Below are 72089 nucleotides of genomic sequence, written 5' to 3'. Positions count from 1 at the left end.
CCCCACTTCAATCTTAAATTAGAACTATATAACTCATTAAGACTTAGTTAAAAGTCATCCTTCACGTGCAGTCACACTATCACGTCAACACCATAGGGAAGGGACAGAGAATGAAATTCTCTGATAGTGTTTACCTTGACCCACCACAAATTAGTTGTCTCATTCAAAACCTTGATCTTGGGATCTCCAGTCAACAAGGTTGAGTATCCTTCATGGCAAGTTTATTTAATGAGCTTAAGACCCATCCCCTTTGATGCATAATTAACTATCTCTTTGGACAAACCTTTCTTCAAAGGGTTTGTGATATTCTCTTTGGACATAATCCAATCAATGGAAATAACACCAATTGAGATTAGTTATTCTTAGCTTTAGCCATTACATCTTGGCTAACACAAAGTATAGATATAGCTGGCACATGCCTATGCCAGAGAGGAATGTCTTCTAAAAAGCATCTTAGGTACTCGGTCCCCTCTCGTGCTTTATCTAACGTAATACTCTCAAATTCCATAGTGATTTGAGCAAAACATGTCTGTTTGGAAATCTTCCAAAAACAGACCCCCAAACTAGAGTGAAAATATATACACTTTTAGACTTAGACTCCTCTGAGTCAGATATCCAGTTTGCATCACAAAATCCCTCAAGGACGGCAAGATACCTTTCATAAACCAAACAAAAGTTAATAGAGTAATTTAGGTACCATATTACTCTAATAAGTGTATCCCAATGCGCTTGCTCTGGATTACAGGTTATATCTACCTAACTTACTCACAATATAGGCAATGTCTGGACTCTTATAGCTCATTAAATCCATCAGACATCCTATAACTCTTGAGTATTCAAGTTAAGATACTCCTTACCCTTATTTATCGTGAGTCTATAAGAAGAATCGTACGGAGTACAAGCATGATTACAATCCTACTGATTGAATATCTTAACCACAAATTCAACATAATGAGAACGACTAACACTATAAATAATAGATTATCTTTTAATCCTCATACCTAAGATTACATTAACATGGCCTAAGTCTTTCAAGTCAACGTTCTCATTCAACGCATCTTTTTAGTGGAATTAATCACATCTATGTTTGTATCAAGTATAAGAATATAAAAAAGATACATACAATCACACATGCATCCTCAACAAGTTACTTGTAAATATACTTATTGCATTCATTAACTTAAATCCACTACTCATTATCATATGATCAAATTTTCATATCACTGTTTAAAAAAAAAAACCATACAAAATTTGTTCAACTTACAAACATTTTCTTCATAAACTTTCACTAGAAAGTCCCCAGGTTAGTCTATGTAAATTTCTTTATCTAATTCACGTTTCTAAAAAAGTTTTCTTAACATGCATCTGATGTATCTCTAAGTTTTTTACGACAACAACAACAATTAGCATCTCAACGAAAGTAATTCTCGTCACATGTGAATAAGAATCAAGGAAATTTACACCTTCTTTCAGTTTATAGCCTTTAGCTACCAACCAAGCCTTATATTTTTTCATAGTTCCATCTACCTTACGTTTCCTCTTAAAGACTCATTTACATCCTATGGTCTTACTCCCTGGAGGTAAACTAGCAAGCTCCCAAGTCTCGGCTAGTGTTACGAAGTAAGGTCCAAAGGAAGTTTTGGTTTTAGCCCCTTTACTTCTCCTAGGATCAATTTCTATTTCATCTTCCTCTAAAGGTAAAGTCTGACTGGTTGAAGGGACATCTAGGGGATCAACACCTCTTTTACGAGAGTCAAATTTTAATGGAAAAATATTTTCAAAAAACACATCATCCCTAGATTCCATAATAGTATTCACACCAATTTCAGAAATTTCAGAACTCACAACCTTAAATCTATATGCAGTAGTATGCTCAGGATACCCTATGAAGACACAATCAACATTTTTGGGTCCTATCTTGGTTGTTTTAGATTTAAAGATGACAATATTAGCCAAACACCCCCACACTTTGAAGTATGCAAAATAAGGTTGTCTACCTTTCCACAGTTCATATGGAGTTTTATCTGATCTTTTAAAGGGTACTCTATTCAGTATATAGCAGGATGAGAGGACAGCTTCCCCCCACAAGTTCGAAGGTAATCCTGAAATAATTAACATGACATTCATCATATCCTTAAGGGTACGGTTCTTACGTTCATTTACTCCATTAGACTGAGTTGAATAAGGAGGGGTAATCTCGTGTATTATGCCATGTTCTACACAGAAATCTCCTATATGAGTTATGCACTCACCACCACGGTCAGACCTAATGGTTTTAATGGTAGTATTCAATTGGTTTTCAACTTCTAGTTTATACCTCTTAAAGGATTCTAAGGCGTCATCCTTACCTCTAAGCAAATATAAATGACAATACCTCGTACTATCGTCTATAAAAGTAACAAACCATTTCTTACCACCTCTAGTTTGAACGGATTTCAAGTCAACTAGGTCTGAGTGAATTAATTCAAAGGGTTTAGAATTTCTATGAACATTTTTTCTAAAAAGGTTTTTCTAGCATATTTTGATTCTACGCAAATGTCACATTTGTGTTCTTTTTCCAAACTAAATTTGGGTATGCAGCCTACATTAGCTAGTTTATGCATTGACTTATAATTTAATCTAAGTCTACCATGCAAAACATTCAAACACACACAAAATATAAAAAATATTCACTTCATCAATTTTCTTTTATGCTTATATAAACCCTAAGTCATATAACCGATGCCTGAAAAATCATTTCCCTTAGTTACGACAAGATTTTTACTGATTCATTTAATATATTGAATCTTTTACCATCTTCAGTAGAACAAGATACAAGATTCTAGCTTGCATATGCCTGGAACATGAAAATTCATTCAACGTGAGAATGTTATTGATATGAGCTTCTGCTCGACCTTTCCCTTTTATGAAACCTCTGTCGCAAATGAGTTACTCATATAGAGTTTCTCAACATCCCTTATTTTCAGATAAGAGGTGAACATGTATTTGTTTTAACAAGCATGCTTAGTTGCTCCAGAGTCCACTCCAGTCTCTCACATAGGTTATCATGCCACTAAACTCATTCTAGTTTGTTTCAACTAAATTAGCATTAACTTTCTGCTTATTAAGGTTTTATGTTGTCTACACATTAATGCCATTTGACCAGGAATTTTACAAACATAACAAACATCCTTAATTAAAGTAATGCTAGATTTAGGTCTGTGAAACATACCTTTGTTACAAGATCTATGCAAAGTGTTGAATTTGATGTTCTCACATTTGCCATCTTTGGAAGATTTATTTTCAGCCACATGCGCCTATTAGCCATGTCCCTTGTAGATGAAACCTTTATTCACAAACCACAATTCCGAATCAGAAAATAAAATATGAATTTTGAAGATAGCATCTAGATTTACAAACTTCGTTTGAACCACCATTTCAAAAAAAAAAAAAAAACTCATGGTTACCCCATAAAAACTAATATTGTCAACAACAAATTTCTGTTCGTCAGAATGTTTCAGGAACATTTCTTTGTTTTGTAAAATATCGAAAAAAATACTTTTACAACTTCAAAAATTGTGAAATTTTACGTGGGTAACTACCAAGATGTCTACTACATTAGTCCAAAAGGGTTTATCAAAATTCTTTCTAGGTTAAGAGATAAACTCGAAACTCTACAGCTGACCCAAAATTTCTTTTTTTTTTGCATTTTCACTCCACAAATAACATCCATGATTGTTGGGTGCAATAATTAAATACAAGGAACAATAAAATAAACAAAAATTATTGATACTTATCTCCTTTATAATGGAAGTGATCGGTTTGACAAAACGGATGAGCTCCCCAAAAATTTTTTCTGACTCATCAACATCGTTCTTACCCATTGTTACAGATAGAAAAGACTATTATGTTAAGATTGTTGCAACTGTAACAATAAAACACTCAAATAAAGATGTTAGAAGTAAAATTTCTGGAAGGTAAATAAACACTCAAATGGACAGCAAACAGAGGACAGAGTCACATGTTCAACACGATGTCCTTAACACAATAGTTGACCGGTACGCCTCAATAATGAGTGATGCCTATAGTTTTGGTGGCCGAGAAGACGAGGTTTGATATGAATCTGAAATTGCAGGTTATGAAGTACTGTTGAGAAGACGCGGAGGAGATGCGAGCAGAAATGATGAACTTGGTTTGTTAAATGAGGGTATCATGAATTGAGTTTTTTTTGGAGTTGCTGTTAGCTGTGTGGTGGTATCTAGTGTTGGTGTTGGTTCTGATGGAGATGCTTCATAGCAGGTAATAAGGAGCTGAAGGTAACGTTGTGAACAAGAAGTGTTGCTTAGCTGTAATACTGCAGAAGATGGATGAGAGTAATAGATGTATGCTTAGGTTCCGAAGGGAATGGTGTCTTTGCCAAAGGAGTTTTAACTGAGATGAACTGAAGAAAGATGGGTTATGTTCTGGCCAGTGGAAGTGGTAATGAACTGTTGCTGGTTAAACAGTGATGGAGTTTTGTGGCGCAGTTAGAAAGAATTGGATCGAGTTCACTGTTGCTTCCTGGAGATGATAGAACTGGTAGAGTGCAGTTGTTACTGAGCTGAAATGCAAAGATGAACTGGAGCGAGTTGGAAGTGATGATGCAACGGAATGGCGACTGAATGTGTTGTTGCAATTGCAATTGAGTGATGAGCATGTGAGCTGAACTGAAATGGTGCTGCTGGATTTTATCTGGTAGTGATTGATTGATGCACTTGAGCTGTGATGCAGGGATTGATTAACTTGAGTTAGAAGCAGCTGTTGTAGGTTAAGGATTGAAGTTGTGTGTGAAGTGAAGTTGTAGGTGGTTGTGATGGTCTTGAACCAGAGCTGGTTGAGCCGAAATGGAGGTGGATTAGACTGTGTTTGATGCAGTGGGGATTGAAGTATGAAATTGCAGCTGTAACTGGTGGTTGCAACTAAATGGACTGAGACAGTGGTGCTGCTGCTGGTATGTTAGAGTTGCAGTTATGCATTTGAAGCTACAAGATGGCAGTTTGAGTTGTGAATGATGTGAAGCTGCACGGGATTGTAGTTGGTGGTAGAAGAGGACTGGTGTTTGCTGACTGCAATGGATTGGCAGTTGCAGTAGCGGGAATGGAGCAGCTGAAATGATGCAGGGGTCTAGCCAAAGGATATGGCGTTGTCGCAGGCTAGACGCAGGGATGGTTGCTGCTAAAGTTATTAAGTTGGTCAAATGGGTAAAGCTGCAGTTCTGGATAATGGCATTGCAGGTGGAATGGAGATGTATTGATGACGAGCTCGAGAGGCAACATGAATGGCAATGATAAACACGAAAAGAGAGTGATTAATGGCAGTATTGCTCGAAATTGAGTAGAAGACTGTGATGGTGTTGGCTGGCCTGAGATGGTGCCTGAAGTTGTTGAAGTTGAGTTAGCAGCGCAGGGAAGACTTGAGTTTGAGTAGATGAATGCTAGGTATCTGTAAAAGATTGAAAGTGAAGCTAAAGTGGAATGTGTTTGAGGTGCTGGGAAAGATGCAGCTGTTAGGTGGTGCTGTTGTGTAGATTAATCAACTGCAATGGATGTACACAGGTGGTATGACTGAGAAGGAGAATGATTGATCATGAGGCAGTGGCTATGATGATGGTTTATTTGCTAGAAGCAAGCTATGAGGTTGAGATGCAGGTTAAAAGAAGAAGTGCAACTGAACTGGAATTGCAGAATACAGAATCTGAGCTGTGACCATGGATTGAGAGGATTAAAGCACAATCATTGTGCAGAACAAGTTCAGCCTATGCAATAGCTTAGGCCTTGGCAGAATGGAACAGTCATCTGAGCTGACTCTGACTCACTTAACCCAGTTGACCGAGTCGACTCGTTGACCCGACCGATTCAGGTCGTTGACCGGTGATCGGGCGGACTTTGCCGGTCACGTGAGCATTTTTCCGGCGACTCTCCGGCTAACTTCTTGTCACTTTTCGGCGACTTTTCAGCAGAGTTTCTACACGGGTTTTTATCACTTTTGGGCCACGCGGATTTTCACCTAATGGACTTGGAAGATTAGACCTAATTTTGGAAAGCAAAGGGATATAAAAGAAAGACTCCTACAACTTTTGGGAGAGAATTTTTTTATTATTCTTCTTGGAGCTTTAGACAAAACTACTTCTAGGGTTTGCTTTGATTTCATCTTCTTTATTATTTTATTGATCATGATGATGATGAACTCCATTATTATGAGTAACTAAATACACTTGTTGGTTATGGGATAAAAGTTGATTTCTCAATGCATGTTATTTGATTCTATGGATTAGTTTTGTCTCAACTTTATTGTTTATGATTCATGGTTTATAGTGTTTTAGGATTTGATTGTTTGATTGATTGAGTCCGGAATCAATCCGATTTGCTTTCATCTCTAGAGCTATATTAGGGTTTTCAATACGTAAAAGTTGCTTGTCCCTGATTTAAAGTAACATAATTGTGGTTAGTGCTTGTAGTGATATATCCTATTAGTCACATATGAATCATAACCTTGGTTAAAACAAATTAGTGCTCTTACACGTTTGTTTGCTTTGATTAGTCTTATTCCATAAATCTTAAAGCTTTTAGGGAGTTAAACTTAATTGTGCTTTTACACTTTGGGTTGTTTTCTAGGAAGAATTCACATATGCATCTTTTAGTGTGGTTGTGATGAAATTAGGGAATTAGCGGAATACTCTTGCGATCAAGGTATTCTAGGACTTTTAATAAATAAGAGATTAAATTATCAATTCTATTCAATGATGAAAAATACATGCTTGTGAATAATACTATCCCATGACCAATGTCTTCTTTTTATTGATTATTCCAATTATTTATTTTGCTTTACTTTATTTTTACTAAAAAAAAAATCACTCTTGGTTATCTTAGAAACCAAAAATTGCATAACAACAAAGGCCTCCCTGTGGATACAAACTCTTTCCTACCACTTTCTACATTATTGTAGTTGAGTAAGGAAGTGAAATGATATTTGCCGATTCACAACCGATCAAATTTTTGCGCCGCTGCCGGGGAGGCATCGACTTGTATTAAGTTTTTAGTTTCTTTTCAGTATTTGTGCTTCCATATTTGTTTTTTTTTCTTGTCTTGTTTCTTAATTGTTTGTGAGGATTGTTTTCAAGTATCTAATCCCTGGATTCTAAAGATTGGAACTATCCAAGGTGCGGAATAGCCACTCGAAGAGGCACAATACTCCAACCAAGTCAAGGTATAACGGAAGAACAAGAGCTAGCAGTGGAAGACGGGTTACAACAAGAGGTACCGGTTGAACAAGAACCACCTTTTGAAGAAGAAGAAGAAGCAATGGGTGATGCAAATCGTACACTCAAGGACTTGGCTTCTCACAAGTTGGACACACAATAAGGGTGTATTCAATCAAATTCTACTTTTGAGATCAAGCCGGGGTTGCTTAGAGAATTACCAAAGTTCCATGGCATGGTGAATGAAGACCCAAACAAGCATCTTATGGACTTCCACACCATTGTCACGGCCATGCTTCCAGCGGATGTTGAAGTGGATGGTGCAATGTTGAAAGTTTTTCGATTCTCTTTGATGGATAATGCTAAGGATTGGTTGTGTTATTTACCTCCCGAAAGTATCACAACATGGAATGGGTTGAAGAAACTCTTTCTAGAGAGGTATTTTCCAGCATCCAAGGCTACTCAAATTCGCAAGGAGATTTGCGGGATGAAGCAAAATGTGGGAGAATCCTTATATGAATGTTGGGAACGATACAAGAGATTGGTGGCAAGCTGTCCTCACCATCAATTCAACGATGCAATGATCATCCAATACTTCTATGAAGGACTCAGTTCAAGTGATAGGAATCTTCTTGACGCTGCGGGTGGTGTTGCACTAGTGAACAAAACGGTGGCACAAGCTAGAGAGTTGATTGAGAACATGGCAGCAAACTCCCAACAATTATTGAATCGTGGTTCGGACGTGCACTTAAGGAGAGTAAATGAAGTGAGCGAGGTAGAAGAACTTCGTCAACAAATGGGTAACGTGACAGCAATGTTGCAACAAGTTGCATCCTCGGTGATACCAAGTTCTTCTCAAGGGTTTGAAGACTCCAATGAACAAGCTAATGTGATCTTCCCAAATAAGCAAAGACGGTATGATCCCTACTCCAACACTTACAATCCGATATGGAGAGACCACCCCAGTTTTAACTATGCCAACAAGCAAGGAGAGGTTCAACAACCTACTTTCAACCGTCCAAGTGGATTTCAACCACAAAAACAACAATTTCAGCAACCACAATAATCAATGCAAGGTCAAGGTTCGGATATTGATGCAAAACTTCAAAAGATGATGCAAGGCGTTGGTACCATGTTTCAAGAGAGCCAACAAGAGACTAAGAGCGCTATTAAGGAGTTGCAGACACAAATGGGATCCATGGCGATTGAGATAAACAAATTGAAAGCACAAAATAGTGGGAAACTCCCTTCTCAACCTATTAACCCAACAGAGTGTGTCAATGCAATTACGTTGAGAAGCGGTACACAACTTGTGCAACCCGAAGTTACTGATTCGGAAAAGGTGGAAACACCCAAGGAGCTGGTGTTGGAGGAAAAGAGGGATGAAATTCCCCAAACAACCGAGGTACCGATTCCTAACTCTAAAACTCCTATTCCTACTTATGTTCCTCCTTTACCTTTCCCTTGCAGATTTGCAAAGTCCAAAATGGAGGAACTAGAAAATGAGATTTTGGACGTGTTAAGGAAGATTCGTGTGAACATACCCCTCATAGATGCTATAAAGCAAATTCCAAAGTATGCAAAGGTGTTAAAGGACTTGTGTACCAATAAGAAAAAGCTCCAAGGTAATGAAGTGCTAAGTGTGGGAGAGAATGCTTCGGCAATCTTACAACATAAACTCCCACTGAAATGCAAGGATCCGGGTAGCTTTGACATTCCCGTCACTATTGGTAACACTACATTTAACAAAGCAATGTTAGATTTAGGTGCATCCGTTAATGTTATTCCAGTGTCCATATATAATTCACTTGATCTTGGTCCTCTTAAAAAGTCTGGAATTGCTTTGCAATTAGCCGATCGCTCTAATGTTTATCCAATGGGTATTGTTGAGGATGTTCTTGTGCAGGTTAATCAACTTGTATTTCCAGCTGACTTTTGTGTGTTAGAGATGAATGAAGGTTCACCGGACTCATCTCTTCCATTGCTACTTGGGCGTCCCTTCATGAAAGGGCGAAAACCATTATTGATGTGGATAAGGGAACGCTAACTATGGAGTTTGATGGAGAAATAATACGTTTCAACATTTTTGAGACGATGAGATATCCTAGTGACGTCCATTCTTGTTTCTCTATTGATGTTATGGATACATTAGCACAACAAGTGTTTGAATTGAATGGAGACGATGCTTTGGAAACCGTTTTAACTACATCCATGGATAATGGTGTAGAGTGTGGTAATGAAGTCAAGGAAGACCTTGGTGATCTTAGTTCACTACAAGGATGCCCGGAAACTCATAATATCTCTTTTAGTTCTTTACCATGCAGTGATGAAAAACTTTTACCATCTATTGTTAAATCTCCAAAATTAGAATTGAAACCTCTTCCAAGTCACTTAAAGTACTTGTACTTGGGTGACAAGGAAGAGTTACCTGTGATTTTTTCTAACGATCTTAGTGAATTACAGGAGAAACAACTTCTAAGGGTGCTGAGGATGTACAAGACGGCCATTGGATGGACAATCGCTGATATCAAGGGTATAAGCCCCGCCGTTTGTATGCATAAGATTCGTTTGGAGGATGATGCAAAGCCTACAAGGGAAGCGCAACATCGTTTGAACCCTCCCATTATGGAAGTTGTGAAAAAGGATATACTCAAGCTTTTGGAAGTGGATGTTATATACCCCATATCCGACAGCAAATGGGTAAGCCCGGTACAAGTAGTACCAAAGAAATCAGGTGTGACGGTGGTGGAGAATGATAAGAATGAACTTTTCCCAACTCGTGTGCAAACCGGTTGGAGGGTTTGTATTGATTATAGGAAATTGAATGCCACTACTAGAAAAGATCACTTTCCTTTACCTTTTATTGATCAAATGTTTGAACGTTTAGATGGACACTCTTACTATTGCTTCCTTGATGGATATTCAGGTTATAATCAGATTATGATAGCACCGGAGGACCAAGAGAAAACAACTTTCACTTGTCCTTTCAGTACTTTTGCTTATAGAAGGATACCTTTTGGCTTGTGCAATGCTCCAGCTACTTTCCAAAGGTGTATGGTGAGTATCTTTTCAGAATATGTTGAAAACATAATCGAAGTGTTCATGGACGATTTTAGTGTCTTTGGTGATTCATTTTACCTTTGCTTGGACAACTTGTCTTTAATCCTTGAACGATGTGTTGAAACAAACCTTGTGCTAAATTGGGATAAGTGCCATTTTATGGTAACTCATGGCATAGTTTTAGGCCATATAATATCTTCTAAAGGCTTGGAAGTTGATAAATCTAAGATTGACCTTATTCGTGCTCTAACCCCTCCCACTACGGTGAGGGAGATACGTTCTTTTCTTGGACACGCAGGTTTTTATCGTAGGTTCATCAAGGACTTTTCCAAGATAGCATCACCACTTTGTAACTTATTGCAAAAGGATGTGGTTTTTAACTTTGATGAAAAGTGTATGGAGGCATTCAATCGCTTGAAAGAGCTTTTGATTTCATCCCCTATCATTAAGCCACCGGATCGGGAAAGCCTTTTGAGCTCATATGTGATGCAAGTGACTATGCGATTGGTGCGGTGCTTGGGCAGCGTGTGGGGAAGTTTCCTCATTCCATTTATTATGCTTCTAGAACGTTAAATGAGGCCCAACAAAACTACACAACCACTAAAAAAGAGTTATTAGCCATTGTTTTTGCTTTAGAAAAGTTTCGCTCTTATCTAATTGGTACAAAAGTTGTTGTCTTTTCTGATCATGCAGCACTTAGATACTTGCTTACAAAGAAAGAGGCGAAACCGAGGCTCATACGATGGATTTTGCTCTTGAAAGAGTTTGATCTTGAAATCAAAGACAAGAAAGGAATTGAGAACACTGTTGCAGATCATTTGAGCCGACTTGCTGTGGACAAGGAAGTTATCCCATTGCTTGAAAGCTTCCCGGATGAGCAACTATTCTCAATTGCCCTTGGAGAACCATGGTATGCGGATATTGTTAATTACTTAGTTTCTAAACAAATCCCAAAGGACTTTTCTCGTGCTGAGAGGGACAAACTTAAAAGGTTAGGTAACCAATACATATGGGATGATCCTTATTTGTGGAAACAAGGTAGTGACCAAGTATTACGTAGGTGCATTCCCGAATCTGAATTTAACTCTATATTGTATTTTGTCACTCTTATGCTTGCGGAAGACATTTTGGGAGTAAGAGAACCGCTCACAAGGTGCTTGAAAGCGGTTTCTATTGGCCAACCTTGTTTAACGATGCACATAAATTTTGCACAACTTGTGATAGGTGCCAAAGAACAGGCAATCTAGGTGCTCGAAATCAAATGCCACAAACTTTTATTCAATTTATTGAAGTTTTTGATGTATGGGGTATTGATTTTATGGGTCCTTTTGTCAACTCTCATGGGAATTTTTACATCTTACTTTATGTTGATTATGTGTCGAAATGGGTGGAAGCTAAGGCCACCCCAGCTAATGATTCTAAAGTGGTTTCAGATTTTGTGCAAGCAAATATTTTTGAAAGGTTTGGAATTCCAAGGGCCATAATTAGCGATGGAGGTTCTCACTTCAAAAACAGGTTCTTGCAAAGCTTGTTAAGGAAGTACAACGTGTCGCATAAGATTGCAACACCTTATCATCCACAAACGAATGGACAAGCCGAAGTTTCCAACCGAGAAGTGAAGTCCATACTTGAAAAGACGGTGAATCCAACAAGGAAGGATTGGAGCATGTGAATTAATGATGCTTTGTGGGCTTATAGAACTGCATACAAGACATCTATTGGGATGTCTCCTTTTAGGCTTGTGTATGGTAAACCTTGTCACTTACCCGTGGAGATTGAGCATAAAGCGTTTTGGGCTATCAAGCAATGCAATATGGAGATGGATGGGACTGGAAAGAAAAGGAAGTTACAACTCCAAGAGCTAGAGGAACTTCGCAATGATGCATTTGAAAGCTCACGCATTTACAAGGAGAAAACTAAGGCATTTCGTGATAATATGATTTCTAGAAAACAATTTTGTGTTGGGCAGAAAGTGCTTTTGTTTAATTCTCGCTTGCAATTATTTCCGGGTAAATTAAGGTCACGATGGATTGGACCTTTTGTTGTTACTAATGTGTTTTCTCATGGTGCAGTCGAAATTCGTAGTATTGCTACAGGCAAGGAGTTTAAAGTTAATGGGAACCGGTTGAAACCATACTATGAGAACTTCTCTTCCGAAGTGGTGGAAGGAGTTAATTTTGTGGATGCACTCCCTATGGAGGAGTCATAGAAAGCAAGGAGATAGTCGGGATGACGACTTTAAACCAAGCGCTAAGTGAGAGGCAACCCACTGGTTTTGTATCTTTACCTTTATCTTTTTATTTGTTTTTAAGTATTCTTGTCTTGTTTTTAGCCTTTTATTGTCTTTAATTTCCCACCTTGACTTACTTTGGATGATTCAATTTACATTGAGGACAATGTAAAGTTTAAGTGCGGGGGAGTGGTTAAGCTTTTGCTTTGTACCTTTTTCACGCATTTTTTTCAACTTTTTTGTAAATTAGTGAATAAGAAACTCCAACTTGTAGTTAGTTTAGAGTCACATAGTATACATGTCGCTAAGATTACATCGAGAATCTCATAATAGTGACTGAACTTAGAGATGACACAGAACATGATCGGGTTTCTTACTTGTATAATAGTTAAAGTTGGATTTAACCATCCCAGTGGCAAATGAGGTGCAGATTGAATTCGGTATTAGATTTGTGACCCCTATAGTGGAGACTACCCATATTACATTATGAGAGGCACCGACCTTCGATTCTTTGTACCTGTCTAAATAAGTGCTTTTAGAGTGTGTGTCACCGTACGTAAACTCTGGGTAGAATGGTGAGATACCAAACCTCCCACCATAGAAGCATTATTTTGATCTCTTGAGTTCTATTTTTATCAATCATGAATGGTGACATCGAATTGCTAACTTACATACCACTTGTAATCTTGTTCGCAATTAGCACCTTCCACTTTATCTCTCTCTCACCAACGGGTCCATAGAAACACCATTATCATCAACAAGAAGATCATCACAAATTCGAAGGAAAGTTGAATACGTTCAAGGTTTATGAGCAACAGTACAGAAATGAGCAAATTTCAGATTCAAGTAAAGCAACAAGACAAGGAGCAAAATTTTTACAAGTCGAAGACTATTGTACAAGAGTGAAGAATATCAAGATGAGAATTCAAGAAGTATGATATCAAGACATACAAGTTGTGAAGAATTGAGTGGTAAATTACTCATACCATGGCCTTTGCATTTTCATTTGTTAGTTTGTATTTTATTTTCTCAAAAAAAAAAAACAAAAATTTTTTTTGGTAGGTTCATCTTTAGTTCTATTTTATATTGATGTCTCTAGAAAAAAAAAATCATTGTATTATATTTTGGTTTGTTTAGTTCATTTTTGGTTTTGTATTCATTCAATAAAGCCAATGGAAGAAGAAATATCCATAATGAAGTTTCAAGCAACAAGGAATTAGAGGAAAGAATCACATTGTCAAGATTCTACGAAGTTTAAGAGTTATCATCAAGTGTTGAAGACCGAAGACGAAGATGAAGAAAAGGATTGAAGACCGAAGACGTTTCTATGGATGCTGTGAGAGTGGTGCTAACTGCACGCCGAACAGATAACGAGGTAAGTAAGCATATTCCCACCTTCGTTAAGTGGTTGATTTCCTTTCTAAGAGATCGTCAGAAAAAAAAATGGTTTTCAAAATGATAAAAGATGTGGGTTTTCAAAATACTTCGGAGGGTTTTTACCTTCCTACCAATCAAGGTTTCGCAGGATTTTCTCTTCATTCCTACCTGGACACATGTGTGACCCATAAAGAGCTATTTATTATTGAGAGCAATATCATAAAACCCTTTCTTGTGAGGCAGAGTCGAGACTTTTGACCACTCCGAACCCGATTTTCTTTCGAGAAGGGACGGTTATTTCTCTCTCAACTTTTAAGGATGAGATTGTGTTCATTTATGTGTCTAACTTCTTATTGCTAGTGTGCAGAATCTCCATGTCTTCTTAGCGCGTTGGATGCTATCATTTCGAAGAACTAGTAAGTTGGAAAAGTAAGTTTTGTAGGCATACCTCTTGTAAACCTTCACGAGACTATAACTCGTCCACTAGGGACACCTAGGGGTTCAAAAGGCTTGTTATTTATGCTAAAAGTGACCGTAGCCTCGACGACACAGAGTAGTATATATTTTAGAATTCTTTTGTTTGGTTTGCTCGAGGACTAGCAAAGTCTAAGTGTGGGAGAATTTGATAGGTGTCTAAAACACCTAATTTTATATCTAGTATTTATACTTTCTTTGCTATTTTTCTTGTAAATTATGTATCTTATTTTGAATTTGAGTGATTAGGTACTTTGGAGTCGTTTGGAGCAAAAGAAGGAGAAAACGTCCATTTGGAGCGTAAAGGAAACAAAGTCAATTCACTGGAGAGTTATACTTGGAGCGGACTAAGGTTGCGCAAAGTAGGCGAAGAATGAACGACCAGTTCCCCGCAACTGACAGCTGAGAAAGGAAGAGTGTAGGCAGTCAGTTCTGCGAAACTGACAGCCCATAGATGAACTGGGTGTCCCTTATCCTAATGTTCCGGGTGTCAATATCAATTCCACCTCCTACACAAATTTATAATTCAGAGAAGTTGTAATTCTTCTCATTATTCAGTCTGAAACCGAGAGATACGCTGTTGTTGGTGGTGATAATAAACTCAGGGAGATTGAGAAGAAGCTGTTACTGCTGAGAGAATCAGATCGAAGATATGATCGATTGAGAGCTATCGTGGTGGTTTTCTGCTAAGTGATTTCATCGGAAGAGAAGAACATGGAGAAAACCACCACGATAGCTCTCAATTGATCATATCTTCGATCTGATCGGAAGAGAAGAACATGGAGAAAACCACCACGATAGCTCTCAATCGATCATATCTTCGATATGATTCTCTCAGCAGTAACAACTTCTTCTCAATCTCCCTGAGTTTATTATCACCACCACCAACAAAGTATCTCTCGGTTTCAGACTGAATAATGAGAAGAATTACAACTTCTCTGAATTCTAAATTTGTATAGGAGGTGGAATTGATATTGACACCCGGTACATTAGGATAAGGGACACCCAGTTCATCTATGGCCTGTCAGTTTCGCAGAACTGACTTCCTACACTCTTCCTTGCTCAGCTGTCAGTTGCGGGGAACTGACTGTTCATTCTTCACCTACTTTGCGCAACCTTAGTCCGCTCCAAGTATAACTCGCCAGTGAATTGACTTTGTTCCTTTACGCTCCAAATGGACGTTTTCTCCTTCTTTTGCTCCAAATGACTCCAAAGTACCTAATAACTCAAATTCAAAATAAGATACATAATTTAGAAGAAAAATAGAAAAGAAAGCATAAATACTAGATATAAAATTAGGTGTTTTAGACACCTATCACCTGTGGTCAAGTTGTATCCAGGATAAAACTGCCCATTGCAAGTATTGTTAGCACTACAATACTTGCCCACTCATACGAACTCAACAGCAAAGCACGGAAGAAAAGAAAAAGACCACACAGAGGGATAGAGACGAAAATAAGAGGATATTAGCTCTTCTGGACACAAATGAAAATGAAAGTTTCGAATTCTTTTTATAGGCAAACAGAGAGGGTAATGTGCGAATCAATACTGCATGCGAAATAATGCTTCCATGATGTCGACATAATTCTGTCATCAACATTCAAAAAACGGTAAAAAAATTTCGACATCCATGCAAATTCACCCGGGTCACACGCCCCCCCATATTTAAGACAGAATTTATTTTGATTTTCAAAATTATTAGGAAATAAATCAAAAGAAATTTTTCCAAAAAGGAAAGTCTTGGTTGACCAAAGTCCATGGCGCAAGACGAGCTCGTTCCCTAATCCCAAGCCCTAGTGGAAACAAAAATATTTAGCCCCACTCGTTCCACCCACATTGTTTTACTAACTATCCATAAAGGAATAGCTATATAGTGGAACTCCTCTTTAGTTATGCCCAATGTGGGACTAAAAGACCTATTTCATTCACTCATAGAAAATGAGTAAGAGATCTTAGAGACCCAAAGGTCCTAAGTTCCATTCCCACCAAGACCATAAAATCAAAACATTAAAAACTCATTTTCTCCAACAATCCCCCACATGAATGAAATACCGATACAAATCAGAAAACGGAAAGCGAGAAATACAACTTAGGAAAGAGGTGTCCATGAGGTCTTGAACCTTTGCTTAGTGAGAAATTGCTGGAACTACTTGATGGACAGTGAATGCGATGTCTTGAACTACCATCGTTTGGTGTAATCTGCGATAATAACCACGCGTGATATTTCTCTAGGTGCTGTCAAGTTCGTGCCGTCGTGTCCTTTTTGGCCCTGGACAAATCCCGTTTCTCAGAATGCTCTAGAGAATCAGCTCTATTCTCATAGGAAGCGACCCACTTCCACATTCAGATAGGTGAGTTCCATCAAGAGTGTTTACTGCTACACCCCACTTCAATCTTAAATTGGAACTATAGAACTCATTAAGACTTAGTTAAAAGTCATCCTTCACATGCAGTCACACTATCACGTCTACACCATAGGGAAGGGACAGAGAATAAAATTCTCTGATAGTGTTTACCTTGACCCACCACAAATTAGTTGTCTCATTCAAAACATTTATCTTGGGATCTCCAGTCAACAAGGTTGAGTATCCTTCATGGCAAGTTTATTTAATGAGCTTAAGCCCCATCCCCTTTGATGCGTAATTAACTATCTCTTTGGACAAACCTTTCGTTAAAGGCTATGCGATATTCTCTTTGGACATAATCCAATCAATGGAAATAACACCAATTGAGATTGGTTATTCTTAGCTTTAGATATTACAGCTTGGCTAACACAAAGTATAGATATAGCTGGCACAGGCCTATGCCAGAGAGGAATGTCTTCTAAAAAGAATCTTAGGTACTCGGCCCCATCTCGTGCTTTATCTAACGTAATACTCTCAAATTCCATAGTGAATTTGAGCAAAACATGTCTGTTTGGAAATCTTCCAAAAACAGACCTTCAAACTAGAGTGAAAATATATACACTCGTAGACTTAGACTCCTCTGAGTCAGATATTCAGTTTGCATCAAACAATCCCTCAAGGACGGCAAGATACCTTTCATAAACCAAACAAAAGTTAATAGAGTAATTTAGGTACCATATTACTCTACTAAGTGTATCCCAATGCGTTTGATCTGGATTACAGGTTATATCTACCTAACTTACTCATAATATAGGCAATGTCTGGACTCTTATAGTTCATTAAATTCATCATACATCCTATAACTCTTGAGTATTCAAGTTAATATACTCCTTACCCTTATTTATCGTGAGTCTATAAGAAGAATCGTACGGAGTACAAGCATGATTACAATCATACTGATTGAATCTCTTAACCATAAATTCAACATAATGAGAACGACTAAGACTATAAATAATAGATTATCTTGTAATCCTCATCCCTAAGATTACATCAACATGGTCTAAGTCTTTCAAGTCAACTTTCTCATTCAGCGCATGTTTTTAGTGGAATTAATCACATCTATGTTTGTATCAAGTATAAGCATATTAGAAACATACATACAATCACACAGGCATCCTCAACAAGTTACTTGTCAATATACTTATTTCATTCATTAACTTAAATCCACTACTCATTATCATATGATCAAATTTTCATATCACTGTTTAAAAAAAAAAAAAAAACCATACAAAAATTTGTTCAACTTAAAAACTTTGTCTTCATAACCTTTCACTAGAAAGTCCTCAGGCTAGTCTATGTAAATTTCTTTATCTAATTCACGTTTCTAAAAAAGTTTTCTTAACATCCATCTGATGTATCTCTAAGTTTTTTATGACAACAATAGCAATTAACATCTCAACGGAAGTAATTCTCGTCACATGTGAATACGAATCAAGGAAATTTACACCTTCTTTCAGTTTATAGCCTTTAGCTACCAACCTAGCCTTATTTTTTTTCATAGTTCCATCCACCTTACGTTTCCTCTTAAAGACTCAATTACATCCTATGGTCTTACTTCCTGGAGGTAAACTAGCAAGCTTCCAATTCTGGTTCAGATGGACTGAGTCCATTTCACTAAATGAGGCTTTTAACAGAATGGGGTTTCAGTAAATGTTCTGGATTCTTTACGAGTTTTGAGGATCAGTCTCGGCTAGTGTTACGAAGTAAGGTCCAAAGGAAGTTTTGTTTTTAGCCCCTTTACTTCTCCTAGGATCAATTTCTATTTCATCTTTCTCTAAAGGTAAAGTCTGACTGGTTGAAGGGACATCTAGGGGATCAACACCTCTTTTACGAGAGTCAAATTTTAATGGAAAAATATTTTCAAAAAACACAGCATCCCTAGATTCCATAATAGTATTCACACAAATTTCAGAACTCACAACCTTAAATTTATATGCAGTAGTATGCTCATGATACCCTATGAAGACACAATCAACAGTTTTGGGTCTTGTCTTGGTTGTTTTAGGTTTAGGGATGGAAACCTTAGCCAAACACCCCCACACTTTGAAGTATGCAAAATAAGGTTGTCTAGATGTTATTGATACAAGATTCTAGCTTGCACATGCCCGGAACATGAATTCATTTAATAAGAGAATGTTATTGATATGAGATTCTGCTCGACCTTTCCCTTTTATGAAACCTCTGTCGCAAATGAGTTACTCATATAGAGTTTCTCAACATCCCTTATTTTCAGATAAGAGGTGAACATGTATTTGTTTTAACAAACATGCTTAGTTGCTCCAGAGTCCACTCCAGTCTCTTACATAGGTTATCATTTCACTAAACTCGTTCTAGTTTGTTTCAAATAAATTAGCATTAACTTTCTGCTTATTAAGGTTTTATGTTGTCTACACATTAATGCCATTTGACCAGGAATTTTACAAACATAACAAACACCCTTAATTAAAGTAATGCTAGATTTAGGTATGTGAAACATACCTTTGTTACAAGAGCTATACAAAGTTTTGAATTTGATGTTCTCACATTTGCCATCTTTGGAAGATTTATTTTCAGCCACATGCGCCTATTAGCCATGTCCCTTGTAGATGGAACCTTTATTCACAAACCACAATTCCGAATCAGAAAATAAAATATGAATTTTGAAGATAGCATCTAGATTTACAAACTTCGTTTGAACCACCATTTCAAAAAAAAAAAACTCATGGTTACCCTATAAAAACTAATATTGTCAACAACAAATTTCTGTTCGTCAGAATTTTTCAGCAACATTTCTCTGTTTTGTAAAATATCGAAAACTACTTTTACAACTTAAAAAATTCCGAAATATTACGTGGGTAAATATCAAGATGTCTACTACATTATGCCAAATGGGTTTTTCAAAATTCTTTCTAGGTTAACAGATAAAATCGAAACTCTACAGCTTACCCAAAAATTCTTTTTTTGCTTTTTCACTCCACAAATAACATCCATGATTGTTGGGTGCAATAATTAAATACAAGGAACAATCAAATAAACAAAAATTATTGATACTTATCTCCTTTATAATGGAAGTGATCGGTTTGACAAAACGGATGAGCTCCCCAGAAAATTTTTCTGACCCATCAACATCGTTCTTACCCATTGTTACAGATAGAAAAGACTATTGTGTTAAGATTGTTGCAACTGTAACAATAAAACACTCAAAGAAAGATGTCAGAAGTAAAATTTCCGGAAGGTGAATAAACACTCAAATGGACAGAAAACAGAGTACAAAGTCACGTGTTCAACTACACAATAGTTGACCGGTACACCTCAAGAATGCGTGATGCCTATACCATGTGGTCAAGTTGTATCCAGGATAAAACTGCCCGTTGCAAGTATTGTTAGCACTACAATACTTGCACACTCATACGAACTCAACAACAAAGCACGGTAGAAAATAAAAAGACCACACAGAGGGATAGTTCCATCTACCTTATGTTTCCTCTTAAAGACTCATTTACATCCTATGGTCTTACTCCCTGGAGGTAAACTAGCAAGCTCCCAAGTCTGGTTCAGATGGACTGAGTCCATTTCACTAAATGAGGCTTCTTACCAGAATGGGGTTTCAGTAAATGTTATGGCTTCTTTACGAGTTTGAGGATCAGTCTCGGCTAGTGTTACGAAGTAAGGTCCAAAGGAAGTTTTGGTTTTAGACCATTTACTTATCCTAGGATCAATTTCTATTTCATCTTCCTCTAAAGGTAAAGTCTGACTGGTTGAAGGGACATCTAGGGGATCAACGCCTCTTTTACGAGAGTCAAATTTTAATGGAAAAATATTTTCAAAAAACACAACCTCAATAGATTCCATAATAGTATTCACACCAATTTCAGAAATTTCAGGACTCACAACCTTAAATCTATATGCAATAGTGTGCTTAGGATACCCTATGAAGACACAGTCAACAGTTTTGGGTCATATCTTGGTTTTTTTAGGTTTAGGGATAGAAACCTTAGCCAAACACCCCCACACTTTGAAGTATGCAAAATAAGGTTGTCTACCTCTCCACAGTTCATATGGTGTTTTATCTGATCTTTTAAAGAATACTCTATTCAGGATATAGCAGGATGAGAGGAAAGCTCCCCCCACAAGTTCGAAGGTAATCCTGAACTAATTAACATGGCATTCATCATATCCTTAAGGATATGGTTCTTATGTTCAGCTACTCCATTAGACCGAGGTGAATAAGGAGGGGTAATCTCGTGTATTATGCCATGTTCTATACAGAAATTTCCTATATGAGTTATGTACTCACCACCACGATAAGACCTAATGGTTTTAATGGTAGTATTCAATTGGTTTTCAACTTCTAGTTTATACCTCTTAAAGGATTCTAAGGCATCATCCTTACCTCTAAGCAAATATAAATGACAATACCTCGTACAGTCGTCTATAAAAGTAACAAACCATTTCTTACCAACTCTAGTTTGAACGGATTTCAAGTCAACTAGGTCTGAGTGAATTAATTCAAAGGGTTTAGAATTTCTATGAGCATTTTTTTTTAAAAGGTTTTTCTAGCATATTTTGATTCTACGCAAATTTCACATTTGTGTTCTTTTTCCAAACTAAATTTGGGTATGCAAGCTACATTAGCTAGTTTATGCATTGACTTATAATTTAATCTAAGTCTACCATGCAAAACATTCAAACACACACAAAATATTAAAAATATTCACTTCATCAATTTTCCTTTAAGCTTATATAAACCCTAAGTCATATAACCGATGCCTGAAAAATCATTTCCCTTAGTTACGACAAGTTTTTTACTGATTTATGTAATATCTTAAATCTTTTACCATCTTCAGTGGAACAAGATACAAGATTCTATCTTGCATATGCCCGGAACATGAAAATTCATTCAATGTGAGAATGTTATTGATATGAGCTTCTGCTCGACCTTTCCCTTTTATGCAACCTCTGTCGCAAATGAGTTACTCATATAGAGTTTCTCAACTTCCCTTATTTTCAGATAAGAGGTGAACAGGTGTTTGTTTTAACAAACATGCTTAGTGGCTCCAGAGTCTACTCCAGTATCTCACGTAGGTTATCATGCCACTAAACTCGTTCTAGTTTGTTTCAACTAAATTAGCATTAACTTTCTGCTTATTAAGGTTTTATGTTGTCTACACATTAATGCCATTTGACCAGGAATTTTACAAACATAACAAACACCCTTAATTAAAGTATTGCTAGATTTAGGTCTGTGAAACATACCTTTGTTACAAGAGTTATGCAAAGTGTTGAATTTGATGTTCTCACATTTTCCATCTTTGGAAGATTTATTTTCAGCCACATGCGCCTATTAGCCATGTCCCATGTAGATGAAACCTTTATTCACAAACCACAATTCCGAATCAGAAAATAAAATATGAATTTAGCATCTAGATTTACAAACTTCGTTTGAACCACCATTTCAAAAAAAAAACTCATGGTTACCCCATAAAACTAATATTGTCAACAACAAATTTCTGTTCGTCAGAATATTTCAAGAACATTTCTCTGTTTCGTAAAATATCGAAAAAATACTTTTACAACTTCAAAAATTCTGAAATTTTACGTGGATAACTATCCAGATGTCTACTACATTTTTCTAAAATGGTTTATCAAAAATCTTTCTAGGTTAAGAGATAAACTCGAAACTCTACAGCTGACCAAAAAATTCTTTTTTTGCTTTTTCGCTCCACAAATAACATCCATGATTGTTGGGTGCAATAATTAAATACAAGGAACAATCAAATAAACAAAAATTATTGATACTTATCTCCTTTATAATGGAAGTGATCGGTTTGACAAAACGGATGAGCTCCCCAGAAAATTTTTCTGACCCATCAACATCGCTCTTACCCATTGTTACAGATAGAAAAGAATATTGTGTTAAGATTGTTGAAACTGTAACAATAAAACACTCAAAGAAAGATGTTATAAGTAAAATTTCTGGAAGGTAAATAAACATTCAAATGGACAGCAAACAGAGGACAGAGTCACGTGTTCAACACGCTGTCCTTAACATAATAGTTGACCGGTACGCCTCAAGAATGAGTGATGCCTATACCCTGTGGTCAAGTTGTATCCAGGATAAAACTTCCCGTTGCAAGTATTGTTAGCACTACAATACTTTCCCACTCATACGAACTCAATTACAAAGCACAGAAGAAAATAAAAAGACCACACAGAGGGAGAGAGACGAAAACAAGAGGATAATAGCTATTCTGGACACAAATGAAAATGAAAGTTTCGAATTATTTTTAAAGGAAAACAGAGAGGGTGAAATCAATGCACATTAATGTGCGAATCAATATTGCATGCGAAATAATGCTGCCATGATGTCGACATAATTCTGTCATCAACATTCAAAAAACGCAAAGAAAATGTCGACATCCATGCAAATAAATCCGTTAAGAAAAATGTTTTTGGTAAGAGAATAAATTCAACCGGGTCACACGCCCCCCATATTTAAGACAAATTTTATTTTGATTTTCAAAATGATTAGAAAATAAATCAAAAGAAATTTTTCCAAAAAGGAAAGTCTTGGTTGACCAAAGTCCATGGCGCAAGCACGAGCTCGAGCCCTAAGCCCAAGCCCAAGCCCTTAGTGGAAACAAAAATATTTGGCCCCACCCGTTCCACCCACATTGTTTTACTAAGTATCCATAAAGGAATAGCTATATAGTGGAACTCCTCCTTAGTTATGCCCAATGTGGGACTAAAAGACCTATTTCATTCACTCATAGAAAATGAGTAAGAGCTCTTAGAGACCCAAAGTCCTAAGTTCCATTCCCACTAAGACCATAAAATCAAAACATTAAAAACTCATTTTCTCCAACAATCCCCCACATGAGTGAAATACTGATACAAATCAGAAAACGGAAAGCGAGAAATACCACTTAGGCAAGAGGTGTCCATGAGGTCTTGAATCTTTGCTTAGTGAGAAATTGCCGGAACTACTTGATGGACAGTGAACGCGATGTCTTGAACTTCCATCCTTTGGTGTAATCCGCGATAATAACCACGCGTGATATCTCTCTAGGTGTTGTCATGTTCGTGTCGTTGTGTCCTTTTTGGCCATGGACAAATCCCGTTTCTCAGAATACTCTAGAGAATCAGCTCTATTCTCATAGGAAGAGACCCACTTACACATTCATATAGGTGAGTTCCATCAAGAGTGTTTACTGCTACACCCCACTTCAATATTAAATTGGAACTATGGAACTCATTAAGACTTAGTTAAAAGTCATCCTTTACATGCAGTCACACTATCACGTCTACACCATAGGGAAGGGACAGAGAATGAAATTATTTGATAGTGTTTACCTTGACCCACCATAAATTAGTTGTCTCATTCAAAACCTTGATTTTGGGATCTCCAGTCAATAAGGTTGAGTATCCTTCATGGCAAATTTATTTAATGAGCTTAAGACCCATCCCGTTTGATGCATAATTAACTATCTCTTTGGACAAACCTTTCGTCAAAGGGTCTGCGATATTCCCTTTGGACATAATCCAATCAATGGAAATAACACCAATTGAGATTAGTTATTCTTAGCTTTAGATATTACAGCTTGGCTAACACAAAGTATAGATATAGCTGGCACAGGCCTATGCCAGAGAGGAATGTCTTCTAAAAAGAATCTTAGGTACTCGGCCCCATCTCGTGCTTTATCTAACGTAATACTCTCAAATTCCATAGTGAATTTGAGCAAAACATGTCTGTTTGGAAATCTTCCAAAAATAGACCCTCAAACTAGAGTGAAAATATATACACTCATAGACTTAGACTCCTCTGAATCAGATATCCAGTTTGCATCACAAAATACCTCAAGGACGACAATATACCTTTCATAAACCAAACTAAAGGTAATAGAGTAATATAGGTACCATATTACTCTACTAAGTGTATCCCAATGCGTTTGCTCTGGATTACAGGTTATATCTACCTAACTTACTCACAATATAGGCAATGTCTGGACTCTTATAGTTCATTAAATTCATCAGACAACCTATAACTCTTGAGTATTCAATTTAAGATACTCCTTACCCTTATTTATTGTGAGTCTATAAGAAGAATCGTACGAAGTACAAGCATGATTACAATCATACTGATTGAATCTCTTAACCACAAATTCAACATAATGAGAACGACTAACACTATAAATAATAGATTATCTTGTAATCCTCATCCCTAAGATTACATCAACATGGACTAAGTCTTTCAAGTCAACGTTCTAATTCAACGCATGTTTTTAGTGGAATTAATCACATCTATGTTTGTATCAAGTATAAGCATATCAGCAACATACATACAATCACACAAGCATCCTCAACAAGTTACTTGTAAATATACTTATTGCATTCATTAACTTAAATCCACTACTCATTATCATATGATCAAATTTTCATATCAATGTTTTTTTAAAAAAAAAAAAAACCATACAAAAATTTGTTCAACTTACAAACTTTGTCTTCATAACCTTGCACTAGAAAGTCCTCAGGCTAGTCTATGTAAATTTCTTTATCTAATTCACGTTTCTAAAAAAAATTTCTTAACATCCATCTGATGTATCTCTAAGTTTTTTATGACAGCAATAGCAATTAACATCTCAACGGAAGTAATTCTCGTCACATGTGAATACAAATCAAGGAAATTTACACCTTCTTTCAGTTTATAGCCTTTAGCTACCAACCTAGCCTTATTTTTTTTTCATAGTTCCATCTACCTTAAGTTTCCTCTGAAAGACTCATTTACATCCTATGGTCTTACTCCCTGGAGGTAAACTAGCAAGCTCCCAAGTCTGGTTCAGATGGACTGAGTCCATTTCACTAAATGAGGCTTCTTAACAGAATGGGGTTTCAGTAAATGTTCTGGATTCTTTACGAGTTTTGAGGATTAGTCTCGGCTAGTGTTACGAAGTAAGGTCCAAAGGAAGTTTTGGTTTTAGCCCCTTTACTTCTCCTAGGATCAATTTATATTTCATCTTTCTCTAAAGGTAAAGTATGACTGGTTGAAGGGACATCTATGGGATCAACATCTCTTTTACGAGATTCAAATTTTAATGGAAAAATATTTTCAAAAAACACAGCATCCCTAGATTCCATTAATAGTATTCACACCAATTTCAGAAATTTCAGAACTCACAACCTTAAATCTATATGCAGTAGTATGCTCAGGATACCCTAGGAAGACACAGTCAACAGTTTTGGGTTATATCTTGGTTTTTTTAGGTTTAGGGATGGAAATCTTAGCCTAACACCCACACACTTTGAAGTATGCAAAATAAGGTTGTCTACCTTTCCACAGTTCATATGGAGTTTTATCTGATCTTTTAAAGGATACTCTATTCAGGATATAGCAGGATGAGAGGATAGCTTCCCCCCACAAGTTCGAAGGTAATCCTGAACTAATAACATGGCATTCATCATATTATTAAGGGTACGGTTCTTACGTTCAGCTACTCCATTAGACCGAGGTGAATAAGGAGGGGTAATCTCGTGTATTATGCCATGTTCTACAAAGGAATCTCCTATATGAGTTATGTACTCACCACCAAGGTCAGACCTAATGGTTTTAATGGTAGTATTCAATTGGTTTTCAACTTCTAGTTTATACCTCTTAAAGGCTTCTAAGGCATCATCCTTACCTATAAGCAAATATAAATGACAATACCTCGTACAGTCGTCTATAAAAGTGACAAACCATTTCTTACCACCTCTAGTTTGAACGGATTTCAAGTCAACTAGGTCTGAGTGAATTAATTCAAAGGGTTTAGAATTTCTATGAACATTTTTGCTAAAAAGGTTTTTCTAGCATATTTTGATTCTACGCAAATTTCACATTTGTGTTCTTTTTCCAAACTAAATTTAGGTATGCAGCCTACATTAGCTAGTTTATGCATTGACTTATAATTTAATCTAAGTCTAACATGCAAAACATTCAAACACACACAAAATATTAAAAATGTTCACTTCATCAATTTTTTTAATCTTATATAAACCCTAAGTCATATAACCGATGCCTGAAAAATCATTTCCCTTAGTTACGGCAAGTTTTTTACTGATTCATGTAATATCTTAAATCTTTTACCATCTTCAGTAGAACAAGATACAATATTTTAGCTTGCATATGCCCGGAACATGAAAATTCATTCAATGTGAGAATGTTATTTATATGAGCTTCTGCTCGACCTTTCCCTTTCATGCAATCTCTGTCGCAAATGAGTTACTCATATAGAGTTTCTCCACATCCCTTATTTTCAGATAAGAGGGGAACAGGTATTCGTTTTAACAAACATGCTTAGTGGCTCCAGAGTCCACTCCAGTCTCTCACATAGGTTATCATGCCACTAAACTCGTTCTAGTTTGTTTCAACTAAATTAGCATTAACTTTCTGATTATTAAGGTTTTATGTTGTCTACACATTAATGCCATTTGACCAGGAATTTTACAAACATAACAGACACCCTTAATTAAAGTAATTCTAGATTTAGGTCTGTGAAACATACCTTTGTTACAAGAGCTATGCAAAGTGTTGAATTTGATGTTCTCACATTTGCCATCTTTGGAAGATTTATTTTCAGCCACATGCGCCTATTAGCCATGTCCCTTGTAGATGGAACCTTTATTCACAAACCACAATTCCGAATCAGAAAATAAAATATGAATTTTGAAGATAGCATCTAGATTTACAAACTTCGTTTGAACCACCATTTCAAAAATAAAAAACTCATGGTTACCCCATAAAAACTAATATTGTCAACAACAAATTTCTGTTCGTCATAATTTTTCAGGAACATTTCTCAGTTTTGTAAAATATCGAAAAAATACTTTTACAACTTCAAAAATTCATGCCAAAAGGGTTTATAAAAATTCTTTTTAGGTTAAGAGATAAACTCGAAACTCTACAGCTGACCCAAATTTTTTTTTTTTTTTGCTTTTTCACTCCACAAATAACATCCATGATTGTTGGGTGCAATAATTAAATACAAGGAACAATCAAATAAACAAAAATTATTGATACTTATCTCATTTATAATGGAGGTGATCGGTTTGACAAGACGGATGAGCTCCCCAGAAAATTTTTCTAACCCATCAACATCGTTCTTACCCAATGTTACAGATAGAAAATACTATTGTGTTAAGATTGTTGCAACTGTAACAATAAAACATTCAAAGAAAGATGTTAGAAGTAAAATTTCTGGAAGGTAAATAAACACTCAAATGGACAGCAAACAGAGGACAAAGTCACGTGTTCAACACGCTGTCCTTAACACAATAGTTGACCGGTATGCCTCAAGAATGAGTGATGCCTATACCTTGTGGTCAAGTTGTATCCAGGATAAAACTGCCCGCTGCAAGTATTGTTAGCACTACAATACTTTCCCACTCATACGAACTCAACAGCAAAGCTCGGAAGAAAACAAAAAGACCACATAGAGGGAGAGAGACTAAAAGAAGAGGATAGTAGCTCTTCTGGACACAAATGAATATGAAAGTTTCGAATTCTTTTTATAGGAAAACAGAGAGGGTGAAATCAATGCACATTAATGTGCGAATCAATACTGCATGTGAAATAATGCTGCCATGATGTCGACATAATTCTGTCATCAACATTCAAAAAACGGTAAGAAAATGTCGACATCCATGCAAATAAATCCGTTAAGAAAAATGTTTTTGGTAAGAGAATAAATTCATACGGGTCACACGCCCCCATATTTAAGACAAAATTTATTTTTATTTTCAAAATGATTAGGAAATAAATCAAAAGAAATTTTTCCAAAAAGGAAAGTCTTGGTTGACCAAAGTCCATGGCGCAAGCATGAGCTTGAGCCCTAAGCCCAAGCCCTTAGTGGAAACAAAAATATTTAGCCCCACCCGTTCCACTCACATTGTTTTACTAACTATCCATAAAGGAATAGCTATATAGTGGAACTCCTCTTTAGTTATGCCCAATGTGGGACTAAAGTACCTATTTCATTCACTAATAGAAAATGAGTAAGAGCTCTTAGAGCGTCCACAGTGGTGCGAGTATAACCAAAGACCAAAGACTAAAAAAAAAACCAAATTTGGATTTAGTCTGTCGTGTGACGCAGTGAGGAAAGAGTATATTTGGTCGCGCGTTGATAAAGCTTACGCCTGGAATCAGGCGTTGATAAAGATAACGCCTGACATGGGACTTTTGTAACGATTCCGCCCGACATATTCAAAAAAAAAAAAAAAAAAATTGGGCGTTGATAAAGTTAACGCCCCAAGCAAAGTTTTGAAAACTTTGTGAGTAAAGATCATGACTATATCAACGCCCCAAGAGAGGCGTTAACATTATGTACACCCCTGCACCAGGCGTTAACTTTACGTACGCCCCATCCAGGCGGACATTATACCAACGCCCCTGCACCAGGCGTTAACTTTACGAACGCGCGGCTACAAACGGACATTATAAGAATGTCCGTCGGGTAGGCGGACATTATATAAACGCCCGACTATATTTGGGTTTGGTCTTGATCGCCGACCAAATTTGGTATGGGTTTTACTCTTTGATCAAATTTTGATCGATGGTCCGTCCCACTACGCCAGCCCACTCGACTAAAAATTTGGGTTTAGTCTTCCACTGCAGTTGCTCTTAGAGACCCAAAGGTCCTAAATTCAATTCCTACCAAGACCATAAAATCAAAACATTAAAAATTCTTTTTCTCCAACAACAATTACGTGCGTGTTTAAATCCTCAACGAATTTCATGCCTACAGTTTTGTAGGGGAAAAATAAAATAAAGATCTCCGTAGCGTCTACCATCCCCAAAAGTGGCCTAGAAATGTATAGCCATTGTTAGTATAACTGTAATAGGTTAGTATAACTCTATAGTAGGCATAAGATAGAAAAAGATAAAATGCAAAGAAGAGTTTCCTGGAAAAGCTTAGACAATCTCAATTATTGATGTTGTGAATCTTATACCCGCACTTACATCACACAATTCAAGAACATTTCTTCGTAGTAATTTCCCTTCAAACTAACCGTAATTCTGTAGGAAAGAACATTTCTTCATAACCTAAATTTGTCTTTATGTACGCCAATATCATACTACAGAATATATAAAAATGTAGGAAAGAATTTAATTGAATTGTCAAACAGCTCAAATTAATGCTTCAAAGAAAAAAAAACACCTCAAATTTGAGAATAACATCTATCCAATTTGATGCTGAAACGTCATGCTGAAGATGCAAAATACCACTTGCTATTTCACTTGTAGGATTTATTGTACAGACATCAAGTTCCTAAACTATTCCTTAGCCACCTGATTAATTTTAATTACCTGTAAAAGGCCATTAATTAATTTTGTAAACATCCTCGAGCTCTTTCGTATTCTTCACCTGATACTTCTTATTTGGTACTCTTCTGCAAATTTCACCCGTGAACTCATAATAAGCAAACAGAGTTTACGATACTTAAGTACCTTCAAGTTACCCACCCGATCAGTCACTGCTTTTTCATCGATTTGAAGCACATCGAAAAGTTACGACGTGAATGGACCTTCTGTATTGGTCTGTAAAGTTTATGTTTCAGCTATTTAGATTAATAATGATATGATAAAAAGAAGAAAATAGGATATACCCAACGTAGATAGCTATTGCACCTCGGAAAAGTAGTCAGTAGGGAAACTCTAAAGAGCAAACTATACTTAAAAAGATCAATTTGATTTCATACTTTGGCGAATTCATCAATCTCATATGTTATGATTTCTTTTGCAAATATATGTTTTAAAACAAAATTAATTTTCATTTATTATTTTTGTTAAATTTGTTTTTAGTAATCTTAATGATCTTTATAAAAGAAATTTATTTCTGTTATTAATCCTTTGACCGTTTTATTTAGAGGAAGTTAATGGTATTAATTGTGATAATAAAGTGTCATTAACTATTGAATTTCTTTAGTACAAAAAATCAGATTTTGGTAGGAAAATGTAGAGAGAATTTTTCTTTAATTGTTTTGGAGTTTTAAAGAAAAATAAGATTTTTGAGAGAAAGAAAACTAGTGTGTCATCATCATTTGTTTTCTACAAGTTTGATTTTGAGCAAGAATAGAAGTGTACAAGTATCACATACTCTCAATGTGCAAGAGTGATTGTGAAAGATATTTAGTCTGCTGTTTTATCCTGGGGACGACGCGACATGGAAGAACTGCTTGCACAATCTTGGGCAGAGCCGTGAAACGTCTTAAGGAGAGCGACCTGGTCGTGACTCAGCCATAATATTTTTTTATTTGTTTGGTTTATGATTGTTTTGCAGGCTATTTTCAGCAATTGTTCCAACAATTTTAAGACGGTTTATTCTGCCATGGATATCAAAAGAAAACGATTGCTAAAATGCGATAAGTATCTCTGTTTTAATTTGTTTTATAGAATTATATGAATGGTATAATTTTTATTTAACAATTTAATATGATGCTTGGAAATTTTAGGTTACTAGATACCTAAAGTTAAATTTTATTTGTGATTTTGATGGATTCGGGTTGTAATATGGATAATATTTTTCATCATGAATACCTAACATAGAAAAATGTTATTGATGATAAAAATGTTTTTTTAACATGATGTAGACTTTTATTTTTATCTCATACAAGAAAATGAATTGGGCCTAGAAATTTTAACCAAATATACTAGAAATCATGAGGATCATCAATGTCAAATTTCAGAATTTTTGGAGCCCGAAAAATATTTTTAAAATATTTTAGAAAACTGCATAACGCATCTGAAAAATTCTGATGGGCAGAAATTTAGTTATGATTGAATTCATTTTTCCCAATCTTTGTGTAGATAATTCTAATTCGTGTAACATGAAAAATATAATATAGATCAGGAATTTATCTTGAAATCCCATTTTGAAATTTTCCATTTGAATTTTTATTTTGAGAGATGTGGTGATTTCAAAATCGTTGTTTGTCTAAAAATTATGAGATGTGATGCTTGAGTTTAGAGATTAGAGATGTAAGAACTTAGAATAAAAATCATGTTTAATTTTATTACTTTACTTTTGTTTTGGGAATGAAAGTATAAGATCACTATTGGAAATCAAACTAGTGCGCGACAAATGTTTGATAATATGCTTAGTAGAAAGTTATAATCTATGACGTTATAACTATAAAACTTTACTTTGTTTGATACTTGGAGTTATAATTTTCATTTGATTCTTAAGTACTTACATAAGTGCATACCTTACTTATTCTGGGTTACAAATGCTCACATTTAAATGATTATGACAGGTGATAATTTCACTTACTTGAGCAAATTTTTGTTTCCCAATGAAAACAAAAATTGCGAGTAAATACTAGAGATTAATCGACGTATGGAGCAATGGTTTGCTGATTTCTTTGTTGGTGTGGAAAGAGTGGACGTTGGTTTATGACCAGTTGAAATTTCAAACCAAATGAGGTATGTTTGATGAACAATTTGTAGCTATTGTAGTGATCAAATAGTTGCATTCTACATTGAAAATGAATTGATTCTTCAATGTTAGAATGAGTTGTACGGAAACTAGATATTGAGAATTATTGTTTATGACAATAAATGAGTGACTCATACAAGTTTGGAACTTATGAGATAGAATTTGATACCAAACCAAAACCGAAAGAATGAGAAACCTAGTCAAAACAAATATGAATACCAAATCTCACCAAGAAATGAACATAATTTTAATTATGAAGTTATTTGTTACGCTTGATTAGACCAAGTTTTACGACACGGCATTGCAAGAATATCAAATATAATTAACAATGCTTTTCAAGCTAAGTTAATGTGAATTGTGGATACAGTGAGAGGTTGGTATATATTGGTGTTTTACACCATGTTTGTTTTGATAGGTTATGGTTCAAAAGTTGAACGCAATTGTTTGAAAGAAAGTGGTGTTGAGTTATACTCACATCTCTAGGATTCTTGGTATTGGTATGGTATGAAAAGTTTGCTTCCGGTAGAACTATCTTGTTAAAGATGTTCATACCATCAAAATGAGAAACAATCTAGTTTCCGCCTATCTTGTTTTTAACAAGATTGAGATTAAATTTTTTGTTGAACTTGATCATTGCACTACTACAATAAATATGTTATCAATGGAATGTTTATTGTATTATTTATATGATATGATTGAAGTTTTGGAGTACTTGAAATGTGTGATTTTATCTTGCTTCTATGAAAATTTTTGAGTTAGTGAGCATGTTGTGTTTTCCTCTAAAATTTCTAAGAATTTTTTAAGTGACTTGTATCAAATTTTACTCAAGTCTTCAAAGCATGTAAACTCCCAATCTTACTAGTTTACAAAAGCATCGGATGAAATAAAATGTTTGAGAATTTTATAAGATATTTTTGGTGTTTCACGAAGCCTAACTTGGTGACTAAAATTGATATTTTGAGTAATGAATAATGAAATGATGTATTCATGAAAAATGTTTGTTTGATCGTCCTCTATATTGTGCCAAAAGGACTTTGAAATTGGATAATTACTTTATTAATAATGAGCAAGAACACATAATGCGTCAAATATGAATTTACATAAATTATTTGCGCTTAAAAAAATTATTTCTAATTTTTGTATGAATGAGGAAACTTTCTAGTTTTTGAATTGGCATTAAACACCGAAATATGACGATTAACGAAGTCTATAAATTTTTTTGAATGAATGTGGCTAGAAATGCAATTTGCATCAGTAACTTCTCAATTTTATATTTTGGTGTTCATTTGAAGTTTCTTTTGGTCGAGAAATAGTGGGGGATCTCTACCCTATGTATGTTTGAATGCTAAACTTAGATTAAAGAGCTAGCAAGAAATGGAGATCACAAGATCATTAAGAATTGATATGTAAGTCGTAAGACTAAAACAAACTTTAGTCATAATTATTATCTTGTTTGAGATACTTAGCTCCTCATAATTTTAATCTTTGGAAAAAGGTTTTAAGAACTAAATTTTTTAGTTTGAAAAATAAAGAAAGGGTAATGAAAAATATATGGAATGTATAAAAGATGAGAACCTATGTAGACCAAGCATGAAAAATACATAGAATGGATATAAGTTAGATAAGTCATCATCATATATATTCTGAAACAAACTTTGAAACAATTGAATGAGACAAAATTAATTTTTTGATTAGTTTGAATAATTTCAGAATTTTTGAAAATGAAATGCATAACGCTCGTTGTTGTATATGCATAAGTGATTTGTGGAATTTAAATTCTAACTTATATGATATTAATGAAAATGAGAACATGTTTAGTTTACTATTTGACATGAAAGACTTGAGGGAAGATAGTGTATATGCTTGAATTGAATTTGTTCTTTTCTTGAATATATTTAATACAATGGAAAGAAATAGAAATATATATAGTCTAACTGTAAACTAGTTTTCACTCATTTGATTTAGTGCCAATTTTTTTGAGATTGTGTATGATTGCACTAGAAATGAGTATGGTAGCATGGCATTGCTTCTTGCTACGTGATAGACTATATGTATATTACTTTGTAGTGGGGGTTACATATATGCAGATTTACTAATAATCCATGTATGGATAATTAGTAAAACATTGAGAAGGTTATGAGGTGTCTGAAAAGAACCTTAAACCTAGAAATACACTATCTAAAAATGTTTGCCGCAATCCTGTAAGGATATTATTGAGATGTCCTCTCAAATGAATCCTCTAAGGATATTATTGCGATGCTGATTGAGATGTCCTCTCAAATGAATCCTGTAAGGGGTGGAATGATTCAATCCTCTACTAGATAGAGGAAGAACAGACATATTAATCCAATGCGATAGTACCGTGGCTATCGCAAGAGTTGAGAACCGTTAATTCCAACGGTAGAGTCGACATATAAGGTGATAGAAAGCATTTTTTATGCTATGAGAGTGGATTATATCTGGTCTGAAAAGAGTTACCGTTGATCCTTTGACGAAAGGATTAATAAGAAGGTGTGGATACATTTTATGGGATGATGTTGATGCCCATTGAGAATTGAGTCATTTGTGATGGATACCCACCTAGAAATAGGTTCAAAGGGATTAACGATTCACAAATGATATGGACATAGTTGTTCGTGATTGATACCCAACCTATAACTCAAGATTCCAGAAGTAGGCTCAAAAGGTAATCCCTACCTATGAATGGAAATCCCAAAATATAGGTTCAAATGGGACTAAGTCACGGATAATATGTAGACACTGAATCATGCTTTTGAGAATTCATCCCACGCATGATATCCTGAAGCGAGTTAAGGTTGAGATTTTGTTTCTAAAACTCTTAATGATGTCTATATCTCTATTTAGAGTGGGGTACTTAGCTACAGGAGCACTCTTGATAGACTCACCTATATGAATGTGAAAGTGTGGCCGCTTTCTATGAGAATATGAGCAGTTCTCTAGATCATTCATTAAACCGGGATTCAAGCACAGGCCGTAATGTGCTGGCTTTAGGCTTTACACTAGTATAGTTTTGTGTGTGTTAGACAATCTTCTTATCTCCTAGAGTTCAAAGACTTACGTTCACTATGTGGTTAGATTTTTTTAAAGCCTAACACTATGTAAAGATTCAAAATCGAAAGATACCTTTACTTATGCACATCACTATATAGATCTTGCTCAATGTTTTGAAAATATAAGTGGGGGATTGTTGAAAATATATGTTTTAAAAAAAAAAAATTCATTTGTTATTTTTGTTAAATTTGTTTTTAGTAATCTTAATGATCTTCATAAAAGAAATTTACTTCTGTTATTAATTCTTTGACCGTTTTATTTAGAGGAAGTTGATGGTATTAATTGTGATAATAAAGTGTCATTAACTATTGAATTTCTTTAGTACAAAAAATCAGATTTTGGTAGGAAAATGTAGAGAGAATTTTTCTTTCATTGTTTTGGAGTTTTAAAGAAAAATAAGATTTTTGAGAGAAAGAAAACTAGTGTGTGATCATCACTTGTTTTCTACAAGTTTGATTTTGAGAAAGAATAGAAGTGTACAAGTATCACATACTTTCAATGTGCAAGAGTGATTGTGAAAGATATTTACTCGGCTATTTTATCCCGGGGACGACACGACATGGAAGAACTGCTTGCACAATCTTGGCAGAGCTGCGAAACGTCTTAAAGAGAGCGACCTGATCATGACTCAGACATGATATTTTTTATTTGTTTGGTTTATGATTGTTTTACAGGCTATTTTCAGCAATTGTTCCAACAATTTCATACTTCAAATTCAAATGCACCATACTTATATTTGTTTTTTCACTATTCAGATGCAACATTGCAAATAATTTGTTTTGGGGAAAAATCATAAATATATTATGCAACGCTTGTTGCCAATTAAAAAAAAAAATCACCCTTTCTCGTCGGTTTTTATCCATCATCACCTATTCACCTTTACACCAAATAAAATTAAAGAAACAACATCCAAAGCCAAAAAGGAGTTAGAAAGAAATAATGGAACTCATCCGTATCTGAATGGCTACTATGGTTTTGATACGAATTCTTTCCGGCAATTAAAAAAAAAAGAATTTTATAGAGTAGTTATTCTTACCCTGGATATCTAAAGTCTTGTGTCTTTTTCCGCCTTTAACAGAAGAAGTATACCAACTCATCACCTGTAAGCTGTTTAATAGAGATACAGAATAAACATCAAACATAGTACACCAAATAAATTAAAGAAACAAAATCCAAACATCAAAAGGAGTTAGAAAGAAATAATGGAAACAAACCGAGCACAATCAATAGACTTTTAAGGTTTCTTAGGGTAAAGATTTAAGAATGCCATTGCAATCACGACACTGGACCTTGATCCAAAATTATGAGCACACAAAAGAGATGAAAACCTATGTTGGAGGCGAGATGAATCGGCTTCTAAATGGTAAGATCTATTGCTCATTGTAGACACTAAGTTCCAATATCCAACAATTGGTTTAGTCTGTAAAGTTCATTGTTTAGAACAGGAAGCAGGATATACTCCTAATGAATATAGTCATTGCACCCACGAAAACATATACAAACTATACAAAGCAACGGAAAACATACAAACCTTTTGTGCAAGGCACTGTTGCCAATGGATCTTTTTGTTTCACCCTTTCTAATCTTCTTTGCTGGATCATAGAAGAATTTTTTTCTTTGTAAATATTATTGTGCTGAAGTCTGATAGATCTTCATGCGACATAAAAGGATATTGGGACATAGAATGTTCTAGAGTTTTAAGTATAGTATGTCTTGTATCCTAAGCTAAGTATACGTACACGGCAAGTCTTCTTAGAGTCTGTATATATATATATATATATATATATATTCTTGTTGTACGCCTGAGTGTATTGAATATCGTTAATAAAAACAACTCTTCTAAACCTTCTCCTGTTATTCTCTTAACCTAAATATACTTAAACTCGACTTGGTATCATCCTTGTTCGATTCTCCATGGATTCCGCATCTACTCAAGATTCAGCTATTACGATTATCCTTAACTCTTCTCAATCTATGATGGCTTCATCACTTTTCCCTCAACCCCATCATATTATTACTGTTAAGCTTGATGACACAAACTACACTCTCTGGCGTGCACAGTTCTTACCATATCTCCAAGGTTATGAACTTGATGGTTTTGTCAATGGTGAAAAACCCTATCCCTCTGCAACTCTTCCAAACACTACAAACCTTAACCCTTATTTTGTCTCCTGGAAGAAACAAGACCGTATCCTGCTTGGTTGGATTTTCTCATCTTTAACCCCTGCTGTATTGAGGCTTGTTCATCGTCTTACGACTTCTCGTGAAGTTTGGACTTCTCTTGAATCCCTGTTTTCCTATAAATCTGCTGCTCATGTTCATCATCTCCAATGTGAGCTTCATGCCTTGCAGAAAGGATCCCTCTCTATGAGATCCAATATTGATCGTGCTCGAGACATAGTTGATAGCCTCACTGCTGCTGACACTACAGTTACCACTACAGAATTACGCCATTGTATTCTTGCAGGCTTGGATTCGTCATATGACCCCATTGTTACCTCCCTGACCACATCAATGGAAGCTATGACCATTGAGGACTTTATTACTTATCTCCTCACTTTTGAATTACGTCTGGAACAACAACATAAGTCTTTGTCGTCTCAACCTTTTTCTAACGTCGCTTCCTCTGCAAGGTTTTCAGCTTCAAACCCTAGTTCTCAACATCGACAGCAACCTAGTGGTGGTGCTAGTGGTGGTACTCGTCCTCCCTGCCAACTGTGTGAAAAACCAGGACATCCTGCTCATCTTTGATGGAAGCGGTTTGACCGGAATTTCCGACCTCAGCCACCTCGTCGTCAAAAATATTCACCTGCTTCGTCTCCCTCAGCACCTCGTGCATGCATAGCTCAGGCACCAACAACGACATCACCTTCTGTGGCTCCTTGGGTTCCAGATAGTGGTGCAACAGACCATATCACTAATGACTTATCTCGTTTGTATATGTCCTCAGAGTACAATGGTCCTGATCAAGTGAAACTGGGTAATGGCACTTCTATTCTAATATCTCATGTTGGTTCTTCGATTCTAGGCACTCCGGATCGTAAGTTGCATCTCAAAAATCTGATTTATACTCCTCAAATTTCACACAACTTGTTATCAGTATCTCGTCTTATAACTGATAATAAAATTTTATTTGAGTTTCACCCTGATTTCTGTCTTGTGAAGGATCGATGTACTAGGAAGGTTCTACTACGCGCTACAAGAAAGGAGGTCTCTATGAACTTGATGCATCTTCAATTTCTCCAATGACCTGTGTTGGTGAACGTACCAGTCTCCATAATTGGCATTCTAGATTAGGTCATCCCATGATGCGTACTGTGCTTCATGTTATTTCTAAGTTTTCCCTTCCAGTTTCTAGTAATATTATAACTTTTTGCTCTTCTTGTCATGAGCATAGAAGTCACAAGTTTCCTTTTTCTTCTAGTACAACTCATTATTTGAATCCCTTAGATTTGATTGTTTCTGATATCTGGGGTCCTTCTCATGTTTTGTCTAATGAGGGATATCACTACTACATTATTTTTATTGATGCGCATAGTCGCTTTACTTGGATGTTTCCTATATCTCACAAATCAGAAGTTTATTCCATGTTTCTTATGTTCCAAAAACATGTTGAGAATCTTTTTAATCGCAAAATTAAAATCTTTCAATCTGATAATGCTGCTGAGTATCGTAAACTTACTCCTTATCTTCAACAACATGGTATCTTTCATCATTTTTCATGTCCTCATACGTCTGAACAGAATGGTCTATTTGAAAGACGTCATCGTCATATTCGTGAAACTGGTCTTACTTTGTTATCAATGGCTTCTGTTCCTATGTCTTACTGGTATGATGCATTTTTTACAACATGTTACTTAATGAATCGTGTTCCATCTTCTGCTCTTGACAAAACATCTCCTTATGAAGCTCTGTTTGGGACATCTCCTGATTACAATGCATTACGTGTTTTTGGATGCTTGTGTTATCCTCATCTTCGTCCATATCGGTCTCATAAGATGAAACCATCATCTTCTCCTTGTGTTTTCATAGGATATAGTCCTTCACATAAAGGATATAAATGTCTTCATATCCCCACTGGTCGTATTTATGTTAGCTGTCATGTTGTGTTCAATGAGATTATCTTTCCTTTTTCTGCGTCGTCAACATTCTCTCCGTCATCTAATGATCAGGTATTATCTTCTTCACTGAATATACTTCCCATATCTAATGTGGCATATCCACCTGGTAATATTGTTCCACATCAACTGTCTTCGACTGATATACATGGGTCTTCGCCAACTATTGTATCTCAAGTATCACCAGAAAAGGTCTCGGATTCAGTACAAACTGTTGCTACTTCTTCAGCGGATATAACTACGGTTTCCAGTGTTTCCTTACCAACGGATTCTACTCCGACTGATCCAGGTACACTATCAACGTCGCCACCTGTTTCTTCTGGTCATCCAATGATTACTCTCGCCAAGGATGGAATTTATAAACCCAATTCTAAGTATGCACTTGTAGCTGATTTTGAGCCTACCTGTTATTCCCAAGCTCAAACTGATCCAAAATGGCGTCAAGCAACGGATGATGAATATAATGCATTGATTCAAAACGGTACGTGGATTTAGTACCTTATCACTCTTCCATGAATATTATTGGGTGAAAGTAGGTTTTTCGTATTAAACGAAAACCAGATGGCACTATTGAACGTCGCAAAGCTCGATTAGTAGATAAAGGATACAATCAACAAGAAGGTATTGATTCTGGAGAAACCTTTAGTCCGGTTGTTGAACCTTGTACTATTCGTATTATACTTACCTTGGCACTTTCACATAATTGGTCGATTAATCAATTTGATGTTCAAAATGCTTTTCTCCATGGTAATCTTGAAGAGGAAGTTTATATGAAACAACCCCCAGGGTACATTGATCCTAATTTTCCTACTCATGTCTGCAAGCTTCAATGCTCTCTTTATGGTTTGAAACAAACTCCACTTGTGTGGTATCACAGACTCAGTACATTCTTATTGCATAATGGTTTTACTACTTCCAAATGTGACTCGTCTTTATTTATTAGACGTGATGACACTGGTATTATCTTATTACTGGTATATGTTGACGATATTATTCTTACCGGCTCCAGTATCATAGGAATTGATGCAATATGTACTTTTTTAAGAACTAAGTTTGCTATTAAGGATCTTGGTCCACTCTCCTATTTTCTGGGTATTGAAGCTACACGTACTTCTTCAGGTTTATTTATTACACAAAGACGATATGTTCATGATTCCTTATTCGAGCAAAAATGGATGGTGCAAAACCAATTCAAACTCCACTAAGTACAACTGGAGATATGTCGTCTGATCGTAGAACCTTACTCATTGATGCTACAGAATATCGCAGTATTGTTGGTACTTTACAATATCTAACGTTTACTCGTCTTGATTTAGCCTATGCTGTTAACAAGGTTTGTCAGTTCATGCATAATCCAACTGAACATCATTGGGAGTTGGTTAAATGTATATTACGTTATTTAAAACAGACCTCTACGTTTGGGATACTTCTTAAACCAGCAAAAGATATACAATTATCATTTACTACTTATACAGATTCTGATTGGGCGGGTTCGTTAGATGATCGTCGCTCTACAAGTGGTTATTGTATTTTCTTGGGTGGTGATCTTATTTCCTGGAGTGCTCGTAAGCAAAAGACTGTATCTCGTTCAAGTACTGAAGTTGAATATCGAGGTCTTTCTATTGCTACTGCTGAGATTATGTGGATTCAATCTATTCTTTCAAAATTACAAGTATCTACTAAAACTCCTTCTGTCTTATGGTGTGATAATCTTGGAGCAACTTATCTTACTGTTAATCCTATTTTTCATGCTCGAACAAAACATATAGAAATAGATTATCATTTTGTTCGTGATCAGGTTTCTTCTAAACAATTGGATGTTCGATTTATTTCCTCTAAGGATCAACTAGCAGATATCTTCACTAAACCTTTGTCTAAAGATCGGTTTAATCTTCTGCGATTCAAGCTGACGGTTCAAGATGATCCGTTGCGCTTGAGGGAGGGTATTGGGACATAGAATTTTTTAGAGTTTTAAGTATAGTATGTCTTGTATCCTAAGCTAAGTATACGTACACTACAAGTCTTCTTAGAGTCTGTATATATATATGTACTCTTGTTGTACGCCTAAGTGTATTGAATATCGTTAATAAAAACAACTCTTCTAAACCCTCTCCTGTTATTCTCTTAACCTAAATATACCTAAACTCGACTAAGGACATTGAGTAACAGAGATTAGTTTGTTTTTGACTGGTTACACTGTTTGAATTCTTTATCATAGTTTTTATCGTAGTTTTGATGGTGTTATATTAGAGCCTTTATATACATTTTTAGGTTTCCCTTTTCATATAGATTCAGTTGTCTAACACACGTTTTTTAATTCCAAATTTGGACGTAGTGAATTGTCACGTAAGGAAGGAATGATCTAGGATCGGTAATTGCATGGTCAATTCCTTTTCGGGATCGAACTCCTGATTTCAACCGATTTTCTTTTTTTGTGTGTCAACGATTTCCTTTTTTACAGAAATTCCTTTTTAAGAGTTTTACGTTTTAAGAATTTCACGTCATTTATTTATTTATTTTAGTTTTTTTTTTTGCAACGGTTTGGACGTGAGTTTTGTCCATCCTTACTAAAGTATAGTTAAATATAGGTGTAAACACGGTGTAACTAAATAATTCAAGTTTAAATTCTAAGATAAGTATTGTCCACCTTTTTTTTTCAACACCGTTACTAACGGATAGTTACGCATTTGACGTATCCAAATTATAACCAAATTTTAATTATTACAACCAATAGGGTTATTCCAAGTGTCCTCACCATAGCTTCTGCATTAGAAAAGGCCTTTCTAGACCAATAGGAAGCGAAGGTTTCATCACCGTTTAATGTGAGAGCTTTATTTGTCAAGGGCTTTAAGGGGGAAGATTATGCTTAGCTAGGATTCAGTCCAATAACAATAATAAAAAGACCAATTTAGTTCCAATTGTTTAAGCACGCCGTATCTTATAGTATACATCATGCTTACATCATATTGTATAACCCCTATAAAATAATAGTGTTGCCACCGGTAAAATTTATCAAATTTATCGTGATATTAAATAATTGTATAAATTAATAATTATCAAATTATATATTAATCAGTTTATCAAAATATTGTTCAATTCTAAAAAAAAAAAATCAACAAAATGAACCAATACACCTTATTTCATTGCAATGGATGATATCGTATCAAAGAATCCAAGTGAAGCGTTAGATAATAAAGAAACTAGAGAATTGCGAAATTCAATCAATTGATTGAATTATCGCAGTGGAATAGATGTTGAGATTCTTTTAAACTGCCCTCAAAGGGATATTATTTCATATTTGTTGATTGACGAAAAACAATTGAGAGGGTTATGGGAAAATACAAAAGTTATGATGTGGAAGTCGAAGATGAAAGTGTAGTTACAGAGCCACATTCCCATAAAGAAGCTATTAAAGCTGCAAGATATTGAATACGTTTTTATTGCATCAGGAAACGATAACACCAAAAACTCTTCTAGCGTTAAGAAAAATCCAAGATGAAATTCAATGTGACACCAATTTTAAGAAAAACCAAGTCACAGTTGGATCATTCTTTACCAAATTAGCATAAATGTAAAACTAAATTTATATGAATTGGAGAGTTATTAATTTATATAATCGGGTTTATGCAAAAGACGCTGGTTTCTTAACAAATAAGATGAAAGCAATAACAAATCGGGAGATGGAGAGAGAAGGAGCGGAAAGTACGCTCTACCTTGAGAGGAAAATTTTCAAAATTTTCATGGTTTTCAATGGAATCAGGCTAGAAGAAAGGAAAAAAGGGAATTTGGTGCTTGGATTCAATTTTCTGCGGATATAGCATGCTGGTTGGTTGAAGTTTTGGAGGAAGCTACGACTTCTGCATGTGAGAAGTTACGATAGCCAAGGAGAGAAGGTGATCTTCATTTCTTTGTGAAGTGAAGGAAAATGAAGCAGGGAGGTATATGAGGATATTAAGAGTCAGAAGAGGTGATGATGAAAGGTTTTATGCTCTATGCGTTCCTTAGGGTATTGACTGTTATATTGGACTGTACTTTGTAAAGAGATTCACAAGGTGGTAAGGGAGAATAATCTGATAAGGAAATCTTCGCAGTTCGTTCAAGATCTGACTTTGAGGTGGCTCTGCCAGTTAAATCTGGTCAAAGGAGATCATATTTAGGACTTTTTCGTGTGGATGGCTTTGTTCGTTGGCAAAGAGGGGCAAGGGAGATAAGAATCCGTTTTGCAGTGGGATTTGTTCATAAATTTGGAGATCATTGATGAGCAAACAACGAGGATTGAAGTGGCTAAGTAATACTGACTCGATCTTTGGAAACCGAGAAAAATTATTGTGGATAGTTCTGTTGTCTATATTTCTCAGTTTAAGAGGAGACCACTCGTAGTTTTAAACCAGACAACATTATTCCGCTTCAAGCTATGATAAAGTATGGGAAATGGTTAAAAACCCAGGACATTCTACATTCAAGTCCATTGGAGATTCGCTAGATGGACTGATTGAGGTAGAAACTAGCTCATTACAGGGGAAAAAGTCAAGATTTTTCAGGATTAGGGTCAAAGGAGACTTCTCAATTATTCCTACGATTCTCACGGTAGAAGATGGGGACCAAAAGTGGGCGGTTTCAATTTTGACCCTAAAAACATGCCGTCTTTGGAGGAATATAATAGATTGATAATCGATTTGAGAACAAGCAAGTTTCAAATTCGAAATTATCTCTTCGCGTTAATTCATGAGCTAAATCAGTTAGACTCTCTGAATTGGTCTCAACTGAGTCCGTTAGAGGAAATCGGGTGGTTAACTCCGCGTTTGGAATGACTAACAGGTCAGACAGAATCATGACCAACTCGATCACTCATGGTGTCTCTATAACAGTTAAGGTTGATCAGGAGGTTGATCAAAACCTTATTGTGCCTTGTGGTTTTCTTGCCGGTGAGCGCAATGTTAATCACGAGCAGGAGGTGGATAAATATGCTTTTGAGAATAATGGAAGGGGAGTCTCATTTTTTCAGAATAGAATTATCACCTCTACTGTTAATAAATTTCATGTTTTAGAGGAGAGTGGATGTGAAGGTGTTGTTTCCACTTCATCTAGATTGGAATTAATTTACAGTTTATTGGCAGCTGAATCCATGGGATTACAAAAGAAGATTGGAAATGGTGATGAGGTTCCAACTCTCTATGTGAACCAAATGGATGCAGCTAGTCAGGGACTTCTTATTGCTGGAGGAGGTGGATTGATGATGATGTTCCTACTACCTCCGCTGTCAAGATTGTAAATGAAAGGGTTAATCCCTCAGAATGTCCTGACGAGCTGCAGATGGTTTTACATACAAGTGAGCAGCTGAAAACTATTGTTGATCCTTCACTGCATGAATCATTTCCCCTTCAATTGACCCCTGAGGTGAATCTATTCAAGGTGGTGGAAGACCAAATAGTGATAAATTTGAGAGATCTTCAAGGTTCTAATATTGATTCCAATGAAGTAATTTTCTCAACATCGAAACTTGTTTTTGAGTTGTGCAGTAGATTTGGCGGAGTTGCTACTAAGGATGAACAACAAGCTAAATAAGTTATTGAGGAAATTCTTTTCAAGTACAGACACAGGTAAAAAGCGGTTACTGAAGGTAAGAATATTCAAGACAGTTGTGACACTTTCAACTCTAATGACTCTAATGCAGTGGAGAATGAATTGGAAGAAGTGAATTCAAGGGAGATAGCGGTATGTGATGGGAACTAGGATTATTAACTGGAAAATTATAGGTCTAAATGCTTATGATAAGAAAGTTGTAGTGAGGGATTTGATATCACTTCACAGGTGCTTTATTTGTACCATTCAGGAAACTAAAATAGCGGCAACGTATTCGTGGTTTGTAAGGCAACTTTGGTATGACTCTGACTTGGGATTTGAAGTTCTTCCTTATCAAGGTAGTGCTGGTAATAGTGGTGGACTTCTCACTATTTGGGATAATTCTTATTTGGAGATGTTGGATAAAAGAATGGGTGTTAATTCTATCTCTTGCTTATTTAGATACAGAAATAATGTTTTTAAATTTATTCCGACTAATGCATACTCTCCATGTGATTTCAACTTGAGGGAAACATTTCGGGCGGATGTGGCAGAGATTAGGAATTGGTTAAATGAACCTCGGTGTTTTGTAGGTGACTTAAACTCAGTTAGAAGTGATGCCGAGAGGAACAAGGTTGGAGCTGATGTGAGGAATATGAACTTTCTTAACAAATTCATTGTGTAGAAGGAAATGATAGATTTAACCTTACATGGTGGAGCTTTTACATGGAGAAACAAACATGATGATCCATTATTATGCAGGTTGGACAGATTTCTTGTTTGCACTGCTTTTGATGCAAAGTTCAGTAATGCAACACAAACAACTTTGGTGAGAACTATCTCCGATCACAATGCTCTTCTTTTGGAGACGTATCCTAGTATTATGAATAATTCAAGTTTCAAGATTGAGAACCATTAGTATGAGCATCCATATTTTATTAAATTGGTAGATATTTGGTGGAATTCTACGGTTTTTGTTGGTACTCCTGGATATGTTATTTTTAGGAAACTGCATAATCTGAAATTCTTCATCAAAAGTTGGAGTAGACTCACTTTTGGAAATGTAAGGAAAGAGGAGGAGGACCTAGTCGAAAAGATTAAAACTTTAAATATTGCAGAAGAGAGTGCAGCTTTAAATCCAAGTCAGATTGAAGAAAGAGCAAGTTTGATGCTCAAGTTGAATAGTGTTAAAGTTACAAGAGCAAGAATGGCTTACAAAAGGGCTAAGGTTAAGGGTTTTAAAGAATGAGATAAAAACACCCAGTAATTTCACAAGATAGCAAATGGCAGGAGGAGAAGGAGTCGTATAACCAAATTGGAGGTTGATGGCGTGGATGTTTTTAACAATGAGGTAATAAAAGAGGAAATACAAAATTATTACTCTAATCTCATTACAGCTAACACTACAGTTGTTAGAGCACTGCTCGGTCGAACTCGCAAGCGTTGCTATCTCAGGCTTATTTGTCAATATTAGTGATCAAAACTATAAGTCTTGATTTCTAGTCTACTTATAGATGTCTCGGACTAGGATAGATTGTGTAGTTGAGCATTATACTTCACAGAGTTCATCATTTGAAGACGAAGAACTACTAAGGAGAGCTTGTGGAACTTCATCAACAAAAGGTATGTGGAGATTGAAACTCATCTATCACTTGGAAAGTCTATTTCTACTCTATCTCCTATATTGAGACATAAGTGGTAGTATTATATACTTTTCAACTATGCACATTTGATATTTCGAGCTGAGTTTAACTCGCTTACATATTTCTCGAAATATGTGCTGGTAAGATTTCGCTTCGACCAAGTACTCCATCTTATATTCTTGACGAAAGTCAAAACATGATCATGTGAAAATTGCCGAGTAACATCTTACATGGTTTGTGTGATACAATCATTTGATGTAGACTTGGAATGTTTCGTAATGATTATTTCAATAACTTAAAAATTGCTTTGATGTTAATAGTATGTGAAAACGGCTATTGTCATCCTCTAAGAAAGTTTTAATGATTGAAATAAGAGTTTAGAACACTTAACCATTATTGGATTATGACATGTTGTGCATTCTTGCATGTATGTAATCCATGTCCGGGAACAATAGTATGCATACCCGTATGCGTACCTGTTGGTTTGAGAAGTCTGGGAACCTAAATATGCGTAACCGTATACTGGCGTGAGGATCATGTCCGAGATTTTCTGCTGGGATTGGATTTATGCGTACCGTTCGCATACTGGCGAAACCCAAACTCAGTCCGGTTATTTCAAGTATGCGTACCCGTTTGCATACTTGAAGGTTAAATTTCTAAAATCGGTTGTGTACATGAACTAATACATTTATATAATAAGGAATGCAATCTTTGCAAACCGTGGATATAATGTTCATGAATTGATTCGAGTGAATCAAACCGATTTTGCTTCAATTGTGTTCTTGTATTCTATGAGAATATAACAATTGAAAAACTCTTTAACTAGTTTCATTTGAGTCATTTGAGCTAGTTATGATTAAGATGAACAAGAGAGTGTTCATATGGCTAACTTCGGTTAACTATTGTTGAGCCAACTTGGTGTATACTTTTGGGTACGGTTGTTCAAACCTAAATGAAGGTACATTCATTTGTATATAACAACCTAAGTTCGATCTAACGGTTGCTTGGGTTTAATCGGGTTTTCATCTAACAATGAATATTGAATGCTTTGGTACCAAGGTAACTTAGATTGCGAACCCTGATTTGAAAACTATATAAAGGAGAACTCTAGCAACTGGGAAACCTATTCCCTATACATCCTGTGTGATACTAGTCACATAAGCTAGAGTTGATTCTCCTTTAACCTTAGATTTTCATGAAACTCTGTAGGTTAACGACTTGAAGACTTCATTGGAATTGTGAAGCCAGACCCAACTATTTTCTCTATAGTTGCGTGTTCTGATCTTGCCCGATTCTATTGTTTGAGTACTATCTTCTCTAAGATTTGCTCGAGATTTATTCTCTGATAGGCAAGATAAAAACTAGTCACAAACACCTTCGTTTCATCGTTTGTGATTCCACAATATCTTGTTTCGCTTCCATACGATTAAGATTATTATGAGGTGATTGATAATACTAGGCTGTTCTTCGGGAATATAAATCCGGTTTATCAATTGGTTCCTATGCACCTTGTTTTATCAAAACACAGAACAAAACTCATAGGTATTTCTGTGATAGACAAATTTATCTATTCCAATAGACTTCTCTGTGTGAGACAGATTTGTTTATCAAGTCTTCGACTTTGGGTCGTAGCAACTCTTAGTTGTGGCTGAGATCATCTAAGGGAATCAAGTGCGTAGAATCCTGCTGGGGTTCAGAGACGTAAGGAGCGCAAATATACCTTGATCACTGTGATATTGATTAGCGATCAACTACATTCCAGTACGAAGTTCATTGGTTTAGGCTAGTGTCTGTAGCGGCTTAATACATTGTAGTGTTCAAAGCTGGACTAGGTCCCAGGGTTTTTCTGCATTTGCGATTTTCTCGTTAACAAAACTTCTGGTGTCTGTGTTATTTATTTTACGCATAATATTTTGTTATATAATAGAAATATCACAGGTTGTGCATTAAGATAAATTAATTAAATAATCCATCCTTTGGTTGTTGGTATAAATTGATTGACACTTGAACACTGGTCTTTGGTAACGTTCAAGTTATTTATCTTATTCGATCGAGCTCGCAAATTCTTATTTGTTTGATTGCGGATTGAATTGAGAAATAGAGATATCGCTCTTTAATATACTTTTCTATAGACTGAGTCTGACTGTCTAGTTGATTCTCTTGAAAGTATATTGGAGTAAGTCCTCTCATATTGCCAAACGAATTGTTGGGTGTGGTTGTTAGACCCCCGATTTTTCAAAAGTGTCTCCTTCTTTTGATAATTTGCAGTTCAGGAGTATAGATAGTACTCAACAATGTTGGTTATAGAGAGTTTTTGATGAAGAGGAGGTGGTGAAGGCTATTAAGATGTGTGGAGCTAATAAGGCACTAGGTCCTGATGGGTATAATCTGGAGTTCTATAAGGCTTGTTGGAGTATATTGAAGGAGGATGTTATGTATGCTATCAATGAGTTTTATGTTAAAGGAAGACTGGATTGGAGGTTGAACATGTCTTTCTTAAAAGTTATCCCAATGAAAGAAGACTCAGCAAAAGTTAAGGATTTCATGCCTTTAAGTTTAATAAGTAGCTTTTATAACATTTTATCTAAATTGCTAGATGAACTACTTAAGGTGGTGATTCCTGGGTTGATTTCTAATGCTCAAGGTGCTTTTGTTAAGGATAAGCAGATTCTAGATGGCATCTTAATTGCCAATGAGTGTGTAGATAGCAGATTGAGACAAAAACTTCCTGGTATTATGTGCAAGATAGATATGGAGAAAGCCTTTGAAAATGTCAGATGGCCATATCTATGCTCATACTAAGAAAAAATGGTTTTGTATAAAAATAGATTCAGTGGGTGTTACTGGGGATCAGTTCTCAATTCTGGTTAATGGGGGAAGTTACTAATAGGGTAAAGCCTTCAAAAGGAATCAGAAAGGGTGACCCTTTGTCACCCTTTATTTTTCTTCTGGTGGTAAAAGTACTCTCTATTTTGTTGAATCAAGTTGTGGCTCAAGGAAGAATAGGTGGATTTCAGATGGTGGAGAATGGGAAATTTATTTCATATTTGCAATTTACAGATGATACAATCATTCTAGTCAATGCTTCTAAAGTAGAGTTAAGAAGACTGCTGGTAATTCTCTGCATGTTTGAAGTGTTAACTGGTTTAAAACTTAATTTGAATAAAAGCTCTATGACCAGTATTGGAGATGATGACATGATTCAGGAATTGGCTTGTGAACTAGGATATAAGATTGAGTGTTCACGATTCACTTATTAAGGAATGCCAATTGGAGCTGTTAGGAGGTCTGCAGTCATATGGAAGATCATTATTCAAAGGATGCAAAAGAAACTAACACCTTGGAAGAGAAAATACTTAAACAAAGATGGTAGGATTTTGCTGATAAGAAGTTCCTTGGAAAGTTTGGCCACTTATTTTATGTCTTTGCATTATATGCCTGCTTCAGTGGAGAAGGGATTGAATACAATTATGAGGAAGTTCTTATGGGGGGAAGAGGAGGAGAAGGAGAAGATGAGTTGGGTATCTTGGAAGAAGATTAGCAAATCAAAAAACAAAGGTGGATTGGGCATAAGGAGTCTAAGGCTAGTTAACAGGTCTTTATTGGCTAAATAGCATGGAAGGTATTGTAATGAGAAGACAACTTTGCGGAGACGTATTTTGTATGAAAAATCTAAGGCAGAAGAGAATTTTATTTTGTCAATGCAGGTTAAAGAATCGGTTGGCAGAAGTATGTGGTATGATATTCTAAAAGCTAATGCAGATTTTTTTGAAACTGTGAACATCCAGGTGAAAGAAGGAAGTTAATTAAGTTTTGGCACGACTGGTGGTTGGAGAAAAAATCTTTCAAGGAGAAGTATCCAAGGCTCTATAAGATAAGCCGACAAAAGTTTGATTCGGTGGCGATGATGAAGAACAATGATTGGGTTTTCAGTTTTACAAGAGAGCTCCAGCTGAAAGGATCGATCTTCTGGAGATTAAATATGACTTAAGGAACGTGCACTTGTTCAAGGTGAAGATGATGTTTTAGAAGGGGACTGTACAACTAAGAACATTTATAAAATACTGACAGATGTTGATCCAGATTGGGAGTGCTCAAATATCCTGTCCAGCAAGTCTGCTCCGCCGAAAGTTTTATTCTTATTTTGGGATTATATGTATAATTCTATTGCCACTATGGCTATGCTGCAACACAGAGGTGTAGTGGTTCATTCTAACTTGTGTTTGTTATGCAATAGTTCAGTGAAGATTATCGAGCCTTTATTTATACATTGCAGCCGGGCAACATGCATATGTGACGTATTTATATCTACTTTAAAAGTACAGTGGGTTATGCCCTATGAGTTTAAGGAGCTGATAATGGGGTGGAGGTTGAGAAGTAGTTCAGCTATGAGGAATTAAGTTTGGCACCTGATGCCATTCGCTATTTACTGGGAATTTTGGAATGAGAGGAACAAGAGGGTGCATGGTGGAAGATTAAAATCTCATCTGGTGTATGCGGTGAAGTTGAGTATTACATTGTGGAGTTCAAACACTGACGCTTTTAAGAACTATGTTGTAAACCAGATTCTTAGTCGTTGGGATGATCTTATGCCAATGTAATTTTAGTTTTCTTTGGTCTGTGATCTTCTGATCACTGTATATATTTTGTACATACTCTTTTTTTCTTAATATATCGTTCCTTTTCAATTTTTTTATATATTCGAAGGGACCTAAAAAAAGCTAAAAAAAGTTACTATTTTATAAATTTAACATGTTGGTCCCGACTCGGGGCCAGAAAAATTTATTAATTTATCGCGGATTAAATCAGAGGGGTTCTACTGTATTGTGAAAGGCTAATCATCAACAAGCTCGATTACTAAATACTGTAACTAGATAGAACGGGACAACAACCAATTATAAAATATTGCATCAGTTTCAAAAAGATAGACTATGTGTAATTTGTACACGAAAGAAGCTCATCTTTTCCAAACGGAGATGAAACATAGTAAGAAGGCCTCGAATATATGGTCAAGGTCAATATTCCTAAACCACCCATCCGAATTGAGCAGTTAAGCACCGTAATTCTGAAATGCAAGCTTCTTTAGTTGGATTGACAGCCAACGTAATATTCTTTGCATTGTACTTGGCCCATGGGATGGGACTAATTTTTCCTGCTCTGTGTCTACCGTGCTATGATAAATGCTATAATTTCGTACGATCCTAGTAAACCTGAATTCCTCGTAACTTTTCTTTATGGTTCTATTTACCTTGAAGAGAAGTTACAACAATGAAATTACATAAACCAAATTGGTGAACAGGCTAATCTTCCATGGGTTCTCATCGGCGATTTCAATATTACCATGTTTTCCCATGAAAAGTCTACCTTCTCTACCCACCACTGAAGAAATTCCTATTATCCAACAAATAATTGATAGATCCGACTTATCTGACTTAGGTTTCGTGGGATCTCAATTCACTTGGTCTAATAGGCAGTCTGGCAATGAACAATATTCGAGGCAGACTGGATAGGGCTTTTGTGACGGATCAGAGAATATTCGATCTGAACGGGTCGGGTAACGGTTCACTTGGTAAGCTCCGACTCCCTGAAACGCCACTCAAGTTAAAAATTATTATACTTATTGATAAAACCCCTATCTCAGTGGGTAACAATAGTTTCTTACCGAACAACAAACTTGAGATCCTGCTGAACAGAAATCTCATTGGTCTCAAGGTTAGAGTTCTATGAGCATATGTCCCATACCATAATACTCATAAAATTCCACAAGAGTTCCAATTTCCAAACAGATGGCCAGTTGCCAAAATTAACAGAGGCCAATTGTCCAAAATTAACAGATGGCCAATTGCCAAACTACACAGAGGGCCAATTGCCCAAAATAACAGACGGTCAATTGCCAAAATAAACAGAGGGCCAATTTCCCAAAATAACAGACGGCCAATTCACAAAATAAACGGCCAATTGCCAAAATAAACAGAGGGTCAATTTCCCAAAATAACAGGCGGCCAATTGCCAAAATAAACAGAGGGCCAATTGCCAAAAATAACAGACGACCACTTGCCGGAAACCAAGAAACGACCAGTTACCGATTCCAACAATTTATATGGCCGGTTGTCGAAAATGGAGATGGCCAGTTGCCAACTCTATTAATTTACACGGCCATTGCCAAAAATGAGATATGATAACAATCATCTCTCACTGGGTAGTATGAAGAGCAATACTGCAACTACCTCTTGCCAACGACACATACTATCAAGGTTGCAGCCGTTTCTGAATAAATGGTCTGAACTTCCAAGCAGTAACCAAATCTTTCCAACGATATGAACAACATTGTGGAGTTGTGCTGAACAGCATAACGGCTGCCTACGTATCCACGACCGTAATTCGTCAAACATTTACATTTTGCAAATTTCATAAATCCAACACAACTGATACAATGAAGTCAAATAAATTTAACATACTTCAAGCATTTAAAGATATCAAAACTATTCATACTATAAGTAAAATTATAGAGGTGCACAAGTGGAAGTTCATGCCAACAATATAGCATAATTTAAGACCTACAATTGAAATTCCCAGTGCACTTATTGGTATATATAATAGTCATCAACATCCAACGAGTATATAAGGTATGTACTCACTCTATCATCGACTCTAGGAAATGTGTATATCTTTTTATACATCTTTTCATAAACATATCTTAGAAGTCCAACTCCTACCAAATCTAAGAACGGTGTTGTTCAAAGCAAGTCCACATAAAAGATGTGATCAATTAGTAACATCTGTGCATGTCATAAAACAAGGTTACACAAATTTGAGAATTTAAATTGCAACTTCCTTTCTACCGATAAAAGTAAAATAGAACCAAAATCTTTTTACAAGATTTAGCTTATCACCACTACCAATATCGCACATATTATATCTCTAAGTACTCACTACTGTTGCATATATTCCCATTTTCCTATAATGTAACTTCACGTACGTAACGACATTTCTCAGTATATTTAATAACAACCAGACAGATGTAATTCTACAAATTCAAACGGTAAGGAATATGAGATTGTTTTGTGGATTTAAAACCAGAATTTAGTGAGAAACAATTCCTTATTATTCCTTATAAAAAGAAATCATAAAAAGTAAAGGTGGTACCATAAGAGGTGAAAAGCTTAATAAAAAAATATGAGACCTCGTGTGATTCCATGGAAAAGGTGACATCCATGTAGCGATTTCATTTTACCATTGGACTATTCCAAACAAATGCTGCACCATATGCGTGTACATGTATAATATGGATTCTAAGTGATCTAGTACACCAAAATGAAGTACCACTTGCCAAAAAAATCTTGTCATAATATAATTCAAATCTTAATGGAAACTCTAAGAGGGTCAGAAATACAGCCTAACAAAGTCTGGCGAACTAATTGTCATGTAAATATGTCCACAACCACTTCATGTGCAATCAACTAGCTATTGTGATCAGTCGTCTCTTAATCTACCTCTATTTCAGGCTACCTTAAATTTTAACATCACAATTTTGGCCTAATCAACCAATTTCTACCTTTCCGTACAGGACATAGCAATTTCCTTGTCCCTCCCAAATATATGCAAATTGATAGCCGACAAAGGAATAATAAATAATTAGCTATCAGAAGCTAGTAAAACTGTAAACAAACATGTATCCTAGAGAAAAGAAAACACTTGCTACAGGTCTCAAGGGATTACTCCAAACTCGTCAAAATGGTCTTTAGTCTGTGCTTGGTAATTTGGTAGACCAAATTCATTTACACAATACAAACTTCACTCCCTTATCACCATTCAACAAAATACGTCAACAAAAGAAGTTACATATTTAGTTTGACTATCAAAGCCAAATTTGAACTCAACTCTTTTAAAATTTTAGAATATGGAAACGACTAGTGCCGAGAAGGGAAGCGAACAACCCATATATGCAGGTAATAATAGTGATATATGCAAGTAGCAATAATGGTCACCAGTAGAAAGATTAAAGCCATACTATGGTTCCATGCAAGCTTGCTTTTCTTAATTAACTTAATGTCTGATCAATTCCAGACTAAAATAGAATCACAGTTAGATAATACCTTAAATAAGCCCTATCACTCATACCACTACTGAAACACATAAGAAAAAGAAGGCAAACAAGGATTCTTACCCCTTCTTCTCTCCTTTCAGCCTTTTTGTCAAACATTTGATGGGCTGTAATTTTTGCTTGAGAAGGGGACCTTGTTGTGAAGTTTTGGCTCACTTCTATAGCTAGCTTTCTTGACCTGAAATGTCGAGTCCGAGCATAACCCAACTATTCCATACAAAATGTTATCAAACTCATACTAAGACCTTGTCCTTGTCTTTAACTTCTGAAATTTCTCGCCTTTACTATGCAGATGAGAACACTAAAAGGCTAATTCATCTCAAAAGACAGAAAACAAAAATGAGAAAGAAGGGTTGTTAAGGACCCAAAAATAAATGAAGAGTCACCCCCCTTTGTTCAGAAATCCAGAATAAGAAGATTTAAATTCCCTTTCCTCATCCTGAATTCAAAATCAACACATGCATCAAATGAGATTGAACGAACACCCCTTTTTCAACTCAGTTTCAGAGGGTGACAATCACAGAGAGACCAACCACCGAAAGGTACAGTAGTTGTGGGCTACACAAAACCAAACCATAACCATGAACCGAAACCGAAATCGCTGATTTTAAACTGAACCGAACCGGAACCGATTGCTAACGGTATTGTCATGGTTTTCAGTTTCAGAAAACCGACAGTTTAGGTTTCGGTTAAGGTTTATACTAAAAATTGAACCGAAAACTGATGGTTTAACCGACAATTCTACACCATAGGATTTGAGAGAACAATAGGTGTTGATTGAGTTATATTACCCTAACCCTAAGAAGCGTAAGAGTTTAAAAGACTGTCCTCAGTTCTCTTCTTCTGTTCCTCCTCTTTCTCCTTCGAGCACCAGTGATACCACCACTCTAAAATACCAAAACTAGTAACCTACTAGTTTACCACCACCTTATTTTCTTACGTTTTTGCTTCTTTTTCATCCTAGAATCAACTAATTAAACACAAATGGACATGCATGATTTTAATCAGCACCTCCGGTAAGTGAAACTTTGATTATTAATGGTTTTCTTTGTTTATTTTCTGATTTCTTAACATTGGGTTTTGATTAAGTGGTGATGGTTCTAAGGTTAGTTAATAGATTGTTTCGGTGGTTTACCTTTATTCTTCAAAGTTTTGATTTTTATTTATTAGATTTGTTAACTACCCCTTTTTTCTCTAAATCTATACAACTCAAATAATTGTTTCAATCTTGTATTTTGAATCTCTGTAAATTATTTCATTCTAGATTTTTTTTTGATGAAATATATTTATATTGATCGATTTGAGTAGAAATTGCTGAATTGAAGAAGCTTAAAAGAAGAAGGGGAAGTGAGCAACTGGCTCTAATTTGAATTATGGTAATTTGATTGATGATATTGCTGGAAGCGCGGAGTTATATATGATATGTTTGCTGTTGTTGCTAAGTAACAAGCTCCATGTCTCAAATTTGGATTGTGGAGATTTGAATGAAGATACAAAGGTAATTTTTATTGATTTTAATTTATGTAGAAATGCTTTTATGTTTAGTTTCATTTTATGATCGTTTATTAGTGTAAGTTTTTGTTGTTATTGATTTTAGTGTATGAATGGCTGGTACAAACACATCTTGAACTATATCATCGTAAATTTGCTTATTTTATGTTGTATTATCATGTATTGGGAATCATTTGCTTGTTGTCTCTGCTCATCCATTGAATTCTAGGAAATGAACTTATGAAGCCTGCAACCTTGAGCTTTGTGTTTTATTTTTGAATTTAGTGTTGCTAAATATCGTGCTTTAAATCAAGTCTTATGTCTGTTGTAGTGCGACCACCTCGACCTTCACTTCCACCTGATACACAACCAGCAACAGAGGATACACAAGAAAATACAGTCAGAGCTAGGCTTTTTAATCTTGTATTTCAGCTTTTGATGTAAATGGCATCTTATAAACAAAGAGTTGAATACTGAGATTTTTTTTTTTTTAAGTTTTCAATAGTGACGGTTAACCAAAACCGACTGGTTTCAAACCGAAACCGATATGGAACCGAACCGAGTAAAAACCGAATCAGTTAATGGTTTCATTGGTTTCTAAAACTGGAAAACCGAGTACTTCGGTTTCGGTTTAGGTTTTGCCAATAACCGATGAAAACCGAACCATGTGCAACCCTCTGTACCCCAAATTCTTCTCTATGTCTCTTTTAATTTGGTTTTCAGACAAATTTACAAAGGTTCCCTTGACAGTCAACTAACATGTGTACATTATTAAAGCACCACAAAGGTTTGAACAAGGGCAGAATTTTCTTTCTAGTGCCAACGTTTATCATTGATGGAACCCCTAATGTTAATTAACGGGTTCAGTTAAACCTGAGAAAAAGTCTGACTCTCACAGCTTTAGTAATGGTTCGTGGATGAGTCACTATATTATCTCCAAAGTTTTTCATATTGATTCCATACATTTCAGACCATTTTCCAATAGTGAAAAATACTATAACCCCCTTTCTATATGGGTTCAACATATAGAAGCCCCATTAAAAAAAAATTTGAAGCATGCATAAAATTAAAGGAGACTAGACAGTTATTACACGAGGGACTTTTATACCCATTGCATAATTTAAAGTAATTTGATTTATGCACGGAGGGATAGCCTGGTCCCAAAATTTTGTTGAGAAATTTGCTGATTGGCTTCCGTCAGCCGCTTCATTTGCTAGACCGTCTGCTGCTTGATTTCCTTCTCGATATGTATGTTGGATATCGCAGAATGGGATGTGGCGCATTCTTTGCTTTATTTCTTCAATCATTTCTGAAATATACCATGGGGCTTCGGTTGGTGTCTTTATAAATCTCATGAGATTTTCTGAGTCTGTTTCTAAAAGCACTTTGTTTCACTGTCTATCCGTCGTCGTTCTGGTAGCTAGAAGTGTCGCCCACGTCTCAGCGGTGATTGCATCAGTTATTCCTAAAGGTTGTGCGATAGCCAGAACTCTAGACGCGCTTGAGTTCTCGCACATGATCCATACTCCTTCCATACCTGGGTGTCCTCTAGCTGCTCCGTTAGTGTTTATCTTGATCCAGTCTGATTCTGGTCAGGTCCAACCTATGTATATTGTTGTTGTTTTCCTGAAGATGCCTGAAGTTATCCTGGTTGGTTGTTCTCCCGGGAGAACTAGGGGGTGGGGGGGAGAGAGAAGTTTTTTGCCCATTCATATTCTTCTTGTTGTTGTATTGCTCTTGCAAGAATTTCTTGAGGTGAAGAGTTGACTTGTCTGAAGACGAGTTCGTTTATGGTTGTCTGTAGGGTCCAAAAAAGATAACAATAGGCCGTGATCGTAGCCGTATTGGCTGGGGTTTGAAGAATCTGAGCTATTGTTGTTTGTGTTGTAATTGTAATTGGGTGGTTGTTTCCGGTGCTTGATGTTGTTGCTATGAGATTGGTTAGACTATTCCAAGTGTCTATTGCTATTTGGCAGTGTATAAGCATGTGGTCTGTTGGTTCGGGTGTTGTTTAACATCTTGGACAAAGATTGGAGTTAGTGAGGTTGATATGGTTTAATAGAGAGAAGGTTGGAAGACCTTCGTTGATAGCTTTCCACAAGAAAAGCCAAATTTTCGGTGGACAAGGAAGCATCCACAGGAATTTGGTTGGTGGTAGGTGGATTTGTTGTGAACCTGTATCGTGTTGCATTAGACTATGGTATCCAGAAGCTGTTGTATATTTTCCGGATTTGGAAAGAGGCCAAACGATCTTGTCTGGGGTGTTTTTACTAGGGATATGTATGTTTATAATATGTTGGATTGGTGTTGATGGGGGGTTGAATAATTGATCGTGGTTCCAATTATGGGTGATAGGGTCAAGGATATCTCCCACGGTTTGAAGAGGGTAACATTGGGCGGGGTCAAGGTTTTGATAATGAGGTATCCAATTCGCATGGATAAGTGTTTCTAATCCGTTTCCTATTTGGTGAAAAATTTGTTGTTTAAGATAGGGAATAAGAGATGACATTTGTTTCCATTGTGGGATGGAAGTATTCGGTACTTGTATGGTACCTTGGAAAATAGGTTGATGATGGAGGTATTTCTCATTATATAGTTTGGTGCATATTGAGTTAGGTTTTTCATGTATGTTCCAGATTCGTTTCATGAACAAAGCCTTATTGTGGTGACTAATTTTTCTAATTCCTAGACCTCCTTGAGAAATTGGTTTGTTTAGCTTGATCCAACCTAAAGGATGAAATTTCCTAACAGAAGAATCATGGCCCCATAAGAAATTTCTGGCTATTCTATCTATTTGGTTGTGGATGTGAGAGGGCAAAAGTTGAGTTTGCATAAGGTGATTGGAAGTCGGAGTTAAAGAGGTTTTAATAAGTACTAACCTTCCTGCCGGCGTAAGACATTTTGTCATCCAACCTTGAGCTTTGCGAGCCAACCTTTGAAGTAGTGGTTCAAAAATATGCCGAGACGTTCTTCCCTGTTTGAAGTGAACTCCCAGATACATCGGTGGCGATGATGTGGTTGGCATGTTGAAGCATTGTTGTAGGCCAACCAATTTATGTGGATTTAGATGGGGGTGGTGTATGATTGTGGATTTTGCATTATTGATAATTTTCCCTGCCGAGGTACCGTAAGCTTGGAGAATCTTATGTATTTGGTAGTTACTATCTTGAGTTGCTTTGTAAGAGATTAGAAGGTCATCGACATACATTAAATGTAGTATCAGAGGAGCTTTTTGCGAAATGTGGAGCCCTCCTATCAGTTTTTTTGCCTCTAGGTTGCCCAGATTCGTTGATAAGATTTCTGCACATATAATGAAGATATGGGATGATATGGAATCCCCTTGTCTAATGCCTCTCGTTGGGGTGATGAATCCATGAGGTGTTCCATTGATGTTGACCGAATAGGAGACAGAGGAAATGCATAGCATGATATAGTCCACAAAAATGGGTGGGAAGCCCAGTTTAGTAAAGGCTGTCTTAATGAATCCCCAATCCAGGCTATCATAGGCTTTCTCAATATCTAACTTCATAGCTGTTTTTGGATCTTTGGTGTTTGTGGAGGTTCTTATGTGGTGGAATAGCTCTCCTGCAATTGAGAAGCCCCATTAAATGGATCATTCATTATTAACTCCATACTTTAGGAAAATGATATTGCTAGGCCCAAAAAATCAAATTTTCTTCAGATCTGGCCCATAATTAATTATCACGAATTTTAATAATGACAACACTACCCTTTAGTATATATACAAGAGGAATAACATAAGATATTTTCATATTTCTATTTTCTTTCTCTCTCTTATCTTTATCTCTCTCTCGGTTGTAGAAAAACAGTTTCTAGGGTTTCTAGATTCATTTTCCATCGTCTTCATCTAAATCTTCGACTGCAACAACAAAGATCGATTCATCTTCTCCTTCTATTCTTCTGTAATTTCAGTTATGTCACTCAATAGGTATTTTCATTTCGAAATTCATTTTCTTTATCCATTTCTTACAGAAACATGTTCTACAATTCCAAATTGATTTAGAGCAGAGACAATTGATTTTGTTTTTCAGCTGGATTAAATTTAGGTTTGAACCGATTAATTCAATGTTTCTTCTATTTTTCATAGCATGATTTTAATGCTGCTGTTGTACCAATTTGTTCCTCGTTTATTCTCTGAAATAAGAAATATCCAAAGATTCGAACGAGTATTCTCATCGATAGCGACGATAGAGATCATAAATCCACCACCAGGAGAACGAGTAGCAGCAGTTGCAATAGAAAGTAATCCTATAAACAGGATTCAATTAACTGATCTGCAGATTCAACGTTAACTCATCAGCGATCTAAATATACAGATAAGTATCATCTTGTCTTTGTCATGATGCTTCAATTAAGAGATTTTATTTGTTTAATTTAAAAATAAAATCAGAAAAGCATTTTAGGGTTTTCAAACATCAATTTTAACTTATCTGAATCAATATCAAGGCTTAGATTTACAATCATCCACTCACTCTGGTTATCTTAATGTAAAATTTTTGAAGAATCACAGACAAAAAATTAAGATATGTTCTTCGTCTAAATCGTCGTAACTCTCAATTCCTAGATGAGATCCAAAAATTGATTTTAGATTTAGTATCAGCTAATCAGCATCTATATTACCCATGGTTTGATTTCAGTTTCATCCATTGTTAAATGCAATAAAGAAGTTGCTACTGCTGTTCGTGGTGGGATTATTCTTGCTAAGTTGTCTGGTATCCCTGTTAGAAGAGGTTATTGGGGTAACCAGATTGGTAAAGCATATATTGTTCCTTGTAAGGTTACTAGGAAATGTGGTTCTGTTACTGTATGAATGGTTCCTGCTCCTCGTGGTACTGGTATTGTTGCTGCTAAAGTTCCTAAGAAGGTTTTGCAGTTTTCCATTTACTGGGAAATGTGGTTCTGTTACTGTAAGAATGGTTCCTGCTCCTCGTGGTGATGGTTTTGTTGCTACTAGAGTTCCTAAGAAGGTTTTGCAGTTTTCCAGTATTGATGATGTTTTCACTTCTTCTCGTGGATCTACCAAAACCCTTGGAAACTTCGTCAAGGCTTGCATCTCTATCTTACACTATTTTGTATTAGTTTGATGTAGAAGTTGTCTTTGCATAGAGAAAGAATTCCTACTTTGTATGTTGATTTAATACTGGTTATTGTTAGCTTGTATCATGTAGCATGACTGCCAATTCTGTTGTTGAATTGGCCATGTAACTTCCAGCTACACAAGCCATATGAATGTGTAACCTCCATATGATTGGCGCATCATCCAAATTGTTTTCCTTTTTCTTCTTGTTGTTTCGTAGTTGTACTGGTAACTATTCTTTCATATCTTGTAGTGTCGACCCCTAATTGATGAATTATCAGCATCACACTTAATTGACCTGTAACAGTGTGTGTATGAGCTGAAAGCAGTGCTGAGCATTGGTGCTTGTGTTGCTGGAAGTATACTGCCATTATATGCAAGCTGTGAAGACATTGAGGTGAAATTTTATTTCAAGTTTTTACTTTTTGTTCTATATGAAACAAAAGTTATTAATTTCAAGTGTCTTTTACATCTTTGTTTGTTTCCTGATTTATGATACTTGACATATAATTCGGGTGATATGATGGAGGTTTTGCTTATGCAATTTCATAAAATGGTAGTATTGTACTTTCAATCTAAAATCGTATTGTGGTAGTATTGCTTTTGCTACAGTTTTGTCATTTTATTGAGAAGTTAGACTTGCTAGGATTGTTCCCGAGATTGCTATGGAAGATTATAGGATGTTAAAATCGTTAGTTCCTTGCCTAATGTGCATGTGTAACTCCTAGTTACACATTCTATATGCATGTGTAACTCCAAATTACACATGTGAGATGCATGTATAACTCCTAGTTACACATGCATGTTCCTAGTGTAATTGGAAATTACACATGCATATATCATGTGTAATTGTTAGTTACACGTGAATATGACTTCTGAGTAACTTCAAAATTATTTGAAGGCATTGAACTTCACAAGGTATTAAAAATCTAATCCTAGGATTATTTCTATTTGAGCATGGTTAAGTTAATGTTTTTTCCAATAGATTTTTGCTCAATTTTGAGTGTCTAAATAACATAATTAAGTACTTCAAATCGCAAGTGCTTCTCTCTTGAAACTCACAAACACTTGTTTGATGGATGGATCATTAGCAGGTTAGCTGCCTGCATTCAAATGTTTTACTTTTGACTTGCTCTTCAAAATTGGTACTCAACTAATATGTACGCATGAATAGTAGGTTGTATTCTTGGAGCTATGTGCGAATCGTATACCTATGTTGATCCCTCAAAAATTATAGGTTTGTGTACTTCAATATTTATTAATATTCCATCTTTTCCTTTCATGTCTAGCCTGATACTCTGGTGCCGTTTTCACGGTCTTGTCTTTGTTTGAATCTTTATTACTCATGAGAATCTTTAAAATTAACCCTTTTATTTCTATTTCTTGTATCCATTAGCAAATATCTCAAGTTTATTCAACAGGTACCTACCATGAAAGAAATGATTGATATATGGAAGAAAAAGAAACTGAATACTTTTGGAAATCTTTACAGCTGGCTTCTGGCCAAGGTATGTTATTACTCTTAGAGTAAATGAAACACAATTGGTTTTAAGTGAAATACAATGCTCAAAGAAAGTACACATGCTTCTCATTTTTATATCTTATCTAATGATTCATTTACCTATGGTAGGTGGCTAGTGAGATTGAGGTTTTCCCTGGTTCTGAGTTCCGTGTGGCATTTGAAGAAGCAAGGAAATATGGTGAAAAAGTTATTTTGGGTGATCATCTGGTTAATGTAAGCTATGAGTTGTTATAATGAGCCTAATAAATATGTCTGTTAGTATACCTGTATTTCTTTTTCTAATCAGTACATGTGGCTCTTATTTTAAATGGAATAGATAACATTACACGTAGGACCTGGGCTTCAATGACAATGTGGCACAAGATAAAGTTTATCTACTACATAGTTTTTCAAACAATATTTTTGCCAAGCCCCGCCGATCTGAATAGAATGGTAATTACCGTTGTTTTCCCTGATGTAGTTATTTGACCTTTTTTTGGATGTGTAACTATTAGTTACACATTCTAATTAGATGTGTAAATTTTAGGTACACAAGCTAAATGGATGTGTAGCTACTAGTTACCCATGCTAATTAAATGTGTAACTTATAGATATACATGCCAATTGTATTGAATAGGATACAAGCAAATTATTTTCTTTGGAAATGATTCTCAGTTCAGATTCTTAGTAGGTTTAATCCAATATTTGTGTTGCTTAAACTAGAACTTTATACTGTGTTATCGTGTTTATTAGCTAAGAATCTGAAGGATTTTGTGGTATGTGTATCTGTTGTTTGATATAGATTACTAAGCATTTATATCTGTGAATAATATATCGAATTCCTGCCTTTCCTTAATGAGTTGAGTCCTTCAATTCCAGTATTCTTATTTGTCTTTGTAAGTTTTCCGCTTAGAAATATATGAGTCGGTGTAATAGAAGTTAAGGATGTAACTGTTCATGAATAATGACATCCTTGAAAGCTTGGTTTGAGGATATCTACTTTTCCTAATTGGAAAGTGATTGCAAGGGCTGTTGTAGTTGTTTCATTTCGATTTCTATAGCTAACATAGTATACGTGCCAAGTATACAAGCCATAATACTAATGTGTAACTGCGGCTTACACATGTCATATGCATGTGTAACTGCCTATTACACATGCCTATGACATATGTAACTGCGACTTACACATGATATATGCATGTGTAACTGCCGATTACATGTAGAACAGTTTGCTTGTGTATGAACTTTTTCTAGGTTTTTTTAGCTGTTTTTACTTTTTTTAACTGCTGTAGCATTCAAAATGTTCTTTTACATTTATTTCATGAAAATATCCAACTGAGGAAAGTAACTAGATTTCTGATGAAGGATGTGGCATCTCGCTTGGCTGAGAGGGCAATTTGCACTACCTGTTCTAGATGGAGCTGAACTTACTTATCGAGTGGAAAAGAATGGTGGATTGGTGAATGCCAGCACTGAAATTGCGCTTGATACTACTGCAAGGTTAGTCCAGCATGCCTCAGTCTATGTTTTGTTTTCTATTCTTCGTTTTCCGGAAATGTTGAACCTTTAACTCATAGCTTTACCGCAGAAATCAGTGATTTGAACATTATACACTTGGTAATCATGCTTATGTTCTTGCCTTTATTGGTTCGTGTGCTGAATTTCAATATGGATGTGTAACTCCTAGTTATACTAGTCAGTTCCATGCTAGTTTCACTACTCAGATGTATGTGAAATTGAATATACATTGTTTCTCATTTAATCTTATAAAAACTAATTACTTGTCGTTATATTTTAGGTCTCGCTGGAACTGGAGTTGACACTGAACACACAAGTCAGACGCATATGTAACTCTCAATTATACTAGATAGATGCATATGTAACTCTCAATTACACTAGACAGATGCATGTGTAACTAGAAGTTACACATGCTAAGAAATTATTATAAATGAATATTAAAGTAATACGTGTATTTTTTTTATGTGTTCTTTTTGATGTTTATTTTTTGATATGTAACTTTGTATTACACATGTTATGAGGATGTGTAACTTCTGGATACACATGACATATGCATGTGTAACTTCTGATTACTCATTCACACTATACTTTAACAATTTTGGGCCTAGATTTAATAATTTTGGGCTTAAATTTAAATTTTATTTAATTTGGGGCTTGACAATATATAAAAGGGCATGGATGTCTTTTAATAACGCGGGGCCTAGATTTAAATTTCTTTTAATTAAGGGCCTCATATTATGGGTTATCCATGGGTTGGTACTTAGCCTAATTTTCCAAAAATCTTGGTGACCGATACTCATTCTCATCAAGGGAAAAGACTATAGATACAACAAGTGTTGGTTCAGTGATCCTTCCTCTCATTCTATTATTAAAAATGCTTTTTCTATTTCTGTGAGAGTATCTCATGCTTTTTAGTTTGTTAACAAACTAAGAAATGTTAAGATTGATTTAAAAAATGGAACATTTCTCATTTGGTAACATTGATCATAAAGTCAAAACTCTTGGTTCTCAACTCCAGGCTCTGAATAATCAATCTAATACTATTCAGAACCTTGATGCTATCAAGCAAGTTGAGTCACAATTGGAGCATTGGCAAAAAATCTAAGAGGACTTTTATGCTTAAAAGTCTAGAGTAGAGTACATAAAGGGCCACGATAGAAATGCTAGATTCTACCATTCTTACGTGAATAGAAGAAGACACTTCAATCATATCATCTCCCTCAAATTGAACAATGGACAATGGTCTAAGGATAGGGTACAACTGGAAGACCTATTAGTCAATCATTTCAGTTCAATTGGTACTACTTCTAATCCTTACAGAAATAGGAATTTCTTGAATTGCATAAATCCTTGTATAACTAATGAGGAAAATGACAAATTATTGAGTCCTGCTACTTTACAAGAAGTTAGAGATACAATTAAACTAATGGCGCCATGTCTTCCCCCGGCCCTGATGGATTTCCACCAGGTTTCTACAAACAGAATATGGATCTAGTTGAAAATGAAGTGTTTACAATGGTTCAAAGCTTATTCCATTCTAAACACTTGCTGAAAGAAATGAACCATACTTTTCTCTGATACCTAAAGTCAGTAATCCTTTACTCATGCTAACTTTAGGCAAATCTCTTTGTGCAATTCTAGTTGAAATAGCGGAGGTACAACAACCACACCCAACAATTCGTTTGGCAATCTAAGAGGACTTACTCCAATATACTTTCAAGAGAATAAACTAAACAGTTAGAATCAATCTATATAAAAGTATATAAAAGAGTGATATCTCTATTTTTCAATTCAATCCGCAATCAAACAAATAAGAATTTCCGAGCCCGATTGAATAAGGAGAAATAACTTGAACGGTACCAAAGACCAATGTTCAAGTGTCAATCAATTTAAATCAACAACCAAAGGTTGGATTATCTAATTGATTGATCTCAATGCACAACCCGTGATATCTCTATTATATAAAAAATTATAATGCGGAATATAAATAACACAGACACCAAAGATTTTGTTATCGAGGAAACCGCAAATGCAGAAAAACCCCGGTACCTAGTCCATCTTTGAACACCACACTGTATTAAGCCGCTACAGACACTAGCCTACTACCAATGAACTTCGGATTGGACTGTAGTTGAACCCTAATCAATCTCACACTGATTCAAGGTACAGTTGTGCTCCTTACGTCTCTGATCCCAGCAGGATACTATGCACTTGATTCCCTTAGCTGATCTCACCAACAACCAAGAGTTGCTATGACCCAAATTCGAAGACTTGATAAACAAATTTGTCTCACATAGAAAAGTCTATTGGAATAGATAAATCTGTCTCCCACGGAAATACCTATGAGTTTTGTTCCGTATTTTGATAAATCAAGGTGAACAGGAACCAATTGATAAACCGGACTTATATTCCCAAAGAACATCCTAGTATTATCAAACACCTCACAATAATCTAAATCGTATGGAAGCGAAACTAGATATTGTGGAATCACAGAAGATGAGACGAAGATGTTTGTGATTACTTTTTATCTTGCCTATCGGAGAAATAAATCTCAAGCCAATCTTAAAGAAGATTGTACTCAAACAATAGAAACAGCAAGATCAGATCACGCAACCACAGATAAAATAGTTGGGTATGGATTTACAATCCCAATGAAGTCGGACTTGTGTAGACTCAATTTCAGACTTAATAATAGAAAACAATAAAAATAAAGAAAATATATACACAAGGTTTGTCACAATGTCGAGATATTACTGAGACTCAAGATTCCACCAAACCTCATACCATGTGGTTCAAAAATCAATTCTTAGACAATTATAACTCTTATTTATTGACTCTAATTCTTTGCCAGGGTAGATTTTAAAAAGATTAACTGTAAATCACTAGCATGATGCATCAAAATCACTTAGACCAAGCATACATCATCATACGACTTCACAACTAATTAAGAAAAATCATAAAACGATTAAATTAATGCAAAAAGTCATAAAAAGAATTAAATATAATTGCCACACGTATGAAATATGGCTTCCTCCGTCATCTCAGTGTTAGGGTTTAGCTCCTCATATTAATCATGATCTCAAAATATGTGTTTGTTGCTCAAAAGAAGATTAAAAGAGTGTAAAGTAATAACACAGACTGTTTGCAACAGTGTATTGGTGTTGCAAAACAGCTGTTACAATGGAACTGTTACAGAAAAACTGTTGCTTTGTCGCTGATTTTAAAACCCTAGAATAAGACTTCCCTGAACAGCTTAATGTTCTTCAGCTGTTAAACAACGACTCTTTTCTGCGACTGTCTACCGAGGGTCAATGTTCTTCAGCTGTTCTTCTTCTTCAACAGCAGCGGCAGCAGAAACGGAGTTTGGTAAAGCTCTGATTTCTTTTTCTCTCCTTAGGTTCCCAAACTCTCGACACCTCTTCCATATGACCCAAGACATCTATTTATATCAAAAATACCAATTAAATCTCTCCCAAATCTTCCCAAATCTCTTTCCTTCTCTTCACGGCCAAGTTGCGAAAATTTCTTGTTTTAGGATTTCTACGCGTTTCCGAGCTTTCCTTTTTATTCTAAACTCTTCCTTAGATAGATACAAATATTTGGGAAGGTTTACAGCGTTTTAATCACTCTAAAATTCCCTAAAACAGGTCACACACGTGACTTTCCATATTTTATTGGTGTGAGAAAAATCCGTCGTTTGAGCCCAATCTAATCGATTTAAACACCCATATCAGATTCTTAGACCCATAAGGAGTCTATCCTATGAAAATCAGAGGTTTAATCGACCTCAAACTCCTCCAAATCACGATTGCCAAAACTGCTCTTTAACTACAGTTTTTTCCCGCCAAAACCTGATTTTTGAATGTTGAAGATGGTTGCCCCTTATCCAGAGTAGGGGTGCGATTAGCAGATGCCTGGAAATGGGATGCCCCTTAGTAATTAGGTTACTCCTTATCCAAAGTGAGGGTCTGAATAACAAATGTCCTCCCATGAACGCAGAAAACACTTTTCGAGCCAATTTCGCCCAAAATCTTATTTTTCCGAAAACACCTACAAAGACATAAAAAGCCAAAATAAATACAAAATCGAGCACTAACAATATATACAATTGAGATTATATCAGACACAAAAATGTGTCTATCAAATACCCCCAAACCTATTATTTGCTAGTCCTCGAGCAAAAATAAAATAGAAATAAAATCCTAACTCACTGTCGTAGGCATCGTCGATTGCATTTAGGGTATGCAATAAGCCTTTAAACCCCTAGGTGTCCCTAATGGCGGAGTGTTGTCTCCAGAGGGCTTACCAGAGGTATACCCACAAAACCTTTTTACTCCAGACCCTAGCATCTACACAGAACCTTGGAAGGAACTAAAGAATCTCCTTGGTTGGCATACTTATTGACTACGGGAGGAAGTACCCTGATGTGAAATTCCAATTGTTGTACACGATTTTGCACTCAAGCATACTAAAATTCATATGAAGTGATAGAGCTCTACTCAGATAGTCGCACTATGGACATCAATATCCGGAGTCAAAACTAATCACATGGATAGATCAAGAAGATGGATATAGAAAAACATAGATGGTTTTGATGTTTACTAGGTGAACGGTGTTTCTCATATCTGTCTAAAGGCCTCTGCCAAAATGAACCTATCCTAATAGACTGAGATACTAATCTGACTAATATCAACATACTGGCATATACAAGGGAACCAGTGATTGATAATCCTAAATCTAGGTCAACACAACTGGCATATACAAGGGTTCCAGTGGTCGACTTTATTGAATTTATTCCAGTTGGTCAGATGGTCTGGTCTTCTTTTTTTTTTTTTTTTGTATCTCAATCACTCTAATTCACCCTAGCATCGGTAACAACTTGAATCGTGAGCCCCACCTAATCACTTAGAGAAACATAGTTTAAAAACAAAACAAAATAAAAACAGAAGTGAAAAGGACTCAACGAGATATGGTGAAACTATCATGTTATTTCTAACACCTGAGCTCTGTACTTTTATGAATAGACTCTTTAGATGTTTCCATCTAGTCAGATTGGTTCCTCAACTCCTACAACCAAAATGCTTCCATCCACTTAGATTGGTTAGTGTCATCCTTAATAAGCATAAATTTCTAGGCTCTGGAGTTTAATTGTGCAACTAAAAAGTTTCTCCTATACCCCCAAACTTAAATCTAACATTGGCCTCAATGTTCTAAAGATCAAATTAAAAGCATGAACAAGGAGAAATCGTTACCATTTGAAGCAAAAAAAGATAAGGAAAGATATTACCGTGTTGCATGAGAATGGGTTACCTCCCAAGAAGTGCTAAGTTTAATGTCTTCAGCCAGACTAAGAAAGGATTAGTCACCTTATAAAATCATAAAGTAATAGCCGAAATATCTGTGGGTCATCAAAACCAAATAGATCTATCACAAGTAAAAGGAATCTGCAACATGCCAAGAAAATGAACAAATAAAGCACACCCTTGTCTAGTTTCCTGTTTAAGACAGCTACATCTAGTTGTGGTTCAGGTTCAGGATCTATAACTGGGTCCAAATAAAATATTTTCATGGATTGCATTTCCTCATAGGTTAGATCCAAATGTTCAGGTTCTAGAGTCTGGAAAAACTCAAATACAAACTTAGAAGCACATAATAATAACCTGAATAATTGAGGATCCTCTAAGTCAATCAGATTTGACTTACACAGCTGACCACAATGAGAGTGGTGATCTTCCTTAAACAAGTATGTCGACTCTAATCTCCTAAAGTAATTAGGTTTAGTCTCAAAACTTAATATTCGACACATTTGAAAATCAAACATTCCCACATTTGGAAGAAAAATATTTGGTGGGAAAACAAAGTCAATCTGGGTATCATAGCCTGGGTAAACCACATCAACCAGAGGATGGGTTTCTAATAACTGAAATTTCTTGTGGACATCACTAGGTTCAGGAAAACGTGTATGAAGATAATCTTGTAAAATGGTTGAGGCACATATGTCAAGTCCCAAGTGAGGGATCTCTGTAAGAGCTAAAGGTAAGGCACAAGGAGAATGATAATCACCCCCAAACTTAGAGTTTTGGGTGTCTCTAGATAGACTAGCTCACAATTTCCCTAATTTCTAGATCATCAGAATCCTGAAAATGGTCAATTTCTTCGTGTAGATTATACTCAGGTGATGCATCCTCACTCATATTTAAAAGTGTACGAGTTCATCCTTCGTCTAAGACTAATGTTTCTAAGTCTTGGGACTCTAAAACAGTATTCTCAGAATAAACTCGTTCCTCTAAACCATTATCGACTTCGTAAACAGGAAATACTACATCGTCTAAAACGGGGGTATTCTAGTCAAATCCTCGTCCTTTTGAATAGGTGAATAATTATTAAAATTATTTGGATTTGAACTAGAAATAATATTATTATTAAGCTCAGTTGGAGTAGCAAATTCCTGATCACTATGCCTATTTATTTCAAATTCTTCATCAACACTATCCTCATCATAATCATTATAATAACATGAAAATGGTTGAACCTCATCTAAACAAGTAGTGTAACCAATTTTATCCTCGTCATCCTGTTTATGCAAATAACTATCCTCATTTTCAAGGGTATTATTGGAGACACTATATGAAAATTAAGATTATTTCGAGCAATTCTTTCGTTCGTCTCAGCTATCAGCTTGAGGGATTCCTCTAAAGAAAGTTTTCTTTCGTCATAAACTAAGTTATTCATCTCAGCTATCCTACGTGTCGACTCTTCTAACTTCCTGAGAGACTCTTCTAAAGGAGAAATATAAGAATTTTGCTCATATGACCGGTGCGTATGTGGATAGTAATTGGGCTCACCATGGTATGGACCATAATCTTCAAAAGGCTGATGTTCCCAACCACTATTCACACTATGGTCAAAGTAGTAACGTCCATTTTGAAACTCAGTCGGATATTCGTTGTATTGGCTATTGTAATACCAGTTCGACATTCTACTGCAGGGGTGTGAGTTGTCACACAAAATAAAACCCACTGACAGGGGATTCGTGGGTGGATAGAGTCTTACCTCCCGTACCAGACGGGCGATGAACCGTTGAAGTCGACTCAGGCCACCGACTCCAATGTCAGTGTACGAACCCGAGGGGCCGAGACAGTATCGTAACTGTCGTCCTTCCCTGCAAACAGTTTATATTTAATTTTAACCCTTCCTTAGGGTTTCAAAATAATAATAATGTCCAGTCCAAAATAAAGTCAAAAATAAAAATGTCCAAAAAGGAAAAGAAAAATTACAAAAAAAAACCTATTTACAGTTTCTAAAAATAAACAAAATAACTATATACAAAATCTTCTTCTTCACTCCTTTCAGATTCCTCTTTTCTTTCCTTCTTTGGCGATGCTTTCCTTTTATAGTACTTTTTTTCCTTGTAGCTTCGCTCCAAATCTGAAAAGAATCGAAAAATACCAAAACGCGTAAAAAAGAACAAAAAAAATAATAAAAATAAACCTAAAAAAATCTAAATACAAATCCGCGTCGGCGGCGCCAAAAATTGATGTAGTTTTTTAAGTGGTAAATAAAGTTCGTTCAACTCGGACTTGTGTAGACTCAATTTCAGACTTAATAATAGAAAACAATAAAAATAAAGAAATATATACACAAGGTTTGTCACAATGTCGAGAGATTACTGAGACTCAGGATTCCACCAAACCTCATACCATGTGGTTCAAAAATCAATTCTTAGACAATTATAGCTCTTGTTTATTGACTCTAATTCTTTGCCAGGGTAGAT

At 35.8% G+C, this 72089-nt stretch overlaps 2 protein-coding genes and 1 long non-coding RNA gene across 3 annotated transcripts; 2 read left to right on the top strand and 1 right to left on the bottom strand.

The window, feature by feature from the left end:
* The first annotated feature begins 45120 nt into the window (after positions 1-45120).
* Positions 45121-46209, top strand: LOC113305834. The gene is made up of 3 exons (XM_026554831.1): positions 45121-45594; positions 45646-45830; positions 45966-46209. The coding sequence occupies exons 1-3, from the start codon at positions 45121-45123 to the stop codon at positions 46207-46209; spliced, it is 903 nt and encodes a 300-aa protein (XP_026410616.1).
* Positions 46210-48949: 2740 nt separating this feature from the next.
* LOC113305833 lies at positions 48950-49405 on the top strand. The gene has a single exon (XM_026554830.1). It carries the CDS (start codon positions 48950-48952, stop codon positions 49403-49405), a length of 456 nt encoding a protein of 151 aa, XP_026410615.1.
* Positions 49406-52521: 3116 nt separating this feature from the next.
* LOC113301926 lies at positions 52522-55212 on the bottom strand. Its single transcript, XR_003336542.1, has 2 exons — positions 54771-55212; positions 52522-52963 (listed from the first exon to the last, which is right to left on the bottom strand). It is a non-coding gene; the product is annotated as an uncharacterized LOC113301926 (long non-coding RNA).
* Between the last annotated feature and the right edge of the window lie 16877 nt (positions 55213-72089).

This window comes from Papaver somniferum, chromosome 8 (assembly GCF_003573695.1).
Source record: "Papaver somniferum cultivar HN1 chromosome 8, ASM357369v1, whole genome shotgun sequence".
NCBI lineage: Eukaryota > Viridiplantae > Streptophyta > Magnoliopsida > Ranunculales > Papaveraceae > Papaver > Papaver somniferum.
This window is presented reverse-complemented; position numbering and strand designations above follow the sequence as displayed.

Coding starts and splice junctions, on each gene's coding strand:
- LOC113305834 (XM_026554831.1), top strand. CDS start 45,121: ATGGGAACTAGGATTATTAACTGGAAAATTATAGGTCTAAATGCTTAT. Junction 45,595..45,645: donor GTGATGCCGAGAGGAACAAG/GTTGGAGCTGAT, acceptor TTCATTGTGTAG/AAGGAAATGATAGATTTAAC. Junction 45,831..45,965: donor AATGCTCTTCTTTTGGAGAC/GTATCCTAGTAT, acceptor TGTTATTTTTAG/GAAACTGCATAATCTGAAAT.
- LOC113305833 (XM_026554830.1), top strand. CDS start 48,950: ATGTGTGGAGCTAATAAGGCACTAGGTCCTGATGGGTATAATCTGGAG.